This window comes from Protopterus annectens, chromosome 8.part0, assembly GCF_019279795.1.
Source record: "Protopterus annectens isolate FY-2018-M chromosome 8.part0, PAN1.0, whole genome shotgun sequence".
Taxonomy (NCBI): domain Eukaryota; kingdom Metazoa; phylum Chordata; order Ceratodontiformes; family Protopteridae; genus Protopterus; species Protopterus annectens.
The window spans coordinates 270,542,531-270,614,619 of NC_056741.1; positions in this window are offsets into that span (position 1 = coordinate 270,542,531).

Sequence of the window (72,089 nt, forward strand, 5' to 3'; positions counted from 1 at the left end):
CAAGGTTCCGTTGCAGTGGAGCAAGGTTTAGCAAACTAATAGTTACCTTGTGCAGTTTTTCTTTCACTTTCTCAATATTCTTTTACCTTCTAGTCATGTTATTTCAGGATTATTTTAGTTTTCCATAAAATATTTTTGTTTTTTAAATAGTGCTACATAATCTGTTTTACTAGTTCAACTTCAGTGTACTAGCTCTGTTTTTACATATATTATAGCTCCATTTATAACGTAGAGCAGTTTCTGGGCTTCTATCATTTTGTGACTCAAAAATTGACTTAAAGAGTTCTATCAGCATATAGAGGAGGTAAGGAATTTTAAAGAAACACAAGGAAATCTGCCATTTTCCCTAGAGCTGGACTTACAGCCTACAACTGTGCCATTGATGTTCATAATGGGATCTAACTGTGCCATTAAACTTTTTTTTTTCAGTTCTACATGATGTACACATAGTACATTCAGGTCACATAGATAGACAGGGGCTTGCATTCCTGGAGTTCCAATGAGGAACATAGGAACATATAACAATACCTTGCAAGAAATTACAATTGACATAAGATGTATAAGATGCCTAGCTGTATACACCTTTAAGTAGACGAAATGTTAAAAGTTTGTTCCTCCCTTTTCAAGCACTTAATATTGTTTATTTCTCATAAAGGACAAGGCTGTACATAACAATTCTGATGTAAATTTGTGTCAACCCATCTACTCATCAAGACTAGAATTTAAGTTAGTTAAAATAGTAATTTCTTTCACCTGTGCTGGTAACTTATTTCACAGGCTGCGAATATGTTGAGTTAAGAACCTACCTTTGAAGTTCATATGTTCATAGGTATATACTAGGCTAATGACTACCAGGGTCATTAAAAGCCTAGTCGCGCAACCCAAATGTGACCCACAAATTTTATTTATGTATGATTTATAGGGGGTGATTTACTGACTGCCTCTGTCCATCAGAAACATAGGAGCCACACCAGGGGTAATTTCTGATTACCCATCCACTGGTCAAAGTTGTAATTAAATAGGTGCTTAAATCAGAAGGTTAGTTTTGATTATTAGCTGGCTCAGATTGCAGGTGTTTATAGAGCCACTGATATTTTGCAAGGAAAGAGAAAGTCAAATAGAACTTGGTCTTATACTGTCAAAAAAACAATTTGCAGGTTACCCTGAAGGAGCCTATAGGCTATTGAGTATAATGAGAATTATGCTAATCTATTGGTATAGTTGAAAGATTTAAACTTCAAAGATATTTCTGGGACCTTTCTAGATGACCATTATTTTTTTTATTTACACACAGCAAGGGGGACATTACATTGCATTGTATTCAGTGATGGGTGTGGTAAGGGAAAAGCATAGTGTCAGGATGACCTCTCTGTATCTTGAAGACATTCCTTTGGAAATTAACTGTGCTGGATAGAAAGATTTCCTGACTATGAGGAAAACATAATAACTGAATCTATGAGAACTGTCCATATAAGTACCAAGGTTTCTTACAATGGTGTCTGTCTGGAAAGGGGTACCATTTAAAACATATGAGGTAGAAATAGCTTATTTACCAAATACCAGTACATTCCACTTTTTTTGCATTTAACTTGAGACGTTTTTCAGTGCACCAGGTATGTGCATGTTCCAGCCATTGCTAGAGATGTTTAGGTTCCGTAAATGAGTGGATAACAGTACCCAGCTTTGGTCAGTTATACTTCTAGGATATTGGACTGGATGTCTGCAAAATGAATGAGAAATACATATTTTAAAATGGGTCATTTTATGGTACTGGGTTGAGTCTTATGCCTAGGTTAATTAATATTAATATAAGTGACAGGATCAGGAAAAAAAGGCCAAATGCCAGAAGATGATGGTGCACCATTCATGAGGACTGCACAAGAAGTGTTTTTATTGTGTTTTCAATAAATATTTTATTCTGGAACAATAAATAGATACATGCTGAAAATGAGAGGTACCAGGATTGTTACTTTTGATTCCTTATTAGTTAAAAATGTCACTTTCATAGCCTGGCATAAGGGTACCAGCAACTTTCACAACTGAGGATCTGTCAGATACCCAATTTGTAATCCAGTGGATAACATAGGGGTTCACATTAAGTTTGTCTAATATTTTTTAGCAATACTAGCATGGGTGATAGTGTCAAAAATCTTGGCCAGATTGAGATAAACAGTATACAGTAAGTCACCACTATCTATAGTGTCTGTAACCTGTTCAAAGAAACTTTCTAACTTCAAGAGAAAGGACTTGTCCTTTGCAAAAAAGGGATTTGGGGATTTGTATTTTCTAAGGCAACCCATATTTTTGGTTATATTTTAGGCTTGTTTTTAAGATTGGAGTCATGACCAGAGACTTGATGGTGAAACCAGTTTCACAGTCTGACCATTCTCTTTATCTGTTCAAGGCTGACCAACCCACAATGTTATTCCATGGTCAATGACTGGTTCAGTGCAATAATTTTGGCCTGCTCACCCCAGACCATTTATGTCATGTATTGCATAAGCAATTGCAGGATTACAATCACAGAGATATAGAGGAGTTACCTGGTCTCTCTCATGAGGTATTTAAAAAGACACATGACACCCTGGTCCCTAGCTGTATATCCACAGTTAATTTTTTTAATGAAATGAGCCATGGTTTGATCATGAGATTTGTGAATTAAAGAGGACTGGGTGAAGCATAGAGGACAAATGGTGTTTATAGCTGTGCATTAAAGTTAACGCTTGTTATTGACAATTATTTTCATATAACAGCACTGGTCTCTCAGAAGAGGTTTAGGTACTTGTCCCAGGTGATATCTGCAGTAGCAACCTGACCAGCAGCAGTCTTCAGGGTGGTTGGGAAGCTCAGCAATCCACCTTGCATGACCATCTAAAATACTCTGCCCCTTGAAACATGATCTTTTGCTTGGTACTTTATCTTCAAATATGCTTCAGTCACATCTGATTTCATGCAAGATGAATCAACAGAATCATAACATAGTCCTGAGGAGTATTTGCTATATTTAACTTCATGTGAGTTCTTCTTACCTGATTATGTGGATTTTTGCTCACTAGATTACTTTATAAATTCCAAAATCTGTGGGTTGGACCCCTTTCCAACAAGGCTGGCCTTACCTTGTTGGATGAGCCACACCCAATCCACCATCAGATCAACACAGACTCTCTTCAGCACAGATAATTTCTATTTCTGTTTAATGAGTTTTTGACCACTCCTTTCTTGAAAAAGACTGGTTTAGATCCTGATGACATGGATAATTATAGGTCCATCTCAAACCTTCACTTTGAGGAAAGTTCCTGATAAAGTTCGCTTATGTGCAAACTGATTTGACAATCATGAGAGACATTAATATCCTTTACATTTTAAATTTCATGCTAGCTACAGTACTCTGATGCCTTTTACTAGGATCTTTAATGATCTCCTTATGTTAAGGTATCATTGTTTTCCATTCTTTTCCAGTCCTGTTGTATGTGTCATTGGTATATGACACAGTGAATTTTAGAATACTTTTCGAGAATTCTCAACACTTCTATACTCTAAATGGTGTAGATCTAGTCTGGTTTTCCTCCTGTCTGTGGGCAAACACAGAGATTAATTTCAGAGTTGAGTTAATTCCTCTGCTTTTTATCTTCTTTGTAGTGTCCTACATGACTCAATTTCTGTCGCTTTCTATTCACTGTGTATAAGATCCTTCTAGGAGGCATTACCTAAGGGTAATCGCTACAATATCATTGTTAAGCTGATGAAACAGCTTCATCTCTCCTTCTGTTAAGAATCTGGGGATAACATTAGTACTCTAAAACAAGATTTTGAGTTCATCATTAATTGGATTACTGTCAATAAACCTTTAATCAATATATGACTGACAGCTGTCATGGCTATAAATGCCACTAGACAAAACTTGATTACTCCAGTGTTGTCCCCCTAACATCATCTAGAGTGGTGATATGTTGGAATTGATATCAAAGGTACATAATCTGCTTGTTGTATTTGATGCCAAGAATGCCTCAAATGACAAGGTTTCTACTGTCATCAAATCTTTCTGCTTTAATTGCAGGCAAATGTCCCTTATTAGGCATCTTATTCTAACTGTAGACCTTCCTGTAGGGATACATACTCTAGTTTCCACCTACTTGGAGTACTGTACTTGGGATTACCGGACTGTAAATTTGTCCTCTTACAGCTATTGCAAAACTCCACAGTCTTGCTGGCTATGGGGGTATAACATTAACATGTATAATGCTACTTATGCATGATCTACACTGACTGATATATAATGAGTCCTTTTTAAAGTTCAAAACTTGGTTTAGGCACTGCTAAAATATATGAATCCCCCCATTTGGGAGTTTTCCTTACCTGATATAATTTGCTTTACTTCCTGCTTTTAATCACCCAAGTTGTGGACTACTGCTGGGTGGTGGCAGGAGTCTTCTAGTACTTGTGTCTTTCAAGGTTTGCACCTCTAAAACTTGCTACCTTTATGGTTGTGGGAGTCCCCCCTCACTGAGTGGTTTAAACACTCTTCCCAACTTGAATTTGATTCTGGAGTACATTGCCAAAGGTAAATAACCAAAGTTCTACCTTTATAAGCATCAGTGGGTGTCATCCTATCCATCAGCATCATTAATTCATCCTCACTATTCAAGGGTATGTAGTTTCTTTTTTTGTTTTTTACAATCTGTAAGAGAATAGATCTCACCTCTGGAAAAAGCACATCAAGCAAAGTACAGGCAAAAAGTCATTTTGCTTCCAGTTGCACTGCCGTGACATTATGTCATGGTCTTTCCCAAGTAAAATGGTCAAAACACTGCTCCTGCTCCAGAAAACTAAAGAAGGAGGTATCACTGGTTTTCAAAATGGGAAGTCCAAATGAAATGGATGATGCAACTGCATGAATAACAAAGTAGAATGTTCTGCTGCTCATCTGCTATGTATTATACACCTCTTCTATGAACTAGCCCTGTGGCTGAGTCATTTTTTTTGCCTAAATGGAGTCTTTCTAATGAAATGCAGGATTGAATATATCTCAGTAAAACACAAAATATTAATTGCTATTGTAAAATGCTCCAGGAATGCTTTATTAAACTTAGCAACAGTGAGTGAATGTCAAGATCCAGTAGCAGCAAGCAAACTCAGTCAATATATTGTTTGTTGTAAGTGGCTATCTGACCACATATTACGTAAACAGCAAGAAAAACTTATAATTATCTGTGGCATCTGAAAAATTAAAGAAAACGGTTCTTAATTGCAAAGCTATCATGACTTGGTAAAGATAAGTCTTTCTTTTTTACAGTGACTCTTTATCTTTTATGTGTCATTCCAATTGACATCAGGCATATTAGCCTTCATAGATTCATGGGATCATAGGCTGTTACAAGGCATTTGATCTGCTAGATCATTCATAGCATAGTCACAAACCTGGTTGCATTGATGTTACTCTGTAGGCCTTGTACTTCCCATGCATGAATCCTTATTGCAATTTTAATACATTCATATGAAGTTTATCTGAATACTTCAATGGTCTGGAAATCAAATCCCTGACAATCACCAAAACATGCAATAACCATTTTTTCTTTGCATCCTGAAGAGGATTCACTATTACTAAATCAATAAGGAAGCAAATAGCAGGGCCTATCCTTAAGTCCTCTTTTATCACCTTCTCTACCATCTTCACAACAAAGTCCCACACTAGGGTATTGTCAGCTTGTGAAGCCGAGTTGTCTGGTCGCTATCATAAACAGCACAGTAGTTATCTGTTGTGCACCTCAGCCTTACCCTTTCACAGGTGCTCAAACAATCTATGGAATAACTTCAACCAAGAGATAGGTTCCTTATCTGAGAAGCCCTAGCCAATTCGCCATTAGATACTGCATACTCTTGTGTGACATCATATACAACTTAATTTATACCTTGTAAGTGTATCTGAATGAAGACTTTACATGAGAGGCTATAATTAATACCCACAGACATGGGGGGGGGGCACTGGTGATGCAGTGTACAAAGTCCCAAAAGTAATCTATTAATTGCATAACTCAGTTGGACATATTTCTAAATGGTACCATTGCATAGTCTGAACCTCTTATGTAGGTTCTGAAAGGAAACTAGTTTCATATTCACATCCACAACTATAACCAGATCTTTTACCAGTCTGATTTCCTGTTCCTTGCAGTTCTTCCAAAATACTGTCCTGCCCCCATTTTTATATTGGGATGTGCCCCAAAATGGCACGTCAAGGCCTCCTAAATGTCCCATCCCCAAAATATGTGTAATTCTGTAAAGTGCCTGTTATACCACCTGTATGTTAAGCCAACCTTGAACAAGTCATTTTTCATGTCAAGCAAAGCTTCTCATTGGCCCTCTTTAAGAAAAATCTTGACAACTGGATGGGAAATAGAAAATCCACCCCGGGGATCACTTCTGTGGCACTGCTTGACAGGGGCACAGGAAAATAATTTTCTTGGGTGGCGAAAGCCAGGGAACTTTTTTTGCTAGGCTTATATAGGCACCTGGGCTGATAGCCTAGTACCTACCTAAGAATCTATGAACCTATGAACCTTTCCACTTTCAAAAACAAATATCCCCATGTGGTTATCACAACCCAGAACTTACCATTCCATCTTATACCAACTGGGTATATAACCCTTTCTCTTTTCTTGTACTAGATGAAGAAAGAATGCCAAGACGCTAAGCCTTAAGTCTGAAATGTCAAGGCCTCCTGTTTTATATGTGTATATGTAACAAATTATCAGAGACTCTCCTCCTTCTATTTCCCAAATATAGTATGAAGAAATCTTTTGCATTTTCCTAATAACTTCATGCATAGAAAGAATAAATAAGTAATAAAACTTTGGAAGTCACAACATCTTCACAGCTTATATCCTATCCAGCCAAGGCAAATGTAGCCTCTTCCACATATGCAGTTTGACACAAAATTGCTTCCAAAACTTTGAAAGATTAAAAATAACCATCTTGGCTAAATCTCCAAATCTCCAAATAGTTATGCAACCCCCTGCACCAAATGAAAATTAACTTACAGTTCTGTTTTTGCCAGACCCTGGGTACCTCATTATATTGGGAGCAACTCTATTTTTACTTCATTAACTTACAGGTCTGAATCTCTTTTAAAAAAATTTCAAAGAATTAATTAAATGTTGGGAAGTTCTGCTCCATGTTTTTTCATCAGAAGAATGCAGTCATAATTAAGAGTTAACACTTTGGTGATCTGTACCTGTAAAGGATCAATCTGTAATGGAGTAGTCTGCCTGTATCATATGTGGGTTGTATTGCCATTAATAAAAAACAGGGAGACAGAGGCCACCACTGATGGAGTCCTCTATTCAGCAATATAGGTGAGGAGATGTAACTGCCTGTCATTACTCTGACCCATGGATGACAATACTGTGATAAAATAACGTTAATCCATTTTTTGGGAAGAAAAACAAAGGCTCTTAATACCACCCAAACATATTCCAATTTTACAGATTAAAATGCTTTTTCAAAGTCCACTAAGATTATTGCCCTCCCTTCTGGTACAGTGGTCATTCAGACACAGTACTTGGATATTACACATTACAGTGCTAAGGTAATGGGCACAACAGAAAGTCTTCATAAAGCCAGCTTGGGAACTATGTATTACTTTGAGAAGGAGGAGCACTATTCTAGATGATAAAATCCTACTCTGTAACTTAGCTTTGACACCGATTAAAGATCTTGCACAAAAAATGCACATCTTCATCAAGTAATTTTTGAACTGATGCTTTCCCCAGAATCACACAGTGCTTGTCAATATTCTTGAAAACAATGACCGAGTCCTTTAGGAAAAACATACAGTTTATTTCCCTTTCTAATGCAGTTTATCTGCATAGAGGCTCTACGTTCAGCTAACCTGTCGAGCAACAAGTTATAAGTTTTCTTTTGTGAACTTTTATTCCCTAATAATCTCACTATTACACCCAAATGATCCAATACAGGGTACATGACTAATATCTTACAACTACCCAAAACATTCACATTGCTCAAGCAAAGGTCTGGCCTACTAATAGCATGATAATCTGGGGGTGTAAATGTATATCCAGGCTCCTCTGGATACATCTCCTTTCATAAATCTACTAAGATTAATTGCCCATAAGACCATAGGAATGTCTGAGTCCTGTTTTTCTTTTTCCTTGAAGGTTGGGATCTATTCAGGACCACATCTGTTACTGTATTTTAATCTCTTCCTAGAAACACAACTTTGGCTCTTGTAATAAAGAGCCTAAAGCACTAAAAAATGATGTAAAAGCTGGGCTTATCATTAATGGAACCATACACATTTCTGACGAATATTTTAGCTATTCTCAACTTAATTTGTTAACATGCTCATCTTCATTCAGCATCTTTCAAATTTGCAATTGTTTGACAATCCCATTGACTAGCCACATAGATAGCTACACCCCTTTTCAAGATCCTTGTCAGGCACTAAACAACTAAGGTTCCATATAAGCAATTTAAACTTTTCTTATGATGTCTGGCTACCTTAATCTCCTGTAACAGTACAATATTCAGTTTGTGTTTCCCAAGGAAATAAATATTTGAAGTATGTTTTGTCTTGGAGCTAAGACTCTTTGGATTCAATGTCAGAACCTCGAAAGAGATCATTATCTATTACCTTAGTAGACCTAAAAGATAATGGGCAGGATTCACAATGGCTTGCACGGAGTCTAAGAGTCGTGTAAGGCTCCATGCAGGCATAGCGACCCAGGAACAGCCCAAAATACCGTGTAAGAGACCAGCTAAAACGTCTCTTACATGGGCAGGGTGTGGATATGCTAATTACCTCACTTGCAGCCGAAAAGCATGCAAATGAGGTAGATTAGCGATCCACAAAGATGAAACCAGCCCGTGTAAGAGTCGTGTTAGGTGCAGAAATGTACTCAGTTGACAACTGAGTACGTTTCTGCAAATAACACAATGGAGCCATGACAGCTCCAAATAAAGTGTGCATATGTATCAGGCAGCATGCCAATGGCCAAATATGTGGCCATTGGCATGGTAACCCAATGCAAACATGAAATAAAATATTTTTTTTTTTTTTGGCAATCGGCGAGGTTTAAACGCAGTGCAGCCCCGTGCAAACGGGCTGCGCTATATAAGACATAAAAATAAAGGTTTGAAACCCACAAATGTGGGTTTTATGCAATGCATGGCTTTACAATGCAGGGACTAGCAGACCAAAAACAACATGGCCACCGTTTAGTGGTTGCTAAGGGGGGAAGCTGAGTGTAAGACATGTAACTAAGCATTAGTAGGCAATCCTATGTAAATGAGTGGTAGGATAGTGAATCTTACTATCACATAGCAAATGAGCACATCTTGTGTAGTGTAAGAGTTAGATAAGGGGGAGTAACAGAGCAGGAGATAGGTGACATCACAGGGGGAAATGTTAGAAAGAAATCAAGCTCATTGGAGCAAAGTGGTATGTGAAAGATGTCAGTCACACAGCATAGAAAGAGGAGGGTCAACAGATAAGCATGGGAAAGTCAAGAAGTGGAAGGTGTACACTGTGGCCAACACCAAAGTTTCTTGCTGTGCATGCATGCATGCGTGTGCACGCTGGGAGGCGCGAGTAAGACAGAGTGCACGCGTGTAAGGCAGAGTAAGCATGTAGGAGCCTGTTTAAAGATCTGTAAACCTGTTTGTGCTGGTGTGCACGCGTTTTAACCTGAAGAAGCAGATTCTATTCTGTGTAAGCATGTGTGCACATGTGGTAGCCACTGTGAGCGTGTGTTCGCTGGTATGCGTGCTGCTCCCCCCTGAGGAAACAGAGAGGGAAAATGAAGCAGAAGAAATAGTAGGAAGTTAGCAGGGAATACTGGTAGAGTTAGCAGGTGAAAACAATTAGAAGCAGGCAATTACACAGGCAGAATACTAGCCCAGCCCAGCACTTAAAATACTGCAGACAGCATTGCAGTATGTTTCTCTCAAGAGACACTGCAAGACAGGAGTAAGCTATTAGAAGTGAAAACTGAAAAAGCTGCACTCAGACCAAACATGCTAGGGGCTGCCATAGCTGTTATAAGGAGACATAGGAGACTTGCTGAGGGTGGTGACAATGCAAATGCTGCCAGACAACCCACAGTGAGGAGACGGAGAAGAGTGTACAAGCCCAGGGTCACTTACCAGGGGTTACATGAGCTGGAGATAGTGGAGCGCTACAGAGTGCACAGAGACCTCCTGCAGCAAATTGTTGAGCTGTGCAGGCCACACCTCACACACAGAACCAACAGAGGGGGAACCCATCCCAGTGTAAACCAAGGTATGTGTTGGCCTAAGAATACTAGCAACAGGTACCTTCCAGAGACCAACTGGTGATATGATGGGGATATCACAGGCTCAGCTTCCAGGGTACTGCACCAGTTCTTGGATGCCATGTCAGCACATGTCGGTGAGCATGTATATTTCCCCAATACCCGTGAGGTATTGGCCAGCAATATGCATCTCTTCCAGCAAATAGCTAAATACCCTGAGGTAGTGGGTGCAATAGACTGCATGCACATATGCATCAAAGCACCAGCCGGTGAGCGGGGTAGGGCCTACATTAACCGCAAGGGCTTCCCCTCCATCAACTGCCAGGTCATGTGTGATGTCCAGGGCATAATAATGAATGTGTGTGCTGGCTGCCCTGGAAGCTACCATGATTCCCATATCTGGCATTTGACGCAGCTGCACCAGACATTTGCCAATGGGGACATCCCACATGGTCACTTAGTGGGGGATGCTGGATATGCATTGGAGCCGTGGCTGATGACACCCATCAGAAACACACACACAACTGAACAAGAACACCATAATGAGGCACACGCACAAACATGGAATGCAATAGAGTGTGTGTTTGGGCTGCTCACGTTATGGTTCCAGTGCCTGAACACATCTGGTGGAGCCTTGCAGTACTCACCAACTACATGTACCCAAATTGTCATGGTATGTGCTATGCTACATAATATGATTCTGTGAAAACAGCTGCAGCAGGACCAGCATAGGGCCGGGACAAACAGCCCCCCACCATTGCCAAGGCCATCACAGGCAGAGCGTGACTTGGAGGAGGAACAACCTGAGCCTGCCCCAGTAGGCAGAAGGAGGCGTGCCCAGTATTACCTGGCCTTGGCAAAGAGGCAATGCATAGTACTTACACTGGCTCAGTAGGAGCCCTGGGAATGATACCCCTCTCTGACTCACTCATATAGTAACAGGGATGCCTAACATGACACAACCTGCTTTCAAACATGTACAGGGAGTGTAGTATGAGCATCCAACATAGGCAGCCCTGCAGCACCACCTGAGGCATGATTGCCATGTGTTAAGCAATGTAACACCATCTAATATATGCAAACATGAAGACCCTGCCTAACATCTCACCCTCACCAAGCATGATGCCACACTATGAAGACAACAAGATTAGGTACAATAATTGGCTGAAGTATTGCTGTTAGCAAAGGGGAACAAATGGCTGACAGCCTGGGATGACATGCCGAGCAAGACATGATGCTCCACCTGCTAGGGATGGCACGCACCCAGCACACCTGGCTGTGTGGATACTGGCAAAGGCTGTTGTCACCCCCACTGTGCCTTGAATAGGTAAGGCTGGAAACACAAACCCACCACCATAGGTAGCACAAGGGATAACAACCTGGACGTAATGCTACCCAATGCCAGAAGTCTAAACTGCAAGGTGCATGCAGACCAAACCCACCACAGCATGGAGAATAGTAATATCTGTTCTGTAACGGAAACCTGGGTCAAAGCCCAGAAGAGCACCCTAATACTACCAGGTTATGCCTTATACCATGCTCTACAGCTCCAAAACATGGAACACACTACAATAGGAGTGTGGCTATCAGTAATTGTCAAGGATAACCACACCCCCAGGTTGGTACCACAGCAAGAAGTAGCATGGACTATCCACGGGCAAATAACAGTGGCTCAAACTGCGTCCCTGTTTGCAGCCTGCTACAGACCACCCTCAAAAACCCAGGAACCCAAGCCAGCCTTCCTGAAGACACTGCAGAGTATGAATGTCTCAACAAATACCAAGCAAGGCACACGCAAAGTATGACATAGGTGGCAATCCATTATGTACAGAAGAAGTAATCAGGGACCTAGGGACACAAGTGGACGGTAACCCGTCATGTGACACTCACATTGCCAAGGTGGCCAGGAAGACCTGCTATATTGCCCACCTTAATATGAAAGGATGCACATGTAGATCAAGAGAGGTCACTGTGCCCCCACACACTTCCCTTATCAGGCCCATACTTGAGAACAATGCCCCAGTTCAGATGTACCTCACCTGACACCTGCAGCAGTTAGAAAGACCCCAAATGTACCTCACCAAGAGGATAAAGGGTCCAAACATTTGTCATCTGCTGCCTGGCTGAAGAAACCACAGCCCAATTCACATGCATACTTCCCAGTGAGAGGTGATGGATGCCTGAAGTAAACGGCCATGTCCAATCCAGAATGAATGGACATGCTCCACTGCAGAAACTCCAAATCCAGCAGAGACACCACAGTGAGATATCTGAACCCCCACACATAGATAAATAGGATGTGCTGGAGGGACAGATCCCTAATCCAGAGGCTTCTTACACTCTGGAACAGAATCCCAGTCCATGATAGGCTGAGCTCCACACTCATACTCAACAAGAGAAATCCGGTCAAGTGCATGGGAGATAGTAGGTGTACACTGGGGGCCATCTCTGTGTCACATCTAGTAAAGTAAACCCTAAATGGGCATAATATGCACATTGCAAGGGGTGTCGAAAGCCACACACAGTCTGCCTATGCTCAAACATGGCCAGGACAGATAGCCTAGTATGAACCTATGAACCTATGACGATACAAATTGTGCAGGGCACAAAAGATAATCACACAGTTGTCCTAACTGATGGTAGGAACCATGGTGATAATCCACAGATATGCTCTGCAGTACTCAAATATCACAAACTATACACCAAACCCACACACATTGCCAACATCCAACCTAACAGATTCCTAGCAAAATCCCCACCAGCACCAAACTGCCAAATATCTATCCCAGCAGAGTGCTGGCCCCCTGACATTGCAGATGCTGAGGTAACAGCCAGCATCTACAAAGCAAACCACACAGCATCAATGGTACCAGATGGTGTCCTGGGTTGTGTCCAATAAGTACTGTAAGAAGAATGGAACCCCAAATAGCACTACTGCGCACTCACAGTCTTACCACAGGATATGTACCCAAAGAGCAGTGTACAGCAACAGTGGTCCCTCACCACAAAGGTGGTGCCTGAATGGATACTGCAAACTATCACCCCTCAACCCTGACTATGTAGGTTGGCAAAGTAATGGAGAGGATGATCATGGATCCCAGGAATAACGGGATTGGGTACCTACAGACACTGGACCCTACCCAGTGTGGCTGTCATAGGGCAGATCCTGCCCCTTACACATGTCTGACTCATGTGAAACATGCACCACGGCCATTGACGAGGGGAATGTGGTTCACATAGCCTATCTGGACCTTGCTAAACCTGTCCATACAATACCCCAGTTGTTCAGTACAGATAAGCTCACCAGCCTAACTATAAACCCCTATCCAAGTAGATGGGTTGCAAACCAGCTCAAGGACAGAAATGACCTGGTCAGACATGCTGCAGCCATGTCAGTCTACAAACCAGGTACAACTGGCATCCCACAAGGCACGGTCCTGGGACCTCTCTTGTATGCTATATATGTCACATAGGTACAGGCCAACATGGAAGAACTCTGTCTGAACAGGTTTGCAGATGACTACTAACTGCCCACCATATCGGATCCTCCAGCTGACACAAGCATCCTACAAAAGGTACACATAGAAACAGACAAGTGGTGCCATGTCAACAAGCTAAATGCAGAATAGTGTATAGCCATCCCCTGTGGAAACAGAGTATGTGGCCACAAATTACCACATAGGTGTTAACCCATGAAGTACATCAGGAGCAATAAGAGACCTGGAGACACAAGGTGATAGATATCCTGCATGTAACAACCATGTGTCTGTAGTGGTTACAGAAACATACCATATACCCACTTAATCATGAAGGTAAGCACAGCTAGGTCAGGGTAGGTCATTGTGCCTCTCTAGTCATCCATCAGCAGCCTCACAATTGTGTACAATGGCCCTTGTGGGATGTACCTTAGCAGACACCTGCATCAACTGGAAATACCCCACAAATACACCACCAGGAGGATCTCAGAGCAGTAACAGATGCCATGTCTTGCCTGATTAAACAAACTGCAGCTCCACACAGTGCCATACCGCCTGGCTGGAGGTGATCTGTGCCTGATGTATAAAGCCATGACCAAGCTGGAATCAATGGACATCTGGCACCATGTAAAATCTGAATGCTGGTGACCTATGCAGATGACAGGCCTGAACCCCAGCACAGACATAAACAGGACATGCTGTACCGATTGGTCCATAACCCAGAAGCTCACTCAACTCATGACTAAACTCCCATTACAGGTTATCCAGGGAGTCCCTCATTGACTGTCATCCAGAGGAATCATGATGACTGGATGGGAGATGGTAGGTGTACCCTGGATATCACCTGTATGTCACGGGTAGACAGAGGCACAGCACACTAACCTTGACATATGTCATGGCAAACACCAGTAAATATGTGTGTTGAAGGACAAACACTCTCTGACTAACATTACAAATGGCCCAGGGCACATGGCCATTGTTTGTCACTGTCCACACAAGTTGTGGAATACATTAACAATATCGGACAATCTTGTTCTATGTTGTCCATATCTGAACAAAATGCAACATGGTCATATCTGCACAACTGGCCCTCAACCAGTCTGCTGTGCTCACTATAAATATTACAAGCAGTGATAGGACTGAAACCGATGATAATGTCCACCACAGTGAAAGTACTGAACCAGTACACTATACGACAATACACTGTTTGGTCAGTATGAAAGGATGTTGACAACTGTATGCAAACTATCCCATGGCAACCCTGCAGGCACAGCATAATGCCTGTTAGGTTCAGACACAAAGCAGTTGGGCAGTAAGAACACAACCTGATGGCCAACACTCAACTGTACATGTGAAATATAGATGAAGTCCTCACACAAACACAAATGTGGTGGACCACAGATCCCAACATATGGAAAGTTTACACTGGGCATGCTCGCACACTTAGATAAATGAGACGTGTCAGTCAAGAATCCATAGAAACTGTGAACTGGGCATGCTCACACACTTAGGCCATGTCACAGTTTAGCAGTTGCACACACATATCTGTCATTTGTATGTGTTAACACAGGAACCTCCCACAATACAGAAATCTGCCCAGTGCACACAGTGAAATTACAACAGAGACATAAGTAAAGTACTGGATCCCACTCATATGCAAACATCCGCCACAGTACACAAGTTGTTCATAGAGATAGGGATAGCTATGGCAATAAAGACCCAAAAACAGTATATGAGCAACAGATACTTGCATCTGACAGGTAAACATATGGCCGTAGAGTGCAATACTAGGCTGTTGTCCCTAGGGAATACAGAAGGCTATCCACATTATATCTGGCGTCTGCCTCCGCAGTACAGTAGGCCACTGTGCCTCTGCAAAGTTAATGCATATATATGCTCTCCCCCTTACTGATGGATAGTAACAGATGTACATACCTCTTCATAAATAATGATGTCAGCACACTATACATATGTCAGGAGCACAAATGATACACAGTAATTTGAATAGCGCGCTCAGCTACTGCGTCTCTCACAAGTGTCATAACATAGTTAGGTAGGGGTTTGAATCCTGCAAGTGCTCAGTGTGTGTGTGTGAATGTGGGGGGGGGGAGTAGTGTGTGTGCAATTCTATGTGTAAGAGATATGTCCCTTTTCGCAACTAGTGCAACACAACATATGCTGCATATTCCACTGTGTAAACACTGATGATGTCAGCACCCTATAAGTACAGCAGGAGAAAGCAAGCCTCCCAGTAATGCAAATAGCGCGCTCTGCTACTGCGTCTCTCACAAGTGTCATAACATAGTTAGGTAGGGGTTTGAATCCTGAAAGTGTTCAGTGTGTGTGTGAATGTGGGGAGGGGGAGGAGTGTGTGTGTAAGAGATATGTCCCTTTTGCCAACTAGTACAACACAACACATGCTGCATATTCCACTGTCTAAACACTGATGATGTCAGCACCCTATAAGTACAGCAGAAGAAAGCAAGCCTCCCAGTAATGCAGATAGCGTGCTCTGCTACTGCATCTGTCATAAGTGTCATAACACAGTTAGGTAGGGGTTTGTATCCTACAAACGCCGTGTGTGTTTTTGTCGCACAGTTTGTCCATGTGTGTGGGGTGTTGTTCCCAATATTGCACAACATAGATTATATCAGTAATGTCAATGCACACATGATGTATGTGTGTGCCACATACACATATGTACCTGTGACCTTCAATATTTCCCATGTCCGAAGCCTGCCTCATGTGAATACATGGAATTTGCATTATACAACTGTATGACTGTGGTGTTCTGTGCAGGGGCTGCATGTGGTATGTGAATATACAGTGTGAGTTGTATATGGTGTCATCCTACCAGTGAGGGATACACGACTGGTCTGGAGCATATAGTCCACATGTTGTTGATGAACAGGTGCAGCATGTTTTCACCTCTTGTGGGAGTGGTAACAAGTTGTTCCATAGCAATGCAGTGAATGAATGCTAGGAACCTTTCAGCTAGTGTCTTAGAGCTAGAGTAATGCTCACACTCTATGTTTGGGTAGTTGCAGTCCACCCATATAATGGTGTTTGTAGAGACCGTCATATTCCCAGTGCTGTCAGGAAGGCCAAGTGGTTTTCCTGGGTATGGGAGGGTGGCGTGTGCCAGGCTATGAACCTGAAGGCAGTCTAACCCACTGTTAGTTGCACATGGATAGGCTCTGATGATTTGTGCTGTGCCACCAACCTGGAGGTGTGTGTATCTGTGGTGCCTTTGGATACACCCTCCTGTTCTGGTTTGGTGCATGTTTAGGGGACGACAAGCATGGTATTACGTATGACCTGGCAGTGATGGGGTGCACCTGGGAGCCTTGTACCAGGAGTCTGTTACTGCATGAATATTGCTGCTCCCCATGCTAAGGACAGTTTCCACTGCATGCATCTTGAGGTTTACACTGCTGGCGTTGAGTAGCATTACTATTAGTGTCCTATCCAGTGTGACACCTGTGTAGGTGGCTATGTAATTTGAGCCTTGCATAAAAAGGCACTATGTGTGTAGCAAGGGCCTCTGCCAATATACAATGGCCCATGGGTGACAGGTGCAAGCTGTCCCTAGCAAAGCAACATGGCTTTTCTAGCATGTAATCCCATGCTGACAGGCATTGGATCCCCTTTAAATGTCACCGAAACATAAGGTAATTGTAGAAATTGATCATCCTGTCTACAAATTGTGGCAGCATTCTTGGTGAGGGTAAGATGCTACTCAAGGTCAGGGTCATACCAGCCTGTGCCACAAGCCCCTCTATGTCCCCTATCATGTAGTCCAGGGAGGTACGTCACAGGTCATTCACACTGGCACGGACAATGACTGAGTCATATTTGTACATGCCTTGGAGTGACCTGTATGCTTGTGTTATGTGGTGGATCATAGTGCCCGACGGGCATCTCACCGTGACCTTCACCTTGTTCAGCCTGGTGAGCAGGACCTCAGTGTACCTGACGATAGAGGTACCTATTACAACTGTAGCAGGTGTGTTGTTAAGCCATATGGGCTGTGACTGTTTGGCACACAGGCTTTGTGAGCTATGTGTTGCACATGCTCTGTTCTGGCATAATGTTTGCTTGTGTGTCTGCTTCGCAGATGTCTGCTGCTCAGGCAGGATGCTATTCTGAGACTCCAAGAATGTTCCTGTGTGTTTCTGTGTTTGGATTGCTGTCGTGGCAGGTCTATGTGAGACTGGTATTGTATTCACTGTAGTATCCCACTCCACCTGACAGGGTATGCCAGTACTGAGATAAGAGAGCTTAGCCCCCAGTTTGGCTATGTGGTTGCATCTCTCACATGTGTTATAAGTTTATGGGAAGGGGAGAGGGTTGTCTGTGTACATGAGGCAGCTGTAACATTGCCACATGACTCACAGATTCACCAACTGGACCAGAGAGGAGATTGACAAGTGACCTTTGCACATGCTACCATAGCATTGTGAATCCCATAATAATTAACAACACATAGGGCCAATGGGGAACAAGGTACTCAAGGTGAGTATGTGAGGGTGTAGTGCTCCTGATTTGTTAGTGCTGGCAAATATAAATGCTTTCGTGAGCAAATGCGAGGTAAGTTATATGCAATGTGTTACAGGCAACTTACATGCAAACACGACAAACAGTGACGTTCTGTCAAGTGAGACATGGACATCAGTACAGTAAGCATTACAGATGTACTAGGGATCCACAGAGGTGCTGTAAATCTGCATTACAGGTGGAATCAGTGTTTCAGGGACATAACAAGCAAACATGCATACAAACAAAGCTACAGTCAGCAGGCCTGGATCTAGACTATGCTACAACAAACAAGGTGTACGACTTCCAGTAGGTAACAGTGCATATATGCAGGCACTATAAGCCTGTACCCAGACATTCACAGGTCAGACAGGCGGGGTCCAGCCCCACCCCCCCACAAGTGTACAGACCATGTACCTTCGTAATGTAGAATAACTGGCCTGAAACCCAAGTGCTCATACCTGAACTAATACACATTTCGAATAACAGACACTGAGCCCTCACTCAGCAGTTTCAAACTTAGTAGGATGTATGCTACCTGTCCTGGCACCACACTATCCTTGACATGTATGGAGACTCTCCCTCCTGTCATAGTTAGTTCTGTGTTTTGCGGCTGTCATGCATGGTATGAGGTGTGACCTTGTAGTGCTAGGGTGCTCTTGTGAGTCTTGAACCTGTTGTGTATTACTGCACAGATATCAACATCCTCTAACATCCTCATTGCAGAGTCGAGTGTGGACAGCATGCAACTTGCAGTTGACATGTCCATCATTGAGTATCAATACTTACATTTTCTTATCCCCTGTGCTACCTATGTAGGTGGCCATCTGTTGACAGCCTCACCACCAGTATGCAAAGATGTGCAGACATTACACTATGGTAATTACTATGGGTGTACACAACAATACAATGACATTCATACTGTAACTGCATCAGGCATGCTGGGATATACCCACAATGATATAATTACACTGTACTGTTGACATCATGATACTATTACTACACTTCTATGTAGTCACCCTGTGCATTAGCACCATGTTAACCTGTTCCTGCACCGATGTTACAGATTGCAGGAGGTGGCACAGTTTCATCATATGCACAGGTGTGTACTTGGTATGCCTGAGTCTGCCACTGATACAACCAATTGACATGTCTGTGTGTGTTGGTGAGGGACAGCAGTACAAGATGGGGCAATGTTGATGCAGTGTGTGTGCGTGTATGAGGTAGCCCTAGGTGTTATCAATTTACATGTGTGTATGCATGCATACAGTTCCACCTCATGGCTGCCATATACAGGTGTTTGTGGACAGCCACCGACTGTACCTGCCAGGTCCTACAGATCATTGTCTCTGGCCACGGACATGGTACCTGTGCCTGGCAGGGGTGCTATGGACCGTATCAGGTACTAAGCCAGACTGGGTACTGTCATCAGAAGCAGGTGGTTGGTGACTGGAGACAGTTCCCTGTTGGGACTGTCCAGAGCCACGTGCACGTGGTCTCCTGGGGCGGTCTGATGACAGCACAGACCCAGCATTGCGGGGCTGCTGCTGGCACTATGGGAGCGGCCGTGGGCCTGTTGTCATCATCAACGGCTGCCAGCTGCTGCTGTTGCTGGCATACGGCCACGTTGACGCCTCAACCATCCAACATTGCCCTGGCTCATGGACATGTAGTTTTGGAACAGATCTAATGTGTCCCCCCAATGTCTGTCAATGACCTCGGTGAAGTTACGGATGGCAGCTGCAACATCACGCATACAGTCATTCATAGCTGTGTGACATGCTCTCAGCTCCCTCAGACCCTGTCTGGTGTACCATTCCATATGTGACTGTGCCTGCATTACAGCCCGAAACATAGCTGAGGTTGACAGACCTCTGTGGGCACGTCTGACAGGGGCGGTACGCCCATGGATGCTCCCACGAGAACCCCTGGACATCTGCCTGTGTGGTACCATGTCAGGACCCTGGCCATGGCTGCTGTGTGGGGATGCATGTGCCAATGATACCACATTACCCTGGTCAATGCCCACTGTATCCTGTCCATCACCTAGGGACATTGGTGACAAAGGATGTATTGGCAGGATGACTGTGCGCATTGATGGGGTCAACAGCTGTGTACTGTCAATTGGCTGACCAACAACGGACCCTGGCACACCTCCCTGTGCCATTACACAGGTATCATTATTATCACTATCCACGGCAGCTGATTCAGGTTTCCTGCTGCACAACACCAGAGCAGCACCAGAGCCTGTGGGAGTAAGACAGGAAACACAGTTTACAATGTGTACACAATGTCACCACTGATACACACATGCACACATGCACACAGGGCACATGCACACATGCACACATGCACACAGGACACATGCACACATGCACACATGCACACAGGGCACATGCACACATGCACACATGCACACAGGGCATATGCACACATGCACACATGCACACAGGGCACATGCACACATGCACACATGCACACTCCTCAGTATATGAGATATCAGGACACAGACACAAACACACCTGCAATCAAACACATAGCACTACTGCTTCAGCCTATTATTACTATTAGTATCAAGAGTATTGAAGGTATTGTTATTACACACTCACCAGCATGGATAGGCTGCCTTGCTGTTACACCAGAGGGACCTGCAGAGATGAGATATTTATTGTCAGTGGGCACAACTGTGCCATTGATACTGTGAGTATGATACAGTTCAGTAGTGCAACAGTTGGCTTCCACAGGTCTACTGCTGATATTGAGAATATCACTCTTGCACAATAATTACCAAAATAACAGCTACAAACCGAGGACACACCTCACACATGCATAAACTAACAGTGTACAGAACAGTCAACTATACACATGGTATGTTACCTGCACGCTCTGTGCCCTGCTGCTGGGAGGCTCCAGCCTCCATCATTACGCATGTATGCTGCTGCTGTTGTTGCTGTTGGGCTAGAGCCACAACACTTAGGAGTAGTCCCTCCAGTCTGGTGAGGGGGGGATGTCTAGCCACCCCACCACCTGTGGCAAGCTGTTGCCTGTGGATATCCGATGCACATTGACAGACATTTCTAATTAAATCACTGTAGTGATGGCGTACCTGCTCATATGTCCGGTTATGTGTGCCTATGTCATTTACCTGACAGACCAGGTCTTGCCACAGTGCAGCCCTCTCCTGCTGGTTCTGGCTGGTGCGGGAAAAGAGTATTGCGAAATCCTGCACCAGGCTCTGGTGTATCTCTTCCTCCTCCGCAGTGGAGTACGCAGGGTTTCACTGGTGAACCATAGCCCTGAAAAGGAGAAGAAAAATATGTCAGCAATATGTGTCAGCAAAATATGGCACACATAATACACATAATACTCGACTGTAGTGACATAACTTAACCCCCATATATAGCATCTCTCTGTCTATTGGGGGATACACATGTAAATGACCAGATATCAGTGCTCAGCCGACAACTGTGCAACAGTACCTGGCACACTCCATACGACAGACTAGTATACTCCAGCAGTCAGCACACTGATTCAGGTCCAATGCACAACCTCACACTGGGGGTTTGTATCAAGGTACTGTATGGGGAACATTATCAACCCATGCACTGCATGCAATGCACGTTACATACTTCACTGGTAATGCACACTACTCTTACTTGCCATAACACTACCTACACCACAGTCACATACAGGGTAACACAGCACAACATATGGCAATGTAATATGTTTTTATAGCAATACTTCACACATCTGTCTCTGGCCTCACACCAAGGACACACACTACCATGACAGACAGACAGTCATGGTGAGCAATCACACCAGTACATAACATGCACCCAGCCACTGGCACACTCATTCCACCTCACATATTTGGTTTGCAATGGGTTTATGAGTGTGCATTGTGTCTTAGGTAGGTAGTATGCTATTGGCCCTGGGCCTACAGCAGCATACTGTTATGCTACCCTGCCCCTTGTGACACGTGTGATGTGATCGTACCTGCTCCTGTCAAACAGTTACACAGGGTGACTCATATGGCATATTACCTAACTGCATAACATTCAGCAGGGGTATGTCTGACATCTACTCATGGGGAACCTTGCTTCTTAATGCTGTGTGGTTTACTCCAGGGTATGTCTTATCTGTGGGTAGGGACCTGTACCTCCACCATGTGCTCTTTACTGCGGTGACAAGGACAAGAGACATAGGTAATTTGGGTTGTGGATGTTGGAGGTGTTACCATGGTTGTTGGACAACTGTCATGGGTGTGACCTAACTATGTATATCTGGCAGTGGTAACCTCTATGTAGGTAGTCTGGGTGCGCTTTGTGGTCTTGTCAGTCACTTTGCATAGGTAATGTGTTTGAGTGCATTGACACAGTTACTTACATATGTCTGTGTCCTTCTCCATATCTGTAGCTGTCATGGGAGGTACATACCATGTAGGACATTGTGGGGTGTAGAGGGGTACAGTGACCTACATGTCCATAGCTGACACACCATGTCTGCTGATACATTCCATGTACAGGTATTACAGGACTAGTGTGCCACTGTGTATATCAATGGGGAGCCTATTGTACACTTGTTGCCCCTGTTCCCCCCTGACACATGCAGTGGTGGGCAGGCATGCACATATGTGGTGGTTACTGGTGTCAGCGTTTTGGAATGGGGTATGGTACTCCAGTATCCACACTGGTGTTCACTCCATGCCTTTGTCACCAGGCACCTGTTGCAATACATCTGCACACATGTGCCTCACTCAGTATATATATATATATATATATATATATATATATATATATATATGTATATATATATATATATATATATATATATATATATATATATATATATATATATATATATATATTATATATATATATATATATATATATATATATATATATATAGATATAGATATGGGGAGAGAGGGGGAGAGAGAGAGAGAGAGACAGAGGGAGAGAGAGAGAGTGAGAGGGGGTGGGACAGAGAGAGAGAGATAGTCATATACAGACATATCTGTAGACAGTCAGATCTGTCTGTATATGTATATGTATTTACATATATCTATATATGTATGTGTGTATTACATATATCTGTATGTACATATTCTATCAATCTCGATGTCTGTGCAGTAACTGAAACCTGGTTCAAGGCTCCTGAGAGCACCCCAACGCTACCAGGCTATACCTCGTATCATGCTTTTTGGCCCCAAAACTTGGGCCAAAACAAAAAGGGAGGGGGAGTGTCCATATTCATCAAGGACACCCACACCTCCAGGTTAGTGGCAACACATGAAGCATCAGAGACCATCCAGGTGCAACTAACCATAGGCAAAACTGCTATACAACTGGTAGCATGTTACAGACCACCCTCCCAATCTCAGGAACCCCATTCAGCCTTCCTGAAGACATTGGAGGATATGAATGTCTCACCAAACACCATCATATTGAGCGACTTCAACTACCCTAACATAGACTGGGTGCATTATTCTAGCCCAAACACCCTAGCCCAAAGGTTCCTGGAATTCATAAATTCAAATGCAATGGAACAACTAGTCACCTCTCCCACAAGGGGAGATAATATACTAGACCTGATCATCACAAACATGGGGACAATGTGCTACACACCAGAAGTATACCCCTCACTAGTGACATCTGACCACAAACTAATCACCCTGGATATACATATCCCACTTCCACCCCCAACACAAAAGACTACAGTGAAAAACTTCTCAAAAGCCGACTTTACACTTCTTAAAACTGAGATGGTATCCTTTAAGCCCACTGGGCCAGTGGAAACCACATCCCACAATGCAGAATCCTTCACAAATGCTTTCTACGGGCATCTCCAAGAATGCATGGATCATGCAATCCCAAATAAAACCAAGACCCTCTCCACCAAGGGCAGGTGTCCTGTCTGGTGGACCCCAGCCAAGAACAAATTGTATAACAAAAGAAGGAAGCTACTGCACGACAGAGCAAAATCCCATAAAGAGAAGGCATCTCTGATCAGCACTAGTAGAAAGCTACGGTCTCTCATAAAAACATCCAACTTTGAGAGAAAAATCGCTATGGACACTAAAGATAACCACAAGGCCTTCTTCTGCTATGTTAGAAACCTGGGCAGAAACCCTCAGATATGTTCAGAGTTAGTTCACAATGACAAAAAATACACTGAACACACAGATATTGCCAACATTCTGGCAGACAGGTTCAGTGCAAATTTCTGACCTCCCTCTTCCCCAAAAGTAGAAATACTTATCCCAGCTGAATGTGACCTCCCTGTCATCTCAGATGTCCAGGTGAGAACCGCCCTCAGCAAAGCTAAAAACACAGCATCAATGTGACCTGATGGTATCCCGGGTTGCATGCTACGTGAACTCCGAGAGGAGCTAAACCCGCACATAAAATGCTATTTAACCATAGCCTTACTACAGGATATGTACCTAAACACTGGCATACAGCAACAGTAGTCCCACTCCACAAAGGAGGCACCTCTACAGACCCTGGTAACTACCGCCCCATAAGCTTAACCAGCCTGGTCTGCAAAGCTATGGAAAGACTCATTATGGAACTCATAAACAGAGACATTGGGGACTTACAGACACTTGATCCCACCCAGTTCGGCTTTGTAAAGGGCAGATCCTGCCTTTTGAACCTGGTTGACTTTTTCAAAACAGTCACTAGAGCCATTGACGAGGGCAAAGCAGTCCATACAGCCTACCTGGACTTGGCTAAAGCTTTCGACACAATACCCCACTCTGGCATCATAGACAAGCTCAACAGCTGAAATGTAAATCCATATGTCACAAGATGGGTTGCAAACCGGCTAAAGGATAGAACCCATAAAGTCAAAATCGCTGGAGCCATGTCAGACTCACAGCCAGTCACAAGTGGTGTCCCACAGGGCTCTGTCCTGGGACCCCTCATGTTCGGCATTTATTTCTCAGATGTGGAAGCAAACATGGGAGGGTAGTGGCTGACAAAGTTCGCAGATGACTGCATACTAGGTGCCATAGTCGATACACCAGCTGACACATACATCCTACAGAAAGGCCTCACTGAAACGGACAACTGGTGCTGGAGTCATGGCCTTAAACTGAATGCCAAATGATGTATAGTCATCCCCTTTGGGAATAACAAAGTACCCATATATTATCACATAGACAGTAACCCACTGAGTATGGAAAAAGTAATCAGAGACCTGGGGACACAAGTTGATAGTGACCTCTCATTTAACACCCACATTGCCAAAGTGGTTAGAAAGACTTTCTACCTTGCCCACCTTATCATGAAGGGATTCACATCCAGATCAAAGGAGGTCATTGTACCCCTATACTCCTCCCTTATCAGGCCCATGAATGAGTACTATGCCCCATTTGGTATGTACCTCACCCGGCACTTGCAACAGCTGGGGAGACCCCAAAAGTACCTCACCAAGAGATCAAGGGTCTCCAACATATGTCATATGCTGCCAGACTAAAGAAACTCCAGCTCTATTCAGTAGCATACCGCCTGCTTAGAGGTGATCTGTGCCTGATGTACAAGGCCATGTCCAATCAGGAATTGATGGACATGCTCCACCTCATAAAATCCAAATCCATCAGAACCACAAGAGCTAAAGATTTAAACCTCAGCACAAATATGAATAGGACATGCTGGAGGGACAGATTCATAACTCAGAGGCTTCCCATACTCTGGAACAGAATCCCAGTTCATGTTAGGCAGAGCCCCTCACTGACTCTCTTCATGTGAAATCTTGAAGAGTGGATGGGAGATCATAGGTTTACGCTAGGGGTCATCTCTGTGTCACTACTAGACAGAGGCACAGTAAACTAATTCTATTATGTAAGGGGGGTCTTCACTGTGTTACTACTAGACAGAGGCACAGTATTCTAAATCTATTCTGTACACTTTTGTACCATTACATGGGGTGGCAAAATCCCCATCACTATGGCTAGGCTTATAAATGCCCCAGGGCAGATAGCCTAGTACTAAAATATGAAACTGTGAAACTATATATGTCTATGTATTTCTACATCCCTCTCTATCTATGTATACATATATGCATATTATATATATATATATATATATATATATATATATATATATATATATATATATATACATATCTCGATATACATACGTATACACATGATAGATATATATATATAATCCTTTTTAGTTCCACATATGTAAACACACAGTAACGTACTAATGAACATCCATTACTCTACAACCTACATTGTACATTGCACTACAACCTACATTGCTATGTGCACATAGCTACCTTCACATACATATGTATGTACAGCCTTCAGTGACAGTTGCAGTATGTCCCCGGCCCTATGCACATCTTTATATACATAGATACAGACCAATAACACATATGGAGGGTTCACAGTATGTAGACTATTATATTAGTACTTTACATTACCTGTGTTTGTTGCAGCTGTTTGCGTAGGCTTTCAGATACTTGGCCTGCTGTCAACTTGTTTGTTTTGTTGTTACTTTTATTTTTATTTCTTTCTTTCTCTTTCTCTTTCTCTCTCTCTCTCTGTCTGTCGCTACCTCCAGAGGGTGCAATGAAAGTATTGCATGTGTGGACTGGGAGTACAGGATGCTTTTGTAGGTATCTGCACATGTCCATGTGATGGCCTCTGCACCAATTGTTAGCCAGCATTTACTAATTGCATGCAGCCTGTTGTGTAGTGATTGCAGTTCTCATTGTGATTTCAGGACAGTGCTATAAAAAGGTTTGCTAGGTAGGCGTAGCCCTTTCAGATTATCAGGGTGGGGACCATGCTGGTTTACTGTGGACACTGTTCTGTGAGTGTAAGGGTTGGTATGTCTCTCATATTTCAGGCTGTGTTGTAGACACTGCAATGCATGTTGTACTGTAACCTGAGTATTCCTTCCTCCAGTTTCCTCTTCTCCATGTGTATGTAAACTGACACCTGCAACTAGTAATACTGTGTATATGAGTGTGTGTGCTTTCCTGTGGGAATTGTGGTGTAACTGGTATATAGCAGTGGCTCTTGCAATCTGTTGTATGGCTTCAATATTTGCCCTTTACATTCACTCCTTGTATGCCTGCTAGGTGTCTTTCCTGTAATGTGTTGCTATGGCTTTCCTATTTTCCATTTACATTCACAGCTTGTAATGCTTTCTATATCTGTTTGGGCAGCAATTCCCTATGTGTTTGTTGTGGTAGGGTGGTACTGCATGCAGTGTGGTCTGGCCATGGTGTGGGCCTTGACACTTACAAGGGTATTTGATCATGCTGCTGAGCAGGCCTCAGATACTCTCAGGTGCATCTTTTATCAGCCTCATGGAATGGTACATAGTGGGATACTCCCATGAAATATTCTGATATTCTGCAGTTGTGACTGTGGGTTATTTTGAGCATATGTATTACTACACCATTTGTGATGTGCAAGTGGTGCATACTTTCAGTAATTCATAGTTACCATTGCATGTGTTGTAACACCTTTCTGCCTACTGTTAGTACATTTCACAGGGAGTCAGTGGGGCACAGTTGACATTTGTTTTCACATCAGGGACATCCCTGTAACTCAGTCACGGTTGCTATGTTTGGGCTCTTAACTATTCAACTATGGCAGTGTTTATCCTGCTCTGAGTATGTGTGTGGCTTGCCAAGTGCTACTGTGACATTATTACCTACTAGCTACCAACTAGCATGGCTGTTTCTCATCACACAGTACTATTTTACAAATCCACTAGATTTGACAGTAAATATACATGACATGCTTTGTGTACTAGACTTGCCATATTCCCTTTACATTAATTCCTACTATTTCATGATATATTTCTTTCAGCACAATGTTCTTGTATAGCAGTCATGGCTTAGTGGTAAGTCATGCAGGCTAGTGTTTCCAAGGTCCTGAGTTCAAGACTGACAGAGGTATTTTATTTTGCTGCTGAGCAAACTACAGGCCTTGTCATTCAGAGTGACTAAGGCACTTCTAAGCAGTTGTTAGCGGGTTAGCGCTGGTTTGCGCTGAGCTCACGCATGCGCACTGCCGCTTAGCTTCATGCACACATGCTTAGCTAGGTGCACAGAAGCGCACTTCCCACTTACTACTGCTTAAAAGTGCTTACTCTCGCGCACACCTGCGCTCATTTCTTTTAAAGAAAAGAAAATGGGGAGATAGGAAAGTGGTGAAAAAGGGGGCACAAAGAGGGTAGGACAGTAGGAAAACAAGCTCGGGTTTTGCAGGAGGGATGTAGGAAAGGCCCATAGCTGCCCATTTCTTCATCAGCAACAGCTGTGCATATGTTTGTAATTTGGTGTGAAATTTGAAACCTTCCACCCCTGGGGTGAGGACAACAATATTTGTTGTACAGCCAATTGTAATTGCCAGTTTACATGTCCAGCAGACATGTGTGCAAAATGGGCAGCTATGTATGGGGTGTAATTTTTTTTGGTTACAGAGTGCCCTTTTTTTTCAGGTGAAAGTGGTATGTCAGGTACAGGAAGTCGGTATAGCTGGGGAGGTAGGTAGGGGAGGTTAACAGACAAGACAAACAAGACGCATACAGGGGTGGTGTATGACACATGTGGGGGGGGTACACAATTGACTGGGATGGATGTTTGGATATCTCGAGCCCATGAGCCCACAGATGGTAACAGTGGAACTGAGATCCCCACCAATGGGCAGTTGCCACTGTGCCTTCACTGCCCAGGATGGGGCTGTGCTGGGGGCTGTGTAGGATGGGCAGCAGGCACACCCATGAGTTGTGCCACCCGTGCCTCAAGCTGGCGTAGGGGCCCAAGCACAGCATGCCTGGTCTCCCTACGCACCACAGTCCGGACACTACGGAGGGTGAGTGGATGTTCTCCTCTGGCCATGCTTGCAGAGGGGGGACGAGCCCCATCCCCTGCAGCGCTTCCACCCGCAGGTGGCACAGGGCCACCGGAGAAGGGTCCGGCCTGGGCACTACTGCCAGGTGCACTCGCCAGCTGAGGTGGGAGAGGTAGGTCCGCTGGAACCCGCCCTCCCTGTCGTCCTATGTTTTGCATTATTTTATGACAGTTTGGGTTAGTAATGTACAATACCATTCACAATTAGTTGTAACAGCATGCATTAGTATTCCCATTCACCAAACACCCATAAATTCAAGCCATTGAACAGCAAGCATAACACATGCATAATTTGAACAACAATACACAATCCAACAACATGCAGGGTTAATTGATGGCAACAGGCCATCAGGTTTGGATGTATGAACAGGGCACATGCATCAACATACATGCAAATATGTATGAACCAACAGGACAAATGTCCAGGGGAGTTAATTGTGAATACACATACCCATTTCATGTGGAATGGATTATTTGTGGTTATAGGGTGGGGTGAAGAAATATTTCATTAACAACTTCATATACCTATACATATGCTGTACATTTCTACTAGCTGCAGATATATACACACTGCAGGTCTGACTACAGTTTCCTATGTGTAAACGTGTAAACTTACGCATGTTGGTGATGGGAATGTTACTGCTGCATTAATATACATTGCATTTTTATTCATACACATTCATATCTGGCTCTGTTCAGCTACAGCATCCTGCTACATTTGCTTTATATGGCTCTAGACAACTGTGGATGCTTGGTATTTCATACAACCATACTATCTGCATATTGCAAGCATACAGCAACATATCCAAATTGTGGGACACACATTCCAGCTTCAGTACTTTATTCCACACATTTCACTGTTTGGTTGTGCCTGTCACATTCATTTCATTCTGTACTGACTGCAGTATACTCTATTCAGGAGTTATTACATCTTTATTGGTGGATTCATACCTCTTTCTCACACTCTCACTTGTTTTATTTTTGCAATTCAGGTTGGTACTTAATTCTAGGCTTTATTGACATGTTTTACTTGGTTACAACAATCCTTTCCAACAGTCTCACTTGTGTCATGTTTCAGATTTTAAACGGAGATATATTTCACACGTGTTTTACTTAGCTTGTGTAGCTGTAATTTACAGCCTGCTGCAGGTTATGTACTATTACATTACAGGTGGAACATCTTTATTTCAGACTTGTTTCATTTTATTTTTGGATTACAGGCTGCATCACACTTATGTAATCACACAGTACTAGCAGAATCTCTCTTACACTGTTACTTGCACTTTTTATTAATAAGTGACTACACTGCACTCTTTTGCAAGCTGTCATACTTATATTTTTTAACGGTTACAGGGAGGGAATTACTAACCTGCCTGGTGGTGCCACCGCACAAGCCTATTGGCATAGGCTCGACTATTCATGGAACGGACACCAGCAGCTGTAATATAAATGTAGTAATATTGGAATACACATCTCCATATCAGCTAGGTTAATTTCTTAAATAAATAATTACATGTAACTTACTCAGTAGTGGGGCGTTGGGCATTTGCTGGGCCTCCTGGATCCAACGGTTCAGTTGGTCCTGCTTCCATCTCTTCAGGTCCGCATGGTGGTGATGGACCTGTTCACCAGTCCTTGGTATTCCTGTGGCACTGGTGAGATCATGTGCTAACCGGTCCCACGGCTCAGCCTTGTATGCTCCCCACAGGACCTGGCCCTGCATGAGTTGGGCCTCATGATCATGGACGAGGAGCCAAACCATATATTTGGACTCCTCAACGCCCCACCTCTGTGCTCGGAAGCAACTACCCTCTCCTACACCTGCCATCCTGACTGCAAATCGATTCCACAATCAGTTATGCTGTGTATTCCCGCCTATGGGGCCTATATATGCCGTTTTGCCCGCACTTATCTGTGATTGGCCATTTTGGAAATGTATCAGCTTCACAAAACCTGCTTTGTCATGCTTCTCTTTCCATTCATTCCTATATATATATATGCTATTACTGCATTTCTAAAAGCAACTGTCATGGCTTAGTGGTTCAGTACTTTGACTATGGTGCATGGTATCCTGAGTTCGAGCCTGGCCATTGCTTTTTTATTTTATGACTGTCTACACAGGCTAGGATGTGAGTCTGTGTAAAGGCAGTTTTGATACAGCTTGCTCAACGTTGCCCACCGGTTAGCTTGTTGGCGCGGTACGCAGCTCCGCACAAACGGGTTACGCTGGTTTACACGTCATTTGGCTGTCAGCACGCATATTACGCTCAGCTCAGCTACGGGCACACAGTTTCAGCGTGTTAAAATGCTGCTCAACCCTGGGCACTCATTTTACACCTGTTAAACCACTGCTCACCTATGGGCAGATATACTCAGCTTGGTAGAGTGTAGCTCAGCTATAGGCACTTCTGACATTTTTTTTTTTTATTATCACACATTTCTTCAAAATACATGGCCCATTTCATTACATTTTACATAAAATATGATTTTATATTTATACATATATGTCAGGGAATTGTTTTGTGCTTATTTCACTAGAAATAAAAATTGATGTTGTGGGGGCTCGAACCATGACTGCCTCCTCTTCAGCCGATGGCTGTACCGCTACGCTATTGCTTCTTGGCTTACTTTGCATATTTAGATCTTATATGCTTTTCCACTGACTGCTAACTGTGGCTAAGCGGCACGCCCAGCAAGCAAAGCGCAATCACGGGCAAACATCTTTAAAACTTATAAAAAAATATAACATGTTCATTTTTACATTTTATGTTTATAGTCTGTGGGGGCATGTGTTGTGTTGTGTTTGTTGACATTTACGCAGACTCTGTCATGGGGGTTTACTTTCGGGACTGTTCCTCTTCTGGGGGCGTGTCCGTTTGCAGGACTCGCCCTGCGGACATGCCCCCTACTTTCTTACATGGACCGTGTTAGCCTTGGGTGTGAGTCAGCATGCCCTCATGAATATGCATGGCATGCTGACGTCACACCATTTAACTGCAGCCTCCATGTAAGACTTGTAACTCTTACACGGAGGCTTCGTGAATCCTGCCCTATATTGATTATTGCAAGTAGTATATTCACTCAAATTACCAGTAAATGCAACAATCTCAGACTCTAAAAATAAAGTCGCTAATGCTATATATATTCTTCTTTCGGCTGCTCCTGTTAGGGGTTGCCACAGCGGATCATCTGTTTCCATTTCTTCCTATCCTCCGCATCTTGCTCTGTCACACCAGTCACCTGCATGTCCTCTCTCACCATATCCATAAACCTTATCTTAGGCCTTCCTCTTTTCCTGTTACCTGGCAGCTTCATCCTTAGCATCTTTTCCCCAATATACTCTGCATCCCTCCTCAGCACATATCCAAACCAATGTAATCTTGCCTCTCTGGCTTTGTCTCCAAACCTTCCAACCTGGGCTGACCCTCTTATATACTTATTCCTAATCCTGTCCACCCTCTTCACACCCAGTGCAAATTTTAACATCTTTAATTCTGCCACGTCCAGCTCTGACTCCTGCCTTTTTGTCAATGCCAATGTCTCCAACCCATATAACATAGCTGGTCTCACTACCTGCTTGTAGACATTCCCTTCACTCATACTAGTACTCGTCTGTCACAAATCACTCCCGACACTCTTCTCCACCCACTCCATCCTGCCTGTACTCCCTTCTTCAACTCTCTTCCACACTCACCAGTACTCTGAACTGTTAATCCCAAGTATTTAAACTCATCCACCTTCGCCATCTCTAATCCCTGCATCCTCATCATTCCTCTATCCTCCCTCTCATTCACACACATATATTCTGTCTTAGTCCTGCTGACCTTCATTTCTCTTCTCTCTAGAGCATATCTCCATCTCTCCAGAGTCTCCTCCACCTGTTCCCTACTCTCACTACAGATCACAATGTCATCTGCAAACATCATAGTCCACGGGGACTCCTGTCTGATCTCATCTGTCAACCTGTCCATCACCATTGCAAATAAGAAAGGGCTCAGAGCTAATCCTTGATGTAATCCCACCTCCACCTTAAATGCATCTGTCACTCCCACCGCAGACCTTACCACTGTCACACTACCCTCCTACATATCCTGTACCACTCTTACATACTTCTCTGCCACTCCCGACCTCCTCATACAATACCACAACTCCTCTCTAGGCACCCTGTCATATGCTTTCTCTAAGTCCACAAAGACACAATGCAACTCCTTCTGACCTTCTCTGTACTTCTCCATCAACACTCTCAGAGCAAACATCACATCTGTAGTGCTCTTTCCTGGCATGAAACCATACTGCTGATCACTAATCATCACCTCCCGTCTTAATCTAGCTTCCTTTGCCATAACTGCATGCTGTGACTGATCAGTTTAATCCCTCTGTAGTTACTACAGCTCTGCACATCAAAAAAATCGGTATCAAAACACTTTTTCTCCATTCCTCAGGCATCCTCTCACCTTCCAAGATTTCATTAAACAATCTAGTTAAAAACTCCACTGCCATTTCACCTAAACACCTCCATGCTTTCACAGGTATGTCATCAGGACCAACAGCCTTTCCATTCTTCATCCTCTTCATAGCTATCCTTACTTCCTCCATGCTAATCCACTGCACTTTATTATTCACTATCCACACATCATCCAACCTTCTCTCCCTGTCATTCTCTTTATTCATCAGCCCCTGAAAGTACTCTTTCCATCTGCTCAACGCACTCTCCTCGCTTGTGAGTATGTTTCCCTCATTATCCTTTATCACCCTTACCTGCTGCATATCTTTACTAGCTCGGTCCATCTGTCTAGCCAATCAGTACAGGTCCTTTTCTCCCTCCTTAATGTCCAACCTTTCATACAACTCTTCTTACGCCTTATCCTTAGTCTTTGCCACCTCTCTCTTTGCCATGTACCTCATCTCCTTATACTCTTGTCTACTTTCTTCATCTCTCTGACAATCCCACTTCTTCTTCGCCAAACTCTTTCTCTGTATACTTTCCTGTATTTCCTTATTCCACCACCAGATCTCCTTGTCCTCCTTCCTCTTTCCAGATGTCACACCAAGCACCTTTCTAGTCACCTCCCTTACTAGCTCTGTTGTAGTTACCCAGCTATTCGGTAACTCTTCACTGCCACCCAGTGCCTGTCTTAACTCTTCCCTGAACTCCACCTCACAATTACCCTTTTTCAATTTCCACCATTTGATCCTTGGTGCTGCCCTCACACTCCTCCTCCTCTTCTTATATATATATATATATATATATATATATATATATATATATATATATATATATATATATATATATATATATATATATATATATATATATATATGTATATGGGTCTACCTGACAACACCGATGCGCTACAACACAGACAATGAAATCACCGACACCACAAAACTGAAAGTTCAGAAACACGAAAATCATATACCAGACAAATCACAATCCCGACACTCAACAAACAAAACAAATTCCCTGTCCAAAAAGCACTTGCACAACACAAGCACACCAAAACCTTGCAAACCTACACTGAATTTTACATACACAACTATCTATGCACTAACCTTAACCCAAGCCCTAACCCTAAGGTCTGTCATTATCACACACTCACCTAACCCGTGCCCTAACCCTAACTCATTTAACCAGCCCCTATCCCTAACGTCTGTTACTATCGCACATTCAGCTGACCCGCGCCCTAACCCTGACTCACTTAACCTGCCCCTAACCCTACAGACCGTTGCTATCTTACACTTACCTTACCCACACCCTGACCCTAACGTCCATCCCTATCGCACACTTACTTTTACATGCCAGTGTTTTCAGCGTCGGGATTCTCAACTGTCGGTCTTCTCCATTGTCGATCTTCCGGTGTCGGTGTTCTCGTCGTCGACGTTTCGAGATTATGGCATTTTCAGGTAGACCTATTTATATATATATATATATATATATATATATATATATATATATATATATATATATATCTATAGGAAACTACATCAGAAGCATTGGAAGTCCTAAATACCACCTGAACATAACTAAGCTGTATAAATTTGGAGTTAAGTACAACACATTTTCTCCTAAATTAGCACAGTGCCACCATATGAATTGAAAAATAACACAGTTACACTATAAATCTCCAGTACTAATAGATAAAATTCTTACAATCTTAATCACTACTGATATAAATAAAACAGATTACATTCAAAAGAACAACAAACTGTGTAGCCTTGAAAAGCAGACTATGATGTTCAAATAAGATGGGGAAAAGGCTATGGATGTTCGAGAAGCCAACAAGAAAAGGGGTGCACTTAGAATGTAGGAAGACAACAAGTCATGATTTAACCAAAATGAATGGTTTATGTGGCACTATGAGCTCGTATTGGTCTTTGTTCAGTTAGTTACAGGTGGTTGCCAGATGAGAGGCTTAGTGGTAGAATGTAAAACCAGGATGCGTTTCACCACAATGTGTCATATTTTGCAAGTCATCTGGGCACTTTTCAGGGATTTTTCTGTTTTTTCATCAAGAAATGAAAAACAGTTACAAACTCAAAAAATAAGAAAAGCGAATGCAGTACCAGATTGCACAACTGTTTTTATTAGTAAAACAAATGAGAGCTTTCGTCCCAAGCTTAATGTATTAGGAACGTCATCAGATTTACAGTGTTTCCTGTCACAGTAGTTTAAATCAATTCAAAGCCATGACATCACATCCTACTCCTCCTAAAGTGCAACAGTACATCTAATGTAAATCTTATGTACTAGCTTGTTTCAACCTTATAAGTATACATTCGACAATAAATTTCATAAATCATAAAATTAAAAATTGAATACAATGACTCAATAGTATTGCTTATTTGGAAAGAAAAAAAAAACAGAACAGTCTTCTGTGAGTTCCTGTAATAACCTTTATTAGCGATGTTCTGTTGACCAGATTAAAAATGGATTTTGTTATATTCATTTTCATCAAAATGTGTGTGTTTAACATTTGCTTTCATGAAAATACCATTCCTTGAAAGTTGGCAGCCTTCTACTGCTTCTGTTTCCATCTCCAGAGCCTCAAAGAAGACAGTCTATGGATCCACAAAATGCTTCTAGTTCACTTCTTTATGCAACCTTTTCCATGGTCTCCATTGAGAGCTCCGCCAATTAATTAGCTCCACTGGACTATCAATCAGTGGTGAATCTGGTTTCTTAAACATGGCAGCAATTTTCTGAAGTCCTGCTGCCAGTTTAGTGCAGATTTGAGACCCTATTGGACTTGACAACTTTCTACCATCATTGAAGATCAGTAGAGCAGTTGAAGAAATATTTGGAAGGTCTATTGGAGGCAATCAGCCATGTAAAAGGGCATCTGCTACCTCAGGAATGTGTAAGTGAGTCTATCTACCCTTCTATTTAATCTTCAGTATTGCTGGATATTGTAATACAACATTTTTGCAGCAGAGGGTGTGCACCCTTTAAAAACTTTCCACTTATGTAAAAGATCTTTGGAGAAAGTATCATAGACTTTTACATTCTAACCATCAAAAATAAACTCTTTACCTTCTTTCACTTTAGCCAGTATTCTTTCCTTATCTACAAAATTACTTAAACTAATTTTAGATTATCTTTTTTGGATTTATTTTCATTAAAACATGTGCCATAGATAAGTTAAAATAGCAGCCAGTAGCATCATTGTCCTTTCTAAATCTTTATAAATAGGTCAGTCCAGGAATCCAACATTCCATCTATCTGGAAAAAGTCAAACATTACTCCTTTGCACAAAGGAGGAAATTCAACAGACTTTACTAATGTTAGACCTATAGCAATCCTATCCCTCCTCTCCAAAATACTTGAAAATGTATTGAAAACCAATTGTTGATCTATCTCCTGCAGGAAGAACTCCTATCCCCCACACAACATGGCTTCCATCCTTTCTGCAGTGTTAACACTGCATGTCTAAACTATATAATATATGTATATATATATATATATATATATATATATATATATATATATGTGTGTGTGTGTGTGTGTGTGTGTATATATATATATATATATATATATATATATATGTGTGTGTGTGTGTGTGTGTGTGTGTGTGTGTATATATATATATATATATATATATATATATATATATATATATATATATATATATAGTGTCAGTAAAGCTAGAGATAACAGCAAACTAGTTTCCTTTTTTCTAGACTTGTCTAAAGCCTTCAATGCAGTTTGTCATAACAAAATTCTATTTCAAATGTCCTCATTAGGTCCGACCCTTCTATGGTTCAAAATCCATCAGTCCAATAAGTATTATTCAGTAAAATGGCACTCCACCCTTTCTCTATACCTCACCACCACCAGCAGTGTACCACAAGGCTCCATCCATGGTCCCCTCTTCCTTAACCTTCTTACCAACACCCTCCACACATTCACACAACAGACCTCCCTAATGCAGTACACGGAGGACTCCACACTCATTTGCACATCTGACAACATGGCACACCTCCAAAAAAAAACCACTCAAGAAGCTTTAACAGCCACTGAAACATGGCTGTGTAAATTGCAACTCATGCATACCCCCCCAAAAAAAAAAAAACTACTACTTTTCCCCCCAAAACAACATTAAAAGTTCTCTCACTTGAGAATACAACCATTGAAAGCACTTCTCAAAGCAAATTATTAGGGATGACAGTGGATGGTAATCTTAGATATGACATGTATATCCAAACTTCCATAAGAAAAACTTGTGATGCTTTGCATAGCCAAAAACTTTCCAAGCAACATAACTAAACTGCACTTGCCACTACTTATCTCCTCCTCATACTTCTTTATGGCACTTCCATCCTTTCCAACCTCCAAGTATCACAAAAATCAAAACATGAACAATGCAATAATACTGTTGTTAAGTTTGCAGCAAATTCCTCTTTCAAAACCTGCCACTGCATAGCACTATTGGTCAGAACTACCCAATCAACTAACATGTGCACACCTTCTTACCACCTCTAAAATTATTTGGCATCTATCTGCTTGTCCAGCACTAAATATCATACTACACAACTAGGTTCCCAATTGGTCATTATAATCTAATAAACAAAAGCTTCAGTTTGTCCACAAACCTTTCAAATCTGATGGACATTGTCTGCACTTGTACCATGCTGCTAAGGCCGAGAACTCCGTACCTGTATCCATCAGGTCAATACAGTCCTTCCCATCCTTCAAAACCATTCAGAAAGACTTCTTAGCCAAAATCTGCCTGTTTTTCTGCTCAGCAACAGGATAACCTTTTCTGATGATGCAAACAGTAGTTGTTTGATAACATTCATGCCATAGGTTACATTTGTGACAGTTTGTGCAATATATATCTACCATGCGCACCAGTCAATTAGTCTTTAGTGATCCTAATGTCACATATAGGTATAGCGGTGTCTCTCCTAACACTTCCAGCATATTTTATAGTATCAGGACAGTGTGTTTTATTACCCTCATTGATTGCTGATGTCATAACAGATGTTCAAGTGTGTTTGAGAAGAACCATCTATGATCACTCAGAATCACAGATGTTTTGTCACAGACATGAGATTACTGCTGATATTATTCTGATATTGTCCATACTTGTGCGTGCTTTTTTTACTGTTGTCCATGAGCCTGTAATTGTGTCCCACATGTTGGAGACCTCTGCTGACATTACACTCATATTCAGGCAAATCAATTTGCACAGCTTCACAATATGCACCCAACCACAGTTGCTTATTACAAACCTGATAGATGTCCTCTGCATTGCTCATTTTGAGATGCTTATCTCACAAAGCCATCTCCATTGTTATGTCAGCTAGTGTGAGTCACATAATATACATTTTTAATGTGCAGTCCATAGTGGACCATATTGAAATGTGATTAGTGTACCTGCTATAACTGTCTTCCATTGAAATGCCCTCATCTGCTGTACATTAGGACGTTTTACTTGTCCTCTTTATCTGTGTTCATTCCTACAATTCATCTGTGCATACCTATTTAATACACACAATTTCCTTGATTGTTTATTTTAAATGGCAGGCCATGTATCATTACAGATCATTTACACAACTTTTGTACAGAATGCCTGGAATAGGATTTCACAATAATCTGCACTGCATATACTATCCTGCACTGTGTTTGGACCATATACATTACCTAAGCAATAACCCATACCTGGATGTGGGTAATGCTGGATTTACACATGGTTGGTGTGGTTTGGTCATGAGGGCGAAGCCCAAGTGGCCAAACAAGGACAACTGTGGGTAAATCCAGCATTACCCACACCCAGAAGTGGGTTATTGCTATTATACAATGACATTATTTAAGAAAAAATACTTACTTTTCTTAAATAATGGCATTGTATAATGCCTCCGTGCTGCCCTTCCGCAGCTGTCTGGTATTCTGCGGCAGTTCTGATGTACTGCGCATGTATATGGTTATGCAGTACAGCATATTAAAACTTCAAAAGAGACCACACAGCATACTAAAACTTCAAAAGAGTCCACAGCTCTCTCTGTTCTGAGTCAGGCAGAATTTTTTCCCGCCCTCCCACCAATTTAAGTTGTCTTGTTAAATACCACTGTCTTTCTGGTTGCCCGCCTCTTATGTTAATCTGACCATATATCTCATTTCTCTCTACTTTCACTGGCTTATGTGAGTAATCACAAAATCATCATTTTTGAAATCCCACCCTTTCAATTATTTAAATTTATTGGCCATCCTACAGCATTTCATAGTACCAAAATACAAAAGTGACCACCCCTTTCAATCCATCTTGCTGTTTTAAAAATAGTAACTCTCCACTAAACCTGAACTTTTTAAACAGGTAAAACTCAAGTTACCTACTTTCACATCTAACTTCTCTAGTGCACACTGCAGAGTGCATTCTTTTCAATCTTACCTTTAAGCATCCCTGTGACTAGCACTTTCTCTAATACCTGCTGGAAAGCACTAGGAAGCCTTAAACTCATACAAACACTGAACTCTCCTTGTTAACAAGGAGAAATTAATAGTAGGCACTAAACAGCCTATAATTGCAAAGTACCTTGCTAAGGAAACAGCTCCTATACTTTACAAAGAAAAAAAAAAAAAGCCCCAAACCAGGCATGTCTAAGGGTCAGCTTCCGGTGATTTCTCCTCTCCACCTGGTGAATCTGGGTATACTGGGGCAATGTAGCAATTGCCTCATGTACACAGACAACCCTCTCCTCCTACCACCCAACACTACAACCCATGAGAGAAGCACTTACATAGCCAAAATGGAAGCAAAGCTCCCTCCACCCAAGATTGTGCTAAACAGTCAAGAGGAGAAGGTTAACACCCACACTACACCTCAAGGAACACATAGCCCTTCTAAACCCGCACCACCAACACCCACATATAGCAACACTAAATCCACATATGCAGAGGCCCTTAACTGTAACCTGCCCAAGCAACAAAGATCTCTGAAGCTGAAACGCAAACAAACACCAATCACAACCAATGTGTCACATAGTTTACAACACCAGTGTGCCACACAGCAACAGCCCCTAAGGCAAGAAAATGTACCTAACACTTTAGTCATAGGTGACTCTATAGTCCAGCACACTGATGTCCCTCTCACTAGGTTGAATAAGGAGAAAATTACAGTCAGCTGCCTGTCGGGTGCCAGGATCCACCACATAATGCATGCACTCAAGTCACTCCACAACAAGTACAAATATGACTCTATCATTGTCCATGTTGGAGTGAATGACTTGAGACGCACCTCCCTGGACTACATGAAAAGAGACATGGAAGAGCTCTCGGATCATGTGGCCCAGGCAGGTATGACCCTAGCCCTGAGTAGCATCCTGCCTTCACCCAGAATGATACCACAATATAAGGATAAAATGATTGACTTCAACAATTGGCTAAGCTTATGGTGTCATTCAAAGGGGATCCAGTATCTGTCTGCCTGGGATGACATGATTGACAGACCACGATGCTTTGCCAGAGATGGTCTGCACCTGTCGCCACTGGGATTCAGGTTACTGGCTAAGGCTCTTGCCACCCCTATAGTGCCTTTTTTAGGCAAACTTCAAAGGACAAAACCACCACCATAACGGGTACAAGCATGCAAAATCTGAAGGTAATGCTACTCAATGCTAGAAGTCTAAACCTCAAAATGCACTCTCTCGAGGCACTCCTAAAATGGAGAACATCGATATCTGTGCAGTAACTGAGACCTGGTTCAAGGCTCCAGAGAGCACCCTGCAATACCAGGCTACAACTCTTACCACACTTTTCGGCCACCAAACCAGGACCGAAACACTAAAGGTGGAGGAGTGTCAATATTCACCAAGGATATTCACACCACCAGGCTAGTTGGCCAACACAATGTGTCTGAAATTCTCCAAGTGCAACTAACACTAGGTAAGACTGCAATCCAAATTGTAGCTTGCTACAGATCTCCCACCATACCCCAAGATTCTCACTACACCTTTCTAAACATACTGGAAAATATTAAGATAGAACCAAACACACTAATACTGGGTGATTTTAACCACCCTGCCATTAACTGGAAAAACTACTCATGTCCCAACACCTTTGCGCAATGGTTCTTGGAATTCATAAATTCCAATGCCCTGGATCAACTAATCCACAGCCCCACCAGGGGCTCCAATATCCTAGACCTGGTCATTACCAACATGGGAAATCAATGCTCCATACCTATGGTCACCCCCTCGTTAGTCAGGTCTGACCATAAGCTAATCACCCTTAACATCCACATCCCACCCCACCCCCAGTAAAGAAACCACCATAAAAACTTCTCCAAAGCCAACTTCATGCTACTCAAGTCAGAAGTGACAAACTTCATGACACCCATGCAGACGGGAACTGAAAGTTCAACTGCTGAATCCTACACTAAGGCACTGTACGAGCACATCCACTCATGCATGAATCGTGCCATCCCAAATAGAACCAAAATGCTCTCATCCAAAAAAAGGAAGCCAATCTGGTGGTCCCCTGCCATAAACAAACTTTACAACAAAAGGAAGAAACTTTTGCAGAAAAGAGGAAAATCCCAGGATGCAAAAAACTCCCTTACTAGCCTCAGTAAGAAACTGAGATGCCTCATAAAATCCTCCAAAGCTAGTTATGAAAATAAAATTGCCAAAGATTCCAAAGACAACCACAAAGCGTTCTATAACTATGTCAAGAATCAAAATGGCAATGCTCAGATCTGCTCTGAGCTAAAACAGAATGGCATTAAATATACTGATCTGAAGGATATTGCCAATATCCTGGCAGATCGATTCAGTGCCAACTTCACCCCCCTCTCACCCCCTAAATGGCCCATCTCAATACCGGAAGATTGCCAAATTCCAGTAATAATGGCCACACAGGTACAAAACGCACTCTCTAAAGCTAAGAATACAGCATCCATGGGACCAGATGACATCCCGGGCTGTGTACTACATGAACTACAATATGAACTGGCACCTCACCTAAGTGTCATGTTTAATCATAGCCTCACCTCAGGTTTCGTGCCCACTGAGTGGTGCAGAGCTACAGTTATCCCAATCCACAAGGTGGGATCCACCTTGGATCCTGGAAACTACCGTCCCATCAGTCTGACAAGCCTTATCTGCAAGGCCACGGAGCATATTATCATGGAACTTATAAACAAAGACATTGGCAACCTTCAAACACTGGACCCCACCCAGTTTGGGTTTGTGAAGGGCCGATCTTGTCTCCTGAACCTGATTGACGTCTTTGAATCAGTCTCCAGAGCCATGGATAAGGGTAAGGTGGTCCACACAACCTATCTAGACCTTGCCAAGGCCTTTGACAACATCCCCCACTCTGGAATCATAGATAAACTTACTAAGTTGGGCATTAATCCCTATGTCACCCAATGGGTTGCTAAATGGCTTACTGATAGAACCCACACTGTAAAAGTAGCCAACTCTAAATCCAGCTCCAGACAAGTGACAAGTGGAGTACCTCAGGGTTCAGTCCTGGGGCCGCTCTTGTTTGGCATCTATTTCTCTGAAGTACAGGTCAACACTAAGGGACTCTGGCTAACAAAGTTTGCAGATGACTGCAAACTGGGAGCCATTATTGAATCCCCAAATGATGTGGATACTCTACAAAAGGGCCTTACAGAAACAGATGCTTGGTGCCAGAGCCATGGGCTCAAGCTCAATGCCAAGAAATGTATTGTTATCCCCTTTGGGAAAAAACATGTATCCATGAATTACCATATAGGTGGCAGTACACCAAACACAGAAAGTGTGATAAGAGACTTAGGGACACAGGTGGGCAGTGGTCTCACCTTCTATAACCACATCGCCACAACAGTCAGGAAATCCTTCTATGTGGCACACCTCATCACGGAGGGATTTTCATCCAGAAAAAAGGAGGTCATTGTCCCACTGTACTCATCCCTCATTAGACCCATTATAGAATACAACGCCCCATTTGGTATGTACCTCTCAAGACATCTGCAGCAACTGGAAAGGCCTCAGAAATACCTCACTAAAAGAATCACAGGCCTAAAGCAGATGCCCTACGCTGACCGCCTTAAAAAACTCCAGCTATACTCTGTCGCATATCGTCTACTCAGAGGCGATCTCTGCTTAACATACAAGGCCATGTCAAACCCAGAGCTGTTGGACATGCTACACTTAAAGAAATCCCAATCCCTCAGAGCTACATGCTCCAGGGATCTAAACCTTGTCATCACAATAAACAAAACATGGTGGAGGGATAGGTTCCTGACCCAGAGACTCCCCAGATTCTGGAATAGATTGCCCATACATGTCAAGCAGAGTGCCTCTTTGGACCTCTTCAAGAGGAACCTTGACAATTGGATGGGAGAAAGGAAATTCACCCCAGGGATCACGTCAGTCGCCCTGCTAGACAGGGGTCCAGGAAAGTAAATAATGTGGGAAGAAATAGCCAGGGAATTGTTATGGCTAGGCTTGTATAGGCCCTAGGGCTGATAGCCTAGTACCAACCTATGAACCTATGAACCTATGAATCAGAGCTGTGTGCGGAAGCAATGGGGAAAGGAAAATCTCCTTGCTTTTTAAAAGGTGTCTCGCTATGTTAAAAGAGTTTAACATAGCGAGGTATCTTAAAAAAAGTAACGGAGATCTTCCTTTCTCTGTTGCTTTTTTTAAAGCTGTCTTGCTATGTAGAGAGGCAGCTTTAAAAAAAGCAATGGAGAAAGGAAGATTTCCGTTGCTTTTTTTTAAGATGTCTCCCTATGTTAAACCCATTTAACATAGCGACATTACAGCAATGGAGCTCTTCTGTTCTCCGTTGCTGTCTAACACACACAGAAAAAAAGACTTATACTAATGGAAAAAGTCGAGGCGACCGGATCTTTTTCCATTAGTATAAGTCTGATTTACAATGGGCACACTGACCAATCAGCATGCACGTTTTGGAATATTAATGGGGGTCATTGTATAATACATGTTATACCCTGATAATCAGTGTGGCATTCCATACAATCCTGCTAACTTAGTCTGTTCTGAGATACACAGATTTGCTATCCATGTTGTTTTACTCAGTTTCCTGGCCAGCAACACTGATGGTAGCCATGAAATCATGCTTATTTGTGCTTAAATGTGGTTCTCAGCATGAATATGTAATAAGCTCTGCTGCTCACTGCACAAACAAGTAAACTCCATGTAAGCTTTCCGCGAAGCCTACACAGAGTTTATTGAATCCTAGGGTATATTTTCTTCTACCAGTAGTGTAGATTGTTTTTTTCAATATATATATATCCATCTATTTTATATATCTATATATATATATATATATATATATATATATATATTAGATGACCTGAAACAAAAATCATTATTGGAGAACTTGTTTATCAAAGCACATATACAGAAGAGATTCAGACTGTGTCTACTGGGTAGTCTCCATGCCTTCAAGATGATGTTTCTTACACTGGTATTATATACATGCTGAGGCATGTACCTCTTCCCCATAACTCTAAATGACTAAACAAAATTGAGAAGCTTACTTCACAATTTGCATAGGACTTCTAGTGCCAAAAGGATATATGGCCTAAAGTTTTCACCCCTGTTAAAATAAGAAGACACGGATTCTCTAACCTGGTCACTCACACTAAGGCGTTAACTATCCAAAGACTCCTGTCAGCTGATCTACATAATCCACCATTACAGAAAATAATATAAGCAGAATTGCCAGGCAAAAGTGTTCTGTCAGCAATAAGATGGCATCCCAAATCCTCATCTTGGCATTTAAGAGCTAGCATTGCATAGATATGACATTCCAAGCATGCAAAACTTTTATTTACAAATATATAGAGACAGAGAATTCCCCACAGAAAACTGTCTACATGAGGGCTGATGATAAAGATATTAAGTGGTGCTGATAAAAAGCAGCAGAAATATAAGTACTCATTGATTCAGATAGTGAATAGTAAGCTAGCCATTACCACATTTCTCCATCTGAATGATAAATATAATCTAGATGCACATGGCATCAGAAAGTACTTTCATCACAGAAAATCCCCATTCATAATTGTTCTTAATGGCCCACCCAGATCATGAGTAGATAATATCTGCAAGAAGCAGGAATGGTAAAGAACAATCAACCTTTGACAGCCTCAATTTTTTTTTATTTTATACTGCAACCTTCTGTCATCTCAGCTACACAAAATGTTCAGAAGCATGTAGACAGATTTAACAAAATGTGAAATCACACTTGTGAATTAATGGATATCTCTGTACAATTGTTGCTCTTAAAATATCTGGCAGCTACACCTCAGCTATGTGAACACTAAATCAGTCTAATTAATGAGATTATTTGACACAAAATAAGGGGAGGGAGCTAGGTTATATAGGACAGTGCATTTCACTGATTATCTTAATACCAACGCTGATGCATCACATAATGCCTGACACAAGTTTAATGAGTGTTTACAGGTGAGCAAGGTTTGGGTATACACTCACAATATGGGTCTATTTTATATGATTGAATTATTAAAAAATTGAATTAATTGTACTGAGATAGTGGTACAATGGGGATCAGGGAATGTGCCCTTTTCCCCACTGTAGTGCAATCTCAAAGTTGGTACGTATATATAATTAGCAGAGGGTGTGGGGGTGCAGGGGAGCTTGCCAAAAATGTGGTTTCTGCTGTTTTGAGTGTTGTTTGACTTTTGAAGCAGTAGATCATGTAAATTTTATCATGTGAATTATTTTTTGAAGTTAATCATGTAAAACAGATCTAGTTTCATGATGATTGTTAACTCTGTCAAAATTAAAGAAAGAAATATGCATCCTTATACATTTTCAACACAGTGCATATTGAGGGCTTTCTGAAGAAAATAATAGTTCCTTAGCTTTAAAATAGAGATGGTTTCAAAAAAGAAAAGTTGGTTCCTTATTTTACTCATTTGTTGATCACATTAGTCCATTTGACATGTGTCCCTTTTCAGGGGTGACCTGATAGCACATACTCCGAATCATATAATAGGATATGAAAGTGGAAGGACTCAAACACTACTCTGTGAGCATTAAGTTTAGATCTTTAGTCCTGTGCTATAACTACCAGACACTCCCCCGGATTCATGAAGCTCGGCGCAAGGCCGGTGTAAGGCCTGCGCTGGCCGTGCGGCATATAAATGGTGTAGTAGCACCATATGCATATTAATGAAGGTGCGCTGCCACCACATCAACGTGCATAGGACACGTGTGCGAGTGCATGGGGCGTTACTAAGCTGTGCCCGGAGGCGTGTCGATGTCGGCTGGCGATGAGCAACCTAAACTGCTGAATATTATAGCCTGCCTGCAATAGTAATCGCACCTATCAGTGTCCGTGGATAATGAAACGTATGCAAAGCATGCAAGACAGTTCCCGGCCACACAAAATGCAGAACCAAACAGAAATGCACGCAACACAATATGAGTTTCCGTCCATGGAACAAATGGATATTTAAAATCATGTGTCCGTAATGTACTGCACTGTCAGTAGTTATACCCAGTGGAAGTGAAGAGCATCATGTCAGCGCGCCGCCAATACACACATCTAGCCCCATGGGCATGGTCACCAGCAGTCCCACAGTGGTAGTGATAGTACACAGCTGGGCAGTTGTGGCTATATAACAACCATAAAGAAACCCAACAGTCCAAATTGTATACCAAACACACACAAACATATGTATATTAAAATGTGCTATACACATGAACAGGAACGTAACCATCACATACACATAGGATGCTATATGCGTAACCGGGATATCCAAAAGCAGAATCCATGCATGCAAATGCAATACGCAACAACCCCTGTATAGCACATAACCCGCACCCATGTCCGAATGTCCACCAAATCCAGCTACCGGCCTTGCGCAGCTGTACACCTACACATAGCGAGTATTCCCCATATGTAGTAGGAAGTATCATCCTAGGCAGTGTCAGGATTGCAAATATGTATCCCACGTTTGTAAACATCCCATCACAGTTATGTAAATCCAAATGCCCGCGCGTTCATGTTTCGGCAAAATGTGTGTACATCCCGCATGGGATAAGTAACCTGTTGAAACCTCAGAGTTGTTTACACGCCACGGTGTCTAGTACTGTATACTTATATGGACAAAACATGCTTGTGTAGTCACGGTACTGTTCAGTTTCTACACAGACATGCAAAACATACAAACATACAACGCAGGATGGAACAGCTGTCCACCATGCAGGTCACCCCACTAGGGTTGCCACCTGTTCAGATGGCCAAGGTGGGACATCCCTTGTAGAAATGTGAGAATTTGCAGGATAAAACATACCCCCGGCCAGTGCAAAGGACAGAATTACACTTGTATGCCAAGATAAAAGCTTATTCCATAGCATTTGAATAGCTTATGCTACCCAAATAATAGTTATGTGTACCAGATACAAAATACCTGTATCATGCAACTAGTAAAGAAAAGAAGAAATATATTTTTGTCTTAAAATCACAGGACATTTGCCATGTCTTAGGTGTCGTCGCAGGACACAACTGTCCAAAGTGGGCCCTCCCCTCGCAAAGAGGAACAAGTGGTAACCCTACTCCCCACTGAATTATTGACAGTATATATTCAACTCAATCACATACTGACACCACCTCTCAACCTATTACAGCAACAAAATCTGGACAAAGCCTAAAAGGATGGGTGGACAAATAGGGACAGATGTAATTACTGCTCTCACAAACTTTGAAAGTTCACAGAATAATAGTATGTACATAAGCATGAAATGTTGTGAAGGATGTGGGGTAGTCCCCAGTATTACAGAGGTCCGTACATTTATACTGTAACAAACTGTCACATATGTTGACTGTGCTACTGCATACCTGTAGTTAAATCATAGTTAAGTCATGTGCAAAATAATAACCCTCGTACATGATAGACTAATTAGTGTGGATAAGCAGCTGTTGGCCTGTGTGAGGAATACAACTGTCTGGGTGGGTGTGTCCTGCAATATAAATGTAATGGCATGTGGGCTGTGATGCTGCCATACAGTGTGCGTATTGGTGTCAGAAAGTTGATATCTTGTATCAGACACATACTCCGCAACTGTACAGATTTACGCAGAATGTGCAGAGTTCTGCCTCATATGTTTGGTGTGTTCCACTTAACATCAGTAACATTCTGGCACATTCCTGATAACTGAAGTCATGAAATAATGACAAACATGTGATTAAGACACCAAATCCGACAGAAAAGCCATACTAATGCAAAACCTATTATTGTGTCAACTATCTACGTTTGTAAGAGCAACATGTCAATACTGCCCCTATGTGTCCCACTATCAGATAAGGCCTTGTCCAGAAATTTGCTCTAGGAGGTGGAGTGGTATGAACAGAAACAGATACATGTGTGAGGAAACAGCAATATCGACTGTAAGATAACGCAGAAGGTATGAAATGCGCTGCAGTAGGACATTCAGTACTGTCCGTAGGTATGTGCTGACATGTCAAATGACACAGCAGTCTACATGAAGTACCTATAGGGCTGTCACCTTTACAAATGATGATAGTGGGACATACCCACAGCCATGCACACAGCACAAATAGACATACACACAGCAAAACTAGGCCATGATACATGAAGCCTCCGGCGTGTACGAGTACACTGAGAGTACATCAAGGATAGATGTCTGCCAAGATATACAGCAAACGCCTGTAAGGGCGTGTAACACCGCCCGTAACACGGACGTTGCATGGACAATGTTGGGATTTGCAACATACCCCATTGGTATGTGAAAGCTATGCAAATATGCGATACATGAAACAGTCAGCTGTCCATGCAAGAGCAGAGTTGTGGGCAGAAAATAGATTTTATATATATATATATATATATATATATATATATATATATATATATATATATAGAGAGAGAGAGAGAGAGATACAAATATACACACACACACACACACACACATGTGGCAGGGCTGGTAATCGAACCTACACATTACTACCCTATCACACTACAGCATGACGCATTTACAGAACACGCTACCGAGATTACTAAACACAGCAGACATACAGGCATTCTACTAGGTGCGTGTCAACATCCGCAAAGACAAAGATGTCAGCAGGATATAACTGTGTTGCGAAGTGTCTAAAAGCATAACCTGAGTCCCCAGGCGGACAGGAGCATGCACACACACACCTGGCAGGCCTGGGAATCGAACTTACACCTAACTACCCTATCACACTACAGCATGACGCATTTACAGAACACGCTACCGAGATTACTGAACACAGCACTCCCAGAGGCATACTTCTAGGTGGGTGACATCATCCGCAAAGGCAAAGACGCCGATAGGGAATGTATGTGTTGTGAGGCATCTAAAAGCATTACTGTGTCCCCAGGCAGCTCGAAACACACACACACACACACACACACACACACACACACACACACACACACACACACACACACACACACTTGGCAGGGCCGGGAGTTGAACATACACCTAACTACCTTATCACACTACAGCATTTCGCATTTACAGAACGCGCTACTGAGATTACTGAACACAGTACTCCCAGAGGTATACTTCTAGGTGGGTGACATCATCCGCAAAGGCAAAGATGCCGATAGGGAATGTTTAGAGAGTGAGCAGTCTGACAACATATTACTGTCCCAAGGTAGAAGTACATAAACACGGCAGTGCTGTCATCAGGCCAACTAAATATCTACGGAGCACTACAGCACTAAATAGTTACGGGATGCACCACAGACAGTACACCCTTCGAGAGAGCAACCAGTGTGTTCAATGTAGGCATCCATTGTGACATTGAAAATGGATATCGGTTGCCTGGATGACCACCATGGCTATACAGGATGTCAATGGCCATGCCCACACGCTTAGTATCACACGTCTGTTTGGAATGTACTGTGTGTCCATCTACACAATGGCATACTGGGCATGCTCACACACTTAGCAGTTGCAAAGAGCCATCTTGCATGCACACGGAGTCTAATCACGGAAGGGCGCAGTGTGGAATGTACTGTGTGTCCATCTACACAATGGCGTACTGGGCATGCTCACACACTTAGCTGTTGCAAAGGGCCGTCTTGCATGCAGATGGAGTGTACACACAGAAGGGCACAGTACAGACGGGCACAGTAAGGTATAACTGTCCTCACGCACTGGGCGGTCACACATGCAGTGACCTGTACACACAAAGCTGCCATCACAGCTGTCACTGGTGCAGGTCACACACGTACACACTGCAGTGTACACTGTAGCTGTCAAGTCAGCACCATGTCGTTGGTGCAGCACTACACAGCCTTACGGTCCCACAACACCATGTGACACATGACCACTGGGCTGTACAGCGGTGTACACCATCTGTGCAGAGTACACATGTACCAACAGGGATCCAACAGGTGTTATGCATTGCAATGATACCAGTATACATGAACAGGTCGGCTCAACACATACCACGGCCCTTACACAGCTGTGACACCTGACTGTTGCTGTACATCAATGAACACACATCTGGATATGTCATACATGTGATTGTGTGGATGTGTGCATGGACTGCACACACAACACATACATACATAGCCTTTGATGTACCACATGCATAACACTGGCCTAATCAATGCTACACACATGAATGGAAGGTGGGCCCATGTCTGATGAATGCTCACACTACAAGGGGTAGCAGTGTTGACCAGGACACATACCCTTGTACTGGTCGCCTGTGACACCCATGATATAATACAGCAGTCCATGTGTTATGTATGTCAACACACATGTCCAGCAATAGCAATGCATACAAACATGGCAACAGGAGACACATGTGACATCTGTACTGTGCATGCAGCAACCATGCATGTGCAGTGGCCGATGTCCGTACCATAGTTGCACCTACCTACGACATGCAGACGCAATGCAGACCCATCATTGACACCTGTATACGGTGACATACAAACAGCACGTATGGAGGGATGTGTGTACATAACGTGGTGAACCACCTGTCTAGATGTATTTGTGCAGGGGGTGGCTCACAGTTGTGTCACGCACCATCCTATCATGCCATGTGCAAACAGTACGCTATGTAGCTGTTACGTGATGGTGCTGACATAATGCATACACAGCGGTCAGGTGTTAACAACTATATGTCACATGGCACCTTTAACACCTACAACCTCCTGTGTGCATATAGCAGCACATCTGCCAGATATAGCGTTGGTACACATAATGCAATCAATACTGCTGCATGTCTATCAAACGTGTCATCATATGGCAGGTGTATCATTCCCACCACTGCCATGTGTGTCTGAATGTGTGACCAGGGATGCCACATATCGCAGGGAATATGTCGCAGTTGCTACACATCCCTGTACACCATTGTAGAGATCTGTACATACGTCAGTGTGGGAAGCATGACGTCGGCTGGTGTGGTGCGTCACACACGTCGGCTGTTCGTATACACATGTGTGGTCACCACAGTGTGTGTGTGTGTGTGTGTCTGTATATGTATGTCTGGTGCTTGGTGTGAGGGTGTATGCTAATATACGGTGGGAAATGATCACTAACCCCACGTGGTGACTAACCCATAATGGTGATGCATTGCACAACCCTGTTGATGCCATAGGTCCCAGCCATACTGGCTACCTGTGCATGTCCCTTCTCTGTGACACTTCGTGTAGGTGCATAGTACTGTGAGGGTGATGATCACACAGGCAAGGGTCCCCACCTGCACACTATGGGGTGTGAATTATAGTGGTGTACACCCCGTGAATGCGGCCATGTTCCTGTACTGTTACAGGGTCCTACTGCTGCACAGTGTGGCCTCCAGCTACCAAGTGACACCTCACATCATCATTGGCTAGGCCGCTGTGTACAACCCCAGCACCATGTCACCATACCTGTAATGTGTCCTGCTACGTATGTCACGTCTCTGTCCAGTGTAGCCTGTGGCACTGACCACATGTGTCAGGTGCAGTATATGTGCGGACATCTGTGTCATGTTGGTGTGTCCAACAGTCAGGTTGAGGGTACATGTAGCATGCTGATATTGCCAGACGTGCCTGTGAGTAATCCACAGTTACACGTGGGGGACTGCAAACACTGCTACCTGTAGGCACATGCAAGTACACCATAGGAGGGAATCAGGGTATCACAACCAACATGGTGCTACAGATGTAACCGAGACACATCCGGTGAACACATCACAATACATGCTGCACCTGCACTACATGGCATGACTGGTGCATGTCGACAGTACACAACCTATATCACAAACACATCTCTCAGTATTCACACACAACCACTGCAACATACACATCCCTCACTATGCATACACAGGTATTACATACACCTCTCACTATGCTGTTCACCCTGTGCATCAGAATATTTGTGCATAACCCTGCACCGATGGTGTGGATGACAGGGATGCGGCACAGGCTTCATCATATGCACAGGGTGATATGTTTGCCAGGGGCATAGGTTGCACCAATGGATAACATCATGTGTGTGTAAGGGCCGGTGAGTTGACTGGACATGTCTGTGCAGAATGCATGTGGATGTTGTGGAGCCTTACAGTTGTGTTTGCTGTGTGCATGTATGTGTGTACACAGTTCTGCCATTTGTGATGCCTACACAGGGTATAATTGACAGCCCCAGATTGTACAGAGCAGGTTGTACAGCTCACTGTGTCTGTCCACGGCCACGTGACCTGTGCCTGCCTGGGGTTGCACGGGCACTACCAGGTGGAGGTACAGAGTGGCTACTGTCCGACGACACATGTCCGCTGGAACCGTGTCCCCGCTGAGACCATCCAGGGCCACGTCCACGTGGCCTGCTGTGTTCTGGTGTTGACAGCGCAGCACCAGCTGCACTGCTACTGCTACCGGCACTATGGGAGTGGGCATGTGAGGTGGCACGCTCACATTGACCTACACTAGGTGGTGTTGCTGGCCTATGTCCACGTGGCCTATGCCTCACTCCTACCAGTTGCCCCAGCACAGACAGCTCCCGCTCGCGGATTGCCATGCCTCGGTCAAGGATTCTGACCATTTCACCTAATCACCTATCCAGAACATTAGCAATCTGCTGTTGAGCATTTGCTAATGCCTGGATGTTGTCATTTAGGGTATGGATAGCAGCCCTCTGCAGCCTCTGCCCTTCTCTGTTCTGCTGTTCAGCACGTGCCTGTGCCGCCATTACAGTCTGGAACATGCGTCTGGTGATACCAGCTGCTGCGCTCTGTCCTGCAGGTGCATGTCTGCCAGAGGTCCTCCTACGAGCAGCACCAGCCACATGCCTGTGTGGCACATCTAGAGTCATTACACTGACACCATGGTGTGTAGACACACCTTCTGTAGCCACCACACATTCCTGTTCCATACCAACAGACGCTGACTGTCCTTCCTCTATGGCCACCGGTGATGCGGTATGTGTTGGCAGCAGAACTGTGTGTGGGGAAGAGGGGGACATAGCTGGGATGGTAACCATTGGCACAGATTCAGCCCCTGACAACCCTGACTGTAACTCATGCATATGTTCATCACCGCTAGTATCTGTGGGGACACTAACATCAGATGGACCGCAGGAGGGTAACGCACCTACATCACCTGTGAATGCAAAGAAATACTGTAAAGTACAATAGACACAGACACACACACACAGACACACACACACACACACACACACACACACACACACACACACACACACACACACACACACAGACACACACACACACACACACACACACACACACACACACACACACACAGACACACACGCACACACACAGACGCAGACACACACACACAAACACAGACACACACAGACACACCATGCATGTGATTTGTCAGATGGCATGCAGCATGCCTGTGATACAGCAGAGGGCATGCAGCTCAGACATTGATAGTGTTAGTAAGCATACCTCCCTGGGGTGCACACTACAGCAAGCAGGTGTCATATCAGTAGCCATGCAGTTCACACAATCATGGTAGTATGCATGCATCCCCGTGATACACCATGTGGCCCAGAACAGGATAACAGTACACATGGCTGATGTGACCTTGACATGTAATCTGCTGATATGTGCATTAACATGCATACATGTTTGACACAATGGTGTCCTGACACATGTACAGCATCATAATGGGCTTCACATTGCAGTGTTGTGTGTATGCCCCACACATAGAATGCATGTTTAGCAAATGTGCATGAGCATGGGAGGGTAGTGTGAGCCATCTACATTGCTATACAGCATGAAGTACAGACACTGTGCCATTGCATGGCAACATGAGGCATCTATGTTGCTGTAGAATGCATAATATGTACACATTGCATAGCCATAACTGCAACACAGTCATGATGTTCAACAGATCATATATGGTAGACTTCAGTGACACCTCCAGTAGCTGTGCACAGGCTTTTAGGTTGTCCAGTGTACCACATCAACTGTATAATCAGTCAACTAAGGCTATAATTGGACCATGTGTGGACAATGTGCAACAGGGTGTATACACATCCCAAGTACTGTGTGGCTACATGTCTCTGGCCATCCCCCATGGCCATGTGTGCACATGTGTTGGCCAATTGTGTGTGATGGGCATCTTTTCCACATGTCTGTGTTGTCCCATATGACATACTCCCATAGATGTCAGATATGTCACTATCCACAGGGCTATGCAGACAATGGGTAGTATGTTTGGTATGTGGGGTATAGGTCATGCGATAGTGTGACAATATTGCAGACAGAACACTACATGTCTGGGACATGTCAGGTGGCACATCACAATGTGTGCACCCAATGCAGGGGCATATGACACAATGGTGACACCTGTGGGCTGCCCATATCACAGCTCACTGTGTGGTACTGTGAGCGTACCACACATGTTGTTCCAATGCATACTACATATGCCTCCATTGTAGAACACCTCCACCGTTGTATGCACAGCTGACCACACATGTCACAATGACAAGTACTGTGGTTTCAAGTCGGTGTATCATTACGTTTGTACATATTGCACATGGGTGGCGTGTGTGAATGAAGGGTGGTGCGACCTGCATATCATGACTGGAACAAACATCAGGTGCGCAAGTGTTAACTGGCCACATGGCAAATAGATCTACACTGTAACATGCCAGATACTAATGACAGTCTCACCTGCAACGGACCCATGTCTGTGCGGCACGCCAGAGGTACCTGTATAGGGGTGGCACACCAGTATGAACATTATCCATGACTGTATGACAGCCACAGGTTGCACTGTGCATGTGAACACATTCACCTGTGTAATAGCATATAGTATGCACATGTGTGCATACACAATGTAGCATACTGTAGTATGCAGCATGTGTGTCCACATACCTGGCATATTTTGTTACTTTACATAATGTACACTGACACATGCAACTACATGGGATATTATAGCCATATGTGCAGTACTGACTTACCAGGCAACTCCAGGCTCATTGGTTGGGAGACACCCATCTCCACGATGGCAGCTAGTGTTTCTGGATGCTGTTCCTGTGTCCCCAGACTGGCCAGTAGCTCCTCGGTGTGTGTGAGTGGGGGCTGGGTTGGTGGCCCACCACCTGTTCCACCTTGTTCCCTGGCGATTGCAGTGGCATGCTGTTTTGCATGTCGTATCAGGTCCATGCGGTGTCTGCGCACCTGCTGGTAGGTGCGGTTATGGCCACCCACATCATTCACCCTCCTGCGTAGATCCTGCCACAGGTCATCCCGCTACTGGGCATGCTGTGGCACATGGCTGAACAACAAGTCATAGTTGTCATGGAGTTGTGGGATGAGGACATCATCCCCCTGGCGGGTGTGTGCTGGGAGGCGTGTACGGGGCATTATCTGTAAGACATAATGATGGTGACAGGTCACAGTTTCAGAGATGTACAGAGATACTGCTGCACATACATTTCTATGACATCTACTACATCTGCACAGTTATCTTTGCAAAGCATCATGACACTGACACAACTGACATGTTTGTGCCACACATGTCACACCCATTATGCATTGGATATCATCACCATATATGTGGGTCACCTCATTACAGTGTTCATACTCCATGTAAATGCTGTCTTGCTGTGGGCATGTCTATTTGCCTGCACTTGTGTTCTTACCTATCTGCACATGCCTCGATGTGTCCACGGTACTACTGTTGACCTGGATGCTGTGTATATGTCACATATCAACACAGACACTGCCATAATGGACTTGAGCAGTGACAATGCACACATACGCATGGACACCTGTACATGCATGTGTTTTGCCATATACATCTACACAGCACTGTACAACTGTTCAACATCCTGCCACAGATCGCCTGTATTGCACATGTGATAGACATGGGACAATGGCTAGTCAGACGACATTTGCAGGGATGGTCATCAACCATAGCATGTGCGGGCATGGTTTCGACGCTGTAACAGACAGCCATTGTTCCACCGCAAGGTGCATCAGTGCCACATTACTGATCCAGTCAGTTGATAGTACATCTACCATGCGGCCATCACACCATGTATGACTGGGATGACATGTGCAGCTTTGATGGACAGGGTTGCATGGTATGGCGGGAGTATGTCACATATATCGCACAGGGATCTGTCCAGCCTGTGGCGATCCTAGTATTAGGACGGTAGCTGTCCATGACATATGTCATATAGATCAGGATATGGACATGTAGCATGTCCATCATCATGTTGTAGCAAATGTCCTTCTGCAAGGTAGACAGCATGCTGCATAGTGGAGGTGTTGATTGTGAAGGCTGGTATCGCACATCCATGCTTAGCCATTACCCCTTACAGGTGGTATGTGATCCAATATTGGTCACCACAGTGCTGTATATGCCTGTCCAGTGATCTTCGTGCTCATGGAAGGCACCCTGACATGACATGGGTACCTCATATGACTACCTAAGGGGCCTGGAGACGTCACCATGTTGGGGGGGGTGCACTGCACAGCACCATCCCTTACATAGTGCCCATAATGTTGACCACAGCCTAGGTAGTAGTTTATGGGTACAGGGATGTTCACCTAGCGGTGACACTGCTGGTATCATCCATCAGACTGTGCACATATGTCACACACCTCACCCACACAGCCCATTCTGTATGTTGTTCACAACACTGACACAGCTATACTGATAGGTCATGGCCATTCACAGCCTTACATACACAGATGCCAACATTTGTCTGTGTGGTATGGGCTACAATGAGGGTGGGGTACAGCACATTAACCCTGTTCTACTGTAGCTGGCACTGATGTGCTGTGCACATGTCACTCTTTCACCTTTTGTAGTTGTGAGTCTGTCAACAGGCCACTGGTGGAACACTCCTGTGACATGCAAAGGTATTTGTAATCACATATCCATGCTGTCTTGTACATCTGTACTGCTAACATCTACAGTGCTAATGGTTCATGGACATGCACACCATACTCAGCAGGGTTATAGTGTGGTGCCACCCTAAATGACTGTCATCACCACTTGTGGGTTGATATTATCCAACACCCTATCTGTATTGTATGGTCATAATGGGAACTTGTTCAGAACTTGTGAGAATGTCATGAGCTACTGATTACTATAGCACCCATTCCACACCATTTCCCACAGGTACACTGGCTGTCCTACACTTCCCAGCTTGCTTAAGGTACGACAGCTGTTGTACACACGTAATGCACATATCCTGTGGGACATGGTTGTATATACAGGCATGTCCAACTGTCACGTACCAATGCTACTGCCTGTCTATATGAGGGATATGTCGTACATGTTGCAATAGAGCTATTGTCTCATGTACACATTCAATGCTCACCTCCCAACATACGGCACTACAACCTGTGGGGGATGCACTTCTGCAGCTGTGCTGAACCCATAGCTCCCAGGTGTACCTCATTACGAGAAACGCACCTCATTTGGGGTTCTAAAAGGTGCATGTTCCTCAAGGTTCCACATTGGAAGGGTCTGTCACACATTCATTGTTGTATATAGTTTACCTGCTAGCCATGGCTAAATAGATGAGAATTATATTAATTCATTGGAATATCTTTTTTATACGTAAGACCAGCCTATTTTAGCCATCATATGCCCTTCCTAGTTGGTAGCCCCCATCATGGAAGACAACATCACCAGCTTATAGCCCACAGACTCATGTGTGCCCATCACATACAGCCAATAGTGAGTTATAACATTCACAACACACCAGTCATAGCTGACTCTGTAGGGAGTCACACTGCAGTTCCACACAGCAGGCTACACAAGGCAATAGTCGCTTACATCTTGCTGTCAGGTAACTGCTTCTGCAACATAACCTATGTACCCATGCCACACCTCACCAGGTACGATATGTCTGTCATTCACCATGTTAGTGTGACTGTCCTGTGATGCCACTTCACAGACTACATGTGCAGGGACATGCAATAGCTCACCAGTCTTATAGCCCTGAGGGTGTGGGCCTAGCCCTGGGGAGCATTTTGCATTCGTCCGGACACGATACCACTGTACAATGACCGACTGTGTCACTTCAACAGTTGCCTATGCTCCTATTGTCATTCCACAGGCATGTGGTATCTGTCCGCTATGACTGTCCTGGTCAAACACAATGCTGTGGCACAGATGATTTGCACCTGTCAGCCCTGGGAGTACAGCTCACATGAAAAGCTCTTGCTGCTTCTATACTGTCTCTCTTGCACAGTTTCCAATAACTGTCACCAGCAGGGCGGTAACTGGCAGGCACGACATGGGGTCATGTGACACAATGCTTGCATCTTCCTCTGTGATGCACGCAGGCAAGGCACACCTTATAATGCACCACTCAAACATCTCTGCAGTGACTGGGACCTGCCTCTAGGCTCTGCAGAGCACACCTGCAATGACAGGTTATAGACAGACCATACCTTTCAGGCACATACCTGGACCGGCACACCCACAGCTGAGGGGTTTCCATATCCCACTATGGTTTGCACACATCCTGGCAGGTTGCTTAGCACAATGCATCAGAGGTGCTCCACATGCAACTAACTGTGTCCGGGGCCGCTATACTCATTGTAACAAGCGACAGAGTCAACATCGTACCCCACAGGTAACATACCTTCTATGTTAGTATAGTGGACAGTGGGCCTCAGACAGTTACTACTGATGTGTGACTGACACTACCCCACACTTCACTGGGATAGCCACTCATGTACCGACACATCCATGAGTCATACCCTCCGCTCTGCTGGATCAACCCATACACACCACCTCCAAGACCTACATTACCCTTGGCATGAACACTACCACCATGTGACTGGTGTTACACACCTGGGGTTATCCCCTCATTGTTGGATTCTGAACATATGCTAATTGACCTTGTTAGCCACATCCCGGCAACACACCCATCACAGCATACACAGTACATGTGTGCTACAACACCAACTACAGACGTCTGCTGACAGCAGTTGTTAACATCATGACACCCGTGCAGATGGACACTGCACATACAAATGCTGACACATACCCCAGTGCACTTCATTAGCATGTACACAACTGCATGGATCATGCTATTCCACACAGAGCCAAGATGGTACACACCAGATAACAGACGCCACTCTGGTGGTCATGTTCCATGGACATATGATGTACAACAACAGGTGTAGGCTATTGCACAGTGGTGTACATTCCCATGTGTGGGGTGGCTCACTGGTGAGCCGTGGTGGGGCCACAGGGTCCCTCATCACATACTCCAAGACTAGCTATGTAAACATGACTGCCACACATTCCAGGGTGTACCACCAGGCATTATGGTGGTATGTCAGTATTCGATGGCAACACCCACATGTTCTGTCGCATACAACAGTCACTCAGGAACATTGCAGACCCAGGTGTTGTTGGCAACATGCTGGAGGATGGATTAAATGCTGACAGTACACCCTCTCACTCACTACAGGGCCACAATCCATACATGAACATTGTGGTGTCCCTGTGGTCACACCTACACAGTACTGACCTACACTCTATATGTCCTGGGACACTGGCCCCATGTCACCTTCCAACGTCCCAGGCTGTGATGTCCACCAACCTCTGAATTACATGTCTCCCCACTAGGCCACCATATTCAGTAATAGACTTGTTTCAGACATTGTAGCCCCTGAATGGCACACAGCAGCATTTATCACACTACACACAGGTGGCACCGCATTGCACAAGTGGGACTATAGTCCTACACACCTGACCGGACTGTTCTGCATGGCTATGGGGCACATCATCAAGGACGTCATTCACAGAGACATTGTTGGGCTCCCATCCTTTGCTGCCACCCGGTTTGGGCTTGTTAAGGCCAGAGCATGGCCCCTACACATGGTGGACTCCTTTCATATAGTTACCAGGGCAGTTGCTGATGGTACGGGAATCTACACATCCTACATTGTCCTCTCATTGCCTTTCAGCACCATTCCCCATTCTGGTGTTGACAACATACACATCCACCTGCACATCGTACCCTGTGTCTCAGGATGTTATGCTATGTGGCTCATGGACAGGACACACAGTGAGGCCAGCATGCCATAGTACCTACTACATGTCAGGTACATTTGGCATACCACGGTCCTCAGTCATAGGGCCTCTCATGTTCAGTATATGCTTCCCTGCGGAACAGGCTGGCACAGGGGACTTTCCCTGCCTAGCTTTCAAACCCATACATACCAAGCGCCATGATTGCTCCACCAGCTGATACTAACTCCAACCATACGGGTGTCGCTGTGACAGATACATAATATGACTATCATGGCATCAAGCTGCATGACACAAGGTGCATGCACATCAGCTTTGCATTACACCATTCACCCACTGACTACCACATGGATGGTAGTCCCTTACATACATATCACATTGTACATGTTTGCAGTACACACATATGTCGCACCCACTCCTGTGGTTACCGTATTGCCACTGTGGCATGGATATCCTTCTACATGGCCACACCTATCTGTACTGGGTGTGTAGCTGGTACATAGGCACCCATTGTACCTCTGAACTCAAGACATCTACACACATTCAAGGGTACACCACCCCATTTAGGGTGTACCTTACACAACAGCTACAGCTTTACATGCCACAACATTAACACACCATGACGTTTACTGAGCTCCGACAGTTTAAATATGTGGCTGCACTACGGACACCGCATCTGTACACATTTGCATACTACATACTCAGGGTTGACCTCTGCTGATCAGACAGGGCCCATGTCCACAACATTATTGATGGATATACTCCTCATACACGACATAAGCAGAGGCCACTGTGAGCAACATGCTCATGGATATGTGCACACATGCCACAATGAGTGGGATGTGCTTCTGGGTTACATTCCCAAACCGGACACTCACCATGCTGTGGAACATAAGTCCTATGTACATCACGCAGGGACAGTCAGTAGCCCTGTTCATGTGATACCTCCCTTGGTGGTTGGGAGACACATGTAGGCCTGGGATCACTGCAGTGGCTGTACTGTGCAGAGGTGCAGGTGACACCTGGCTCTGCTGTTCACAGGACACTACCCTGGAGAGGTGCCACTAGTGTGAACACTGTAGTTGTGCTTACACATGGACTTGCCAGACTGCATAGTACCCCACTATGCACCTATGCAGCTATTACATGTCCTTTGTGCATGGTTACTTGGTAGCCCTTCCATTTAGATTAGCTATCATGCTATTACTATGTCCCATACCTACAGGCCATATGTATCCTGTTATTGTACATACCAATAGACGATACCTGTGGTATGCATGATATGCCTGTTATGCTGTGTAGAATATCTGTCATATCTACCTATAATACTATACATTACACATATTTTATATAGTATCCCATAATGCAAAGCATACTTGCACAGCGGGACCACCTTACATATGTCATTAACGTTATATACCCATACACATGTGTGCTGTGACAGTATATCAACATATACTATCCCCTGTTATGGCACGTCCTTGTTGGACATACCCTACCACTGACGGTGGGTTGTATGGCATTGTTCTGTTTAATGCCCTCATGTAGCATACCTTGTGGTGTCTGTGCTGTGTACCTTGTGTCCCACTGCTGGATGCACAATTTCTACAAGCGTTAGCATGCTCAGCAAGACATCACTACATAAATACCTTTCCCCACTTTATGCATTGTGGACACGTTTAATTAATGCAAACCACGCTATACATACAGTAAGACTAATTAATACAGATCATGCTATACATAACCTTACATATCGGGCATTCTACATACCTTGTTGTCATTAAGGCATTTCGTTTCTATCTCTCTCACAGTGTCAACTGTTATTCGGTATGAGCATATGGTTTGAATGTCTGGCAAGTCATCCTTATATACGTCGATACCTGAAACATGTGGATTCATCCCACCAATTGGTGTTCCTGAGTGACTAATTACTTGCATATCAGCTGTGCAGATACTCCATTCGCCAAATACGCGGTGACAGTGGGGTATAATTGGATTCTCCACTTGGGCGTTGCCTATTTGCCCTACCTTAGGGGAGAAGGTCTGTATTGTGTTTTGTTATGTGTAACTGCAACTGCTATGCATGGAGACAAGTATAGTTTGGATTCATGTCCCCCGTGGATTGTGTGTGACAGGTAGAGTATTTGGTTCAACATGTGGGTGTACCTGTCATCCCGACGTCTGATAACGGAGTATTGCAATCAAAACCTGTAACATGGCTGTTTGTTCCATTATACAATGCCTGCACTTTTGCATGACACCTTTAATTGTGTCTCTCACATGGTATGTTGAGGGTTCTGCAGATGTAATTGACTGACTGGATGTTTGTGCTGCTATTACAGTTTGTATTGCTTTAGTTTCTAATGTGGGGGATGTCGGTGGTTGTACGTAACATATAAGGTTTGTGGGCCTTGCATTTCTACATAATCCGTATATATGTGTGTGGGCTCCGTCCCTAATTAGTGAGCTAACAGTTAGTAGACTTATGTTACGGGATTGTACGTTGGGCCATTGTTAATTGGTTTCTATATCATCTACAGGTGAACTTGCTACTTGTATACCTCCGTCATTGCAGCGATATATCAGGGGATATGTGTAGGTGACAGCTATCCCTTGTATTTCTGTCCCAGATATTTGCAGTCATTGTGGTTGTGTTGTTAAAAGAGCTTGTTTACCATGGGTTGCCACCTTTTCATATGGTCATTGTTGGACACTTGTGGGACACAAAGCGGTGTTTACAGGCCAACACGTAGCCACGGTCAGTACACAGGTGGCATATACTTTTATCCGCACTACATACCTATTGTTGTGTGACTTTGGCTACTTATCATATTGCATGTAACATTTAAGTTTCTTACATACAGGCATAACTATTAAATACGACAATTTATGTCCTACCATCTCAGACATTTGCCCTTTGTATTGTTTTATGTCAGGACGCACCTGCCCAGGGTGTGGCTATCCCTCCTACTTTGGGACAGGTAGTAACCGTATGCCTACGGCTAGCTATACCCACACCTACCGTACTGATCTGCCTCTGACTTGGCACTAACAAACACATGTTGTGGACACACACACACACATTACAGTGACACAGAGATGCACACGGCACCCTCAACGCACACTTACACAGACTACGGCACTCACAGACACAGTTGAACACAGTACCTATGTGGACCGCGACACCGGCAGCGGTGACTAACTGTCCCTTCATATCATCATACTATTACTCGCGGATGTACTGTTCCAGTACTGTGTTCTATCGGTCTTTCAGCCTCATGGTTACGCATGTTGGTATGTTACACATTCCATGGTTGGCAGTATCCTATTTATCTGTACCTCCAAGATGTTATGAATGTCGTTGAACTATCTATTATATTTGCAGATATCGCTGAATCCATCTATATCACCATATATCCCTCTATTGCCCTTTCTATCTGTATTATATATATGCATATGTGTACATATATATATATCTATATATATATATATATATATATATATATATATATATATATATATATATATATATATATATATATATATATATATATATATATATATATATATATATATACATATATATATATATATATATATATCTGGCGGGGAACGTGACAGGCACACAGCACCACCATATGCTGTAAGACTCATGTACTGTTCAGGTGTTGGCATTCCGTGTTCCACTGGCTGTTGTGTTTACAATGTTTGAGGGCTGCCTATGTAGGAGTCACACATTGGGCCACCTATACATTACAATTTACAGGTGGTCATGTTTGTGTGCCATCCATTTTACTGTGTGTGCAGGTGGAAAGATGTCAGTCCGTAGGGGCCTACACTGTCAGAGTATGTGCTATACGTTCCCTCTTTGCCAAGGCATAGGCATATTGGGCACGCCTCCGTCTGCATACTGGGGCTGGCAGAGTGTGTTCATGGTCTGAATCCCTCTGTGCCTGTAATGGCCTTGGCAATTGCGGTGGGCTATGAGGGCCTTCACCATTTTGTCCCTGCTGCAGCTGCTTCCGCAGGATCATATTATGTAGCATGGCACATACTATGATGATGTGGGCACACGTGCCTGGAGAGTACTGCAAAGCTCCACCAGATGTATCCAAGCACCGAAACCATGATTTCAGCATCCCGAACACACGCTCTATGATGATTCTGGTTTGTGCGTGTGCCTCATTATGGCGTTCTTGCATGGGTGTGTGTGCATTTCTGATGGGAGTCATCATCCACAGCTCCAGTGCATAGCCAGCATCCCCCACGAGATGGCCATGTGGGATGTCCCCCCTGACAAATACCTGATACAGCTGTGAGGCATGCCAGATATGGGAGTCATGGTAGCTTCCAGGGCTGCCAGCACACACATCCATGATAATGCCCTGGGCATTGCACACAACCTGGCAGTTGATGGAGTGGAATCCCTTGCAGTTTATGTAGCGCCTACCCTGCTCACCGGGTGGCGACTTGATTTGTATGTGCGTGCAGTCTATCACACCCAGTACCTCCGGGTATTGTGCCACACGGTGGAAGTGGCGCATATTGCTGGCCAACTCCTCCTGAGTTCTGGGGAAGTATATCTGCTCATTGCCATGTGGTAACATGGCATCCAGGAACTGGTGTAGTATCCTGGATGCTGATGCCTGTGAGATACCCATTATATCTCCAGTTGGCCTTTGAAAGGTACCTGTGGCCAGTATTCGCAGGCTTACACATACCTTCATGTCCACTGGGATGGGTTCCCCTCTGTTGTTTCTGGTTCTCAGGCGTGGCCGGCACAGCTCCACTATTTGCTGTAAGATGTCCCTGTCCACCCTGTAACGCTCTACTATCTCCAGGTCATGTAGCCCCTGGTAGGTTACCCTTGGTCTGAACACTCTCCTTCTCCTCCGAGGCCTGCGGTGGCTGTCGGCATCATCCTCCACAACACCGTCAGTCTCTAACACATGCTGATGAATCACAGCTATGGCAGCTCCCAACATGTACATTTTAAAAGTTCCCCGTGTGTTTACACCTATGGTGCAGTGTTTGGGAATACACAGGTGTGTGTTGGGTGCTTTAACACTTTATACTATTGTGCTGTGAACACCGATGATGTCATAGGGTGTGTATGTACAATCGTAGCTACAGGTTATCTTATGTGTTTTACTGCCGGAACTACTATTGTGGTGCCTTTGGTGATGAATTACATTTGCCTGCCGTGGGTTACCTCTTGACCTTCCCTTTACATTTCTGCGCATTGCACCTACCATTTTCTGGTGTGCATCCTGCACCCTACTTTCATTTGTACTTTCCTGGACCTGGCATATCTTGCATTATGTGTGCTACTGCCGGTCTGCTGTTGGTTTGCTTTGCTCTGCTGTGTCAGGTCTCCTATCTTTGCAATCCAATACCTCCACTCCTTTCTTTGCATTCAAATGCCTCCCCTGTCCTGTTTTGCAGGTTTCTGCAAGCAGACTTGTCAGCTGCCGTCGATTGGCCTTCGTGGGTTGATTGGTGTTGATTGCTCATTAGTACTCCAATTACCCTTCTTCCGCATTTCCTTCTTTTCTTCCCCTGACCTTCCTGTTTCTGCTATTGTTTGCAGCACATGCATCTGATTAGTGGGTTTCGGGCATGTTTTCATCCTTGTACACATGCGCTTTTGACCACCATGTGTGCTCTCAGCTAAACGATTCCTCCCCACCCCTGTCCTGCAGCTTTGCTTAGCAATGGACAGGCCAGATTTGCAATGCTCCAATGTGCTTACTGCTACGGTGGCACACCCCTCTGCTGATGTCATGTATCTCCTCTGAGCCACTCCTCGGTGTTATACCATTGCGCCGTATGGTACAACCTTCATCCAGCAGGACATTTGCGATTCAGTATTATCTGCCTCATTTGCATGGCATTGACTACTAATTCATAGTTACCAAGCCCTTAGCAACCCTTGCACCTTGGTTGTGGTGTTCCATGCCTACCATTGTGTATTATGCTGTAAACCTGATTTCTATTACGTTGCGATTTTATGACATTTTTATATTATTTCTTTGTTACAGCTTCCACACACATGCCCTGCGGTTGTGATGTGCGTTACTGTGGACATGACATTAAATGTTGTTATTTACGTGTTATGCATCTTTTCTTATGCCATTTGCTGTGTATTTAGCCATTGGCATGTGTTAACGTTGTGATACTGGGGTCTGGCCCTCTTCCATAGCTCCGATGCTCTGTTTGGGAAAATGTAAACCGTGTTTTTTGGTTTACATTTCCGTGAGCTTACGCTACGCCTGCACCACTTCATGAATCGCTATATGCCTTCATTTGCATGGTGCGACACTTCACATGGGGTGATTAGCATACCTACGCCGGGGGCTGCGCAGATCTGGCGTATGCCGGTAGTGCATGTGGAAATGGATCGTACCTGAATCGCTCGATGGCCATATTTGGCATTATAATGCCTACGCTATGCATGCACCTGGCGCAAGCTTCATGAATCCCGGGGATTGTTATAAGGTCTGTGTGTGTGTGTGTGTGTGTGTGTGTGTGTGTGTGTGTGTGTGTGTGTGTGTGTGTGTGTGTGTGTGTGCGTGTGTGTGTGCGTGTGCGTGTGTGCGCGTGTGTGTGTGTGTGTGTGTGTGTGTGTGTGTGTGTGTGTGTGTGTGTGTGTGTGTGTGTGTGTGTGTGTGTGTATTTGTGTGTATGAGGGAGAGTGTGTGTGTAGTTGTTGCATCTCTGTATTGTAACTTTGCCAAGCTGCATTCATAAGAGATATTTATCATATCTAGAACAATTTTAACATTACTTTTGCAAAGACACTATAAATGCAAAAACATTGGTGGATGTAATTATGGGCTCTCAGACAAATGTAATACCTTTATCTTTGTGCTTCTTGGCATAGATATTTTTATAGGGAGTAAGATGGTCTTTGTAGTCATGATTTAGTAGAAAAATAAATGCATGTATCTGTAAAGAAACGGATGACAAAGTACAGCAGGCAGTGTCATCTGATCATAAGTTTGGACTGCCATCAGAATTAAAAGTGCCAGAAATCTGAACTGACACCAACACATGTTTTAACAATTTATACTTTTGACCCATGGAACATCGGTCATAACATTTGCTGCTCTCATATGTTTATATATTAATGGAAAAGTACCAGAAGAAAACATAATAGTTCTCAACAGCAACCGAAACCTACTTGCACTGCAAATCAAATCTAGTAAATGCATATTATCTAATGCTTGTTGACTTGATTGAAACATTGATTTCATTAGAAAAAAATGTCAGATTTTATTTTTTTTAATAATTTTTTTTAATTCAAACAAAACTCTGCGTGTAGAGCTAATTTTGGTGAAGTAAATATCTAGACTGTTTACTTATTTCCTTAGAATCTCAAAATACACGCAAATATTATAAAACTCAAACTGTATTTAACAGGCTCCAATATATTATAACAAGTGGAGTGTGGCTGTACTCAAAGCTATAATATTCTATCTCAAATAATGCTTTATTATTTGGGGTACATATCATAAGATCTTTTGTTAGATAAATTCAGCTTCATGGCCTTCATCAGTAATGTGAGTTTTGCTGGTCATGATCATAAACACCTCCAGTTTCAAACCTCAGGAATCTTGCACCATGCTAATAATGTCTAGAATTGTCTGAGCTTATAATGGAATCTTGGAATGAGCTTCAAGGTATTACACTGTGGTGCCATGTCAGCTGCCAGTATAATACAACATTAGAGTTACATCTATATTCAGGGAAGAAGATGTGTCAAAATATCTGTTACACCTTCATTGTGAATTTGCTGCTGGTACTATGAAAATGTAAAAGGCCCAACCTGGAAACATTTGATTTATAACCCAAAAACATTCATCACCATTGTCTCATTTGTGCCATAGGGGTGGAAAGCCCTGATTGCATGCCACATGATTCAGTCACATGACTCGAGTTCATTTAGAATCTGTGGTGCTTGAGAATGAGGTAGGGGGAATAGACTTCCTGGTACTGGAGGAGAGGAACCATAAGGGGTGGACATTTGCTCAATCCTGGCAGAGGGTGGCCTGTTGCTCAGAAGATAAAATGCCTGGGCTGGAGGGTGGTGTGGGAGAAGCAGAGAAGGCATGACCATCCTATGAGCCCAGGTCAGAGCATGCACTTGAACCATTCCTCATGTCCTGTCCAGCCAAGACGTACCTGTGCCGTCACACAGATGGAGGGACATTATGGTTAGAGCTCTGAAAAAATTCTCTGAGCTACTCAGCATAACAAAAGCTTATGAGAGGAAAGAAGAGATGATGGTTCTGTGGCTGGGGACAAAGCTTCAGTGTCTGCTCCAGCCATGGTCTAGGGGGTAAGCCAGACTACCTTGTCATTAAATGTCACCACCTCTACCACAGCAAGCATGCTGATAAGGTGGCAGTCAAAGGATCAAAACGAAGAAAAATGTTGTTAAAAGTGCCATAATGTTCCCAGAATCCATACTGCATAGCCTGTGATCCAAACAAACTGGGACTGACTTGTGAACCAGGTGCTAGAGAAGATGACAAAGAAGGCTTACAGTGAGAAGACAATGCCAGCTTCATCATTCTTAGGGGGACATAAGTTGTCCAGCCTGCTTTAATGCTAGCATTTACTGGAGATAGATGTACAGGGCATGCAATGTATGGGCCTGGGATATGCACTGATCTGTAGCAAACTGTATTCTGATTGTAGCTTTTATGAGGAATACATGGCAATGTCCACATTCAAAGGAGAAGGCAATGCAGGCTGTTACATCTACAAGTGCACACATCAGACACTGGGGTTGGGGTTAGGAAACAAAATCCATTCATGGCTGTCTGGATGATCACCATGCTGTGACTGCCTCTTGGCCATGCTAATGCAAAATGAGTGGATGAGTAAGCCATAGGCTAGATTTTCAGCATACATGGGGGATGAAAAAAGATTAAGACAAAAAAGTGCCATAATGTTCCCATAACTAATTCCCTCACACTGTAATTTCTGTGCTTGCTGAGAGTTTTTGGTTTAACATGGAAAAACAACAATCAAACCAGTAGATAGCAAGAGTTTGCATCACAGAAATAAAGGTAATTCTACAATCCTTACAACATGAACCAGAATGGTTATGTAGACCCTATGTTTTTAAACACAGATCACTTCTTCATATAATGCATGGTCACACAGATGGCAAAATAAACTGAATATTGGAAGATGAACTACAAGATTTCCAGAATAGTCTGCTCCTGTGTTACATCTACTGAAACCTGACAGATTGGATGAACCATGAGAATATACTTTAACTACTACCCAAGTTGCCTTTTTGTAACAGTACCCTATACCTGAATTGGAAGGTCAATTTGCATTGTTGGCAGAGGTACAGAACTTTCACAATTAGATATTATCCAACCTCATACATAGCTTTGCATAACAAAAAATTATCCAAATAGTTTCATAGCTCTTGTAGGCCATTTTAAACCTGTCTGATTACCCAATGGGAAGAATCAAACCCTACACCTTGTGTCTGTAAGGTAAAAACCTTAACCATTATGCCAACCTGCCAGTTTCATATTTTAACCACTATGCTAACTTCTCTCTGGAAAATACTGTCATTGCATGGCATTGGATCAGTAACTGTGGGATACACACTTTTGCTCTGCTTTCCAGACACGTACACTAAATTGACTTAAGTGAGAATAGAACCCCTACCTATCTAAGCATACTGACAACAAAACACAGTACTTAACACAAGTGCTATGGCACAAATACTAAAAAAGGAAAGTTTGCAAAGTGCTATCTGGATGATATCTTAGTATTGTAGTGCGGGGGGGGGGGGTCACAACTAAGCAACATTTGCAGAACTTTGAGTAAATGTTGAGAGGACTGTGGAATGTATGTTGGCCTCTCAAGAGATTTAAATGTATTTTAAAAAAATGTGCGGTTGGATGGGCGTTCGAAAGACATGTGTAAATGGGCATGCCTTCGTTGAAGGTTGGACGTCGAGCTGGCACCTCGGTGTTTGTTAAAATCTACTGCCAATCATTAGCGGACCAGAGTTCTGCTGTGGCAACCCCTAACCAGGAAAAGCCAAAATACAACCAACCACAGTACTTGGGGCAGTAGAAGAAATACATGGTTTACATCCTGTAGAGGCCAATACATCAGCCATTGTGTAGCATCCACTTCCCACACACACTACTAAAAGTGTATTTAAGTTTATCTGAAAAAAAAAAACTGAAACTCTTGTTCAACCCCTTACATCAATCGTTATATAAAGACACACCATGGACATGGGGTAAAAGCAGGAAATAACATTTTAAAAGATAAACATTTTTGCTGCAATCCGCCAATGAGCTTTCTCATTAATCATCTGTTCCTCTCCCTTAATATGTCACTTTTCTTCTACAGCGAACAACTGATGTTAGGGAGAAAGCACCACATTTTATATATCATGTACTAATGCCTGCTTTTAAAAGCCAGTATTGCATTTGCAGTCAAACTTCAGTGCTATAGCACTCTGTGTATGGTCTAAATTCTACCTGTTTTCTACAGTTTTCTTTAATACTTTGAACTGTAGCAAATTGCAATTTGCTACAGTTTAAAGCAAAAAAAAAAAAAATATATAAATAAAGTTAAAGTTGAGTACTGTAACTCTCCATGTGGGATATAAACTTGAGCAGTTTGCTGCAGGTTAAAGTTAAAAAAAAAATAATAATGTAAAATCCAAGTGCTGTAGTGCTCTGTGCAGGGTATAAACTGGAAGCAGTTTTCTACAGTTTACAGTAAAGTACAGTTGCGTACCTACCATAAATGTAGATGTTCAAGTGTATTCACTGTTGCAGTCATTACTGTTGGGTTATCCTGCAGGCAGGCTACCCGCAGTCGGCCTGAATTCCAAAGTCTAGGTCCGGCGTCAGTTACTGTCGCCTCTTCCCGGACGTCAGTGCGCCAGGGGT